This window comes from Sinohyriopsis cumingii, chromosome 2 (genome assembly GCF_028554795.1).
Source record: "Sinohyriopsis cumingii isolate HCF-2022 chromosome 2, ASM2855479v2, whole genome shotgun sequence".
NCBI classification, from domain to species: Eukaryota; Metazoa; Mollusca; class Bivalvia; order Unionida; family Unionidae; genus Sinohyriopsis; species Sinohyriopsis cumingii.
Window position 1 is genome coordinate 110276346 of NC_142962.1, and position 72089 is coordinate 110348434.

Consider the following 72089-nt stretch of genomic DNA (forward strand, 5'->3'; position numbering starts at 1 on the left):
TCTTTTTTTCTCCTCCTCTTCTTTCTTCTCTTCCTCTTCTTTCTTCTCTTCCTCCTCCTCTTCTTTCTTCCTCTTCTCATTTTCTTCTTCTTTTTCAATTTTTTCGTTCCATTTTGTGACGATCGTCGATAAATACCTATGTATCTATAATCAGCTGAAATTCCTATGAAATCCCACTATCTATTTATAGCTCCAACTTGTGGGTTTTTCCTTTGGAAAATCCCACTATCTTTTTATAGCCTCAGCTTGAGTGACGTTCCTGTTTATGAATTCTAGTATATATGTATAGCTACAAAATGTGGAAATCCCCAAGTCGATATTTATAGTCTCGAAATTTCCAGCGTCAGTGACGTCACTGTACTGAACACTAGGGATAAATATCAACAGTGTTGCAAGTGGCTGACCTGAATGCACGCTACTGCAGGTAGGTAGGTAGAGTGTATCTGATAGGGATAAAGTGAGTTTTATACGGACAAACAGAGACCAATACACACACCCACACAACGTACGCGCGCAGACACACACACACACACACACATACACACATACACACACACACACATACAGAGGGAAGAGGAACAAACAAACCCCAAATATACTATCAACACAGAAGGGAGATGATACAAACCCCTAATAAACTATCCACACAAACGTACGTGAACGCATACAAACCCCAAATATACTATCAACACAGAAGGGAGATGATACAAACCCCAAATAAACTATCCACACAAACGTACGCGAACGCATACAAACCCCAAATATCCTATCAACACAGAAGGGAGATGATACAAACCCCAAATAAACTATCCACACAAACGTACGCGAACGCATACAAACCCCAAATATACTATCAACACAGAAGGGAGATGATACAAACCCCAAATAAACTATCCACACAAACGTACGCGAACGCATACAAACCCCAAATATACTATCAACACAGAGTGAAGAAGTAAAAGTTTTTTGAAAGCACCTAAGCCCTCACCTGCAATGACCAACTCTGCCAAACACCTACACCCCACCCCACCCCCCACTCCCAACACTACAAAACCCATTTAACCCGTTATTTTATGGCATCAGTGTGTGATTTAGGAAACATCAAGACACAAAATAATGGAGGAATAGACTGACTATTGTTTACCGACTTGCATGCCTAAAGAGCGTGCGTGAAGGAAAACATCCTTCCATTTCAATTCTAACTAAAACATGATCCAGAGGGATAGAGATAGGTGAAAGGGCACAATTTCATAAAGTGTGAGTAGAAAACAAAACACGCCATCCTTATTATACAATGTCAAGACCAAGAGACACTTACGTGTTCTTTCTGGTCTATTCTCTTTTAGTAGGTAGTATGAAATTTCACATCAGGGCCAACGCATCGAGTCACATTGTCAATTTTTCCATTTCCATGTCTTTACTGGCACAAGTTCTTCATCATCTTCAATTTCTTCTTCTTCTGAATCCCTCTTCTCTGTTTCGTCTTGTTTTTGTTTATTCTCTTTTCTCGTAGGGCACTCTGAATTCCAGTGTCCTTTCTCCTGACAACGATATTAGGTATCTTGACTTTTGTCTCTCTTTCTTAGACGAAGCAGGTATTCTGGAGACAAATACCCATTTACCTTTGCAGATATAGCAAACTTCATTAGCACTTACACACTTTCGTATGACTCTCATCAAATCAACGACCAAAAGAGTAAGTTTTGTTGCCACTTTCGCATGTGAATTATGCTTTCGTATGACTTTTAGCAAATATTTGACCAGCAGGTCGATCTGTGCTGATTCTTCCATCTTTGATCGTTTGAGAGCGGAATGAATACTCTGACGCTAAGACACTCTCCTTATATACAGAGACCTGCTGCGTATGAAACCTAGTCAAATGTAATTTTGCAATAAGATGAAACGATTTCATTGAGGAAGTAAAAGGCAATGATGTACCGTATCGCCTCACACAAAACCTGAAGTGTTAGTTCAAATCCGTGTCAGAGATTTCGAAGACGACATAACTGGGCTTTAATCAATGCTCTCCATTTTTGCCACAAAACCACGAGTCCTGATTCACGCCAAAAGAAATTTCGTTCGGTCCATAAAAAATAGTATCACATCTGAGAAACGCAAAAACGAACTTCCAGAAAACTGAGAACGACGGCTTACACCTACAACGTAAATGTATGAGTTCAAGTAGTGCGTAAAACTTAGTCAAATTAAAATTTTATAGTCAAGACGAAACGATCTCTTTTCGAAGAAGAAAGCAGACACCAAACGACAATGGCGATCCGTGTCACACAACACTTTTCAAAATGTGTATGATCAGAGGTTTATTTAGCGATCTGCACGGTTAAATTAAATGTTGATGTATTTTGCAATAAGACGGACAATATTTCCATGGGATCGCCCGTGGTACGATTGTTCGTGCATTAGTTTAATTTTTAAAAATATTTTTTTTATATAAATCGCCTATAGGATAGACCCAGTAAAGCATGGCCATTCTCGTCTGTCTGAATAGCTACTCAAGTCAATTCGAAGCGAACGCGGTAAGAAAATAAGTATAGCCAATGAAATGGCTTACAACGGGTGATGCATTGTTTTGTTCTAGAACTGTGTGGCATAATAATCCCTATGTTCTTGCGTTGTTACCATTACAGTGCTAACACTGAAATGTGAACTTACAAGCCCTCTTTGTGTGTGTGTGTGTGTTGTACCATTTCCTCTTACCACATCAAAATACTGAGCGTCACAGTATTGGTTCGCGTTTTCAAGCTGACCATTTTTTTATATCTCACTTAAACATTTCGACATAAACACTCACACTCACATCGGTAGAATCAGAACAGACGTGTTACAGTATTGAGGGGCATGTTATCTTTTTTTTTTCAAACCAATAAATTTGGGGTTTGTATGAAGTAAAAAACCGAAAGTACAGTGAAACTCAAGGATGATGACCCAATCTGTCTGTCTATTGATGCATGTATTTACTTAAGAAGAAATATGACCTCTAAAACACAAAGAGATACGGCAAGCATGATTAGATTAAACACAACGATGTTTTTCCTTCACGCCTGTGTAGTTTAGAGTTTCAATCGTCTTTGAACACAAACTTGGTCTCCTTTTGTAGGGCTTGAACTAATAAAAAAGCTGAAAAATCTTAAGCACTTTGCTATAGATAATTTCATCAACAGACTAAACAACATAAATACCGTTACAACAATAGAAAGCCTTAAATCTTCTATCAAAAAGAAATGCATGAAAAAAATTAAAGATTAACGATAACTAACCAATGAAACCGAATTTAACAAAGGCAATGACATGTGAAGAAATGCCTCTCACTTTGGAAAGGTAGGCGAATGTAATCTGTCATGCACCATCAACTTGAAAAAAAATTATAAACAGAGAGAAACCTGAATTCAAAATTCAGTTGTTTTTTTTTCTTCAAAATTATTTCGTTTCTTTTTTCTTCTTTTTTTTGGAACAAATCTAAGCACTAATATAGAGTGGAAAAGGGAAAATGCACATACAAGCTTTGATATTTCTGAAAAAATGAGGGGATATTCCTAACGTTCATAACGACCTATATATGCTTGGACTTGTCTGTGACTTATCCACAAAACAAGATGTACATATTTCTGGTCAAGCTGCAAGTGTGTGCGTGTTTTTGAAAATGGTAAAAACTTGGATATACAATTTTCTCGTGACACTTATAAAGTGAAGAGTCTGTGCAAGTGTCAAAAGCCAAAGTCATATAAGTTTTGTATTTTGTACGGCTTGTAAAGATTTCCACTTTAGGAAATGTGAAGTATCACAAGTTATTATCACAAACAGAAGTGGAACATAGGGGCTTGCAAGAAAGAAAATAACCCAGACAGTTGGTGTCATCAAGAGTGCTAGAGACGGTACCCGAACTTGCTTGCTTGCTTACTTGAATTAAAGTGATTTTCGCTCTAATGGAGCATGTATCACTGGTTTAATAACGCACCGCGTGATTTTTAATTACTCCTGGGGAAGGAAAGAGAGCCTCATCCCCCAGGCTTTTATGTACTCACAGACTATTTTTAAATTTAGGCACTCAGGTGTAGGACTAAGTAGTCCTTAACAACCTGATTGAAAGGCTTTACACATGAGTGGGAATTGTCTCACCACACACTCATTTTTCTGTCCGAGCGTGGTAAAGGAGGAAAAAGGTGCTCAGCAAGACAGCCATGGATGTTAAGTACTCACCAAAACGCTAGCCCGTACTTATTTCAAATCAAGTCGTGTCACCAAAAAAGACGACGTGTACGACATCAAAGGCATTGTCAAACGCAGAATGCCTCAATGCTAACTGGCTAGGTCTGCATTTCTTGCTCCCGCTGCTGTTGCGTATATTTCTTCCCTCCACACCGAGTTCTGGGCCTAATTATTTTAATTTCGTTGTACCCGAACTTACATTATCCATATTATCACCAACAAAAAAAAAAAAAAAAAAAAAAACGCACAGACCTAAAAGAAACATTCACTCACTTTTTTACAGAATATTACTATTTTTAAAATTTTGATAATCGACGGAAACGAGCAACTTAGAGTCACACTTTCTAACCAAGATAAAGAAATCATGTGTTGATAGACTCACTTCTGTATTTTTTCTTCTAACTGACTAACATATCATAGGCAATGGAATGTTATTTCTTTTCGAGAGTATGGGGTAGCCCTGAAATTTTTTGGGAACTTGAAGCTATGGCGATCGCTTAGGTTATAAGATGGCGGCCTCCTCTGACGACAGGCTTTCTCACAGGATAAGGTCTGCTTCTTCGGAAAAGAGAAGAAGAACTCTTTGGTGTCGATACGACAATCGACAAAGCCTATGTCAGGTTCATGCTGCTGCTGTTGCTGCTCTCTCTCTGCCGTTTATGAAGTCTGTACTTCTCCATCCATTCTTCTTTCTCCTTCTTGAATTCCTCCTTGAAGAACTCTTCTTTCAGGTCTTCAGTGACTTTCAACATTATGATATTGTCTATCTCTTCAGGTCTCGGTATCAGACTTGTCATGACCCTATGCAAATTCACATAGGCTTCGTTCAACTTGGCTAATCTTGAGCACATCTTCGTAGGAAGATAAGTTAACAATGGATGGGCAGACTGGAGACTTCCCCGTTTGTATTGTCAAAGCGCGGACGTGAAGGAAAACATTGCTACACGGTTTTCGAGCCGGAACGTTCAAATAGTGTTATGGGAGGGATAGAAAGAAGTCAAAGAGCATCAATTCAACATTCCTATAGCCAAACAAACCACAAAGGCATTTTTTTTTCTTCAAAACACAACATTTTTTTATTCATACTAACAAACAACTCTAACATTTTTTTAACAATAATCTAACACTATAACATCAAACATTTTTTTCAAATACCAAACGTTTTTTTAATTCACACTCTACTTTAAACAGGGCTGACAACGTTGTGAATGAAATTGTGATTTCCACTGTTGGAAATCATTAGGCCATTGATGGACACTACGTTTCCTAGCTTGAGACAAAAGATAAGCATAATGGTCACAAAACCATCGATCTACTTTCACATCGTTTCTAGCAGAAGAACGAGGATCAAAATGAGTCGCTAAATGTTCTAAGGAATAGCCCAGGCTGCGATGATGCAGAAAATACACACAGTACTGTCCACACACCAAGGAATCTGTGCCTTGTAATTTCACATTATTGAATCGGGTGGTTTGAGCATTTCTTCTCATAAAGTCGATGATATCGTCTTCCAAAGGGGGCAATCCGTACGAATCGAAATATTCCACACATCCTTCTTGAGGAAAGTAGACAGCTACCCAGTGGGTTTTTGGGAGATGACTGTCGTCCGTGTTGATCATGTAAGCTTGATGGTCTTTAGGTTCGCGATGAGGGAGTTCATCTTTAGCACAGACGACAGGATTCCAAGAAGCCGTATACGAACTGTGGTTCAAAAGGTAATAAAGTTCTCAGGTATCCATTTTTTGTTTTTTTTCTTAAGTCATCAATTCGATCCTGACTTTCTGCTTGAAAATGTCTGACAAGTAATCGTTTTCTTCGCCTTGTCTCCCAACTCTGATCCAACAGAGCTTCGATGTGATGGTTCTCTTGAGTTGTTAATGGAGGACAATAATCTTCACGCAAGCCTTTATACCACTGTTGTAACACGTCTTCTTCCGAGATGAGACTCTAAGCTTCGTCCAGATATTCGTCCAATTTTTCTTCTTGACTCAGCATTAGCATTTATCGTGTTGAATTTGACTGGGATGATCGTTATGACATCCATAGCAATCTTTCTTGATCAATTCCTTATTTTTTTTCTGTCAAGACTATAGCATAACAGGAAACTATATGTGATTCTTGTTCTGGCCATCTAGACTTCATCATGATGACTTCTTCGTCTTTGTCTTGGGGTTCTCCTTCCTCAGGATCTTCACATTCCATGTCCAAAGAATCCCTACTATACAAACATTGATAAAAGTCTTCCATGACTTCTAATAGTGTAGAATGACTTCTCTCAAACTGTTGGCTTATATCGTATTGTCCAATTCAGCATACAGGAGGACGTTCACCGTATTATCTGCGCGTATATTTTCTGCAAACTGAAATTCCACACGGATCTGGCCGGATTTTATAGGGTGAAAATGTCACTCGTCGCTGTCTTGACTTACAATTCGTTAGAGAACCGTTTTCGAAAATGGAGTTTCAATGTAACTTTCCCTTTGGAGAAGGGAATATTTTGTCCCAGATCTCCTTTTATAGCAATGTTGACAGTGTCTAAATACGACTTACTGACGGGTAAATAGTGAGGATGTACAAATTCACGGTGTACGTGATAGGTGTTTGCACCTTCCTGGTCATTGTTTGTGGTACTATCCACTTTGAAAGGAATGACACGCAGTAACGGCACAGAAGTGTGTCCCACCACGTTGTACTCCACCACATCGGAATACACAAAGATCAAATTAAGTCCTTGGTTCAGTTCTACCGGGTTTCCAAAAGCTCTGTAAAAATCCATATTACTTTTTATCTTGGGGCTCATATTGTTTGCGACCATTTCTGCATGTCCACCCAAAATTTCAAACAAACTACCATTGAACCTGAGGGACAATGTGTCCGTATCTTGAAATTTGATCACGAGACGATGAGCCACTTTATGGTACTCAATCTTCACACTTTTTTTGGCTCTGTTCAGTGCTTTGCCAAAGGCTAAGTTGAACCTGTCCGCAATAGTGTCCACCAAATGTTCACCACTAAAATAATAACCTGAAGGAATTTTCAAGGTGTAGATAATGAAGGCTGGATTGCTGGCTGCTCTTGTGTCCCCTAAAAGCCCGATTTTGTTGATTTCTTCCTCCAATTGGGCATTCAGGATTTCCACCTCGAAAGTGTTTTGCTTTTCGGTGATGTTTTTGATTTGTGTTGGGTGAATGATTTCCACTAAAGCCACTTCCCAATGGGCTTCGTGATCTAACTGGATGGTCTGAGGTAATTTGACCGTGTAACAGCACAACGTGTTGTTGGGAAACACCTCCATGGAACTGTCACTGGGTAAGGTTAAGTAAAATTGGCTGGTATTGCTCATAATTCCAGAGTTTTGTGGCTCTCCGAGGCGATACTGGAAGTCAGAGGAGTGTCTCCGCCCAAAATGGAGTTGTTGTTGGAGTGGTGGCTGGCACTGACACTGGACACAAGGTTCCCGTGGTTCCCGTTCGAGAAGAATTTCAGGGAGGGATTGGGAAGCAGGTAATCGATGTAACTGCTCAATACAATGGTCCACAATTGTTTGTCTCCTTGTTGCAAACTCAAATTGGCGATGGCTGCCCCGATGACAAAATACACCACGAAGATTTGGCAGAAAAAGACGATTTGCGTTTTAGGCACACGTTCTCCACACTACACCCACAAGGGTTGTTTTTGTAAATCTTGCAGAGAAGAATTGGGTGAAGGAGTGATCGCAGTAGCTGAATCTGTGTGAAAGGGAATGATGGTCACTTCTTTTTATGGTCGATGACGTGCGAAGCGTCGATCCAAGAATGATAACTGGTCGGATATCCTTTCCAACGTACTTTGACTTCTTTGACGTCGTTTGCCCACTTTACGGTTTCTGCCAGTTAGCACTCCACCCATCTCGAGAACACAAATAACATCTAGTCAACAGCCGACTATACCTAACAAACAACCCGTCCCGGAAAGAGTGGTGGCAAAACAAAGGTCCAATTATCTTAGACAAACGGTATGGCAAACTCAAATGTAATTATCGGAGGCACTACGTTCTTTTCTCACTCCGATACTACAGGCAATCTCAGCTGAAATAACAACCACAACAACAATAACAGCGACAAACACCATAGCGGCGGATTTGAAACTATCTGAAGAATTAGTATCAGAACCAGAAAAAGGAAATTGAGGCGGTTGAGGAGGAGGAGGGGGACGCTGACCCTCGTTGAAAAGTACACCGAAATGGGGCTAGATCAAGCATTGTATGACGTCAACATAGCAGGGCAGTTTATTAGAGCCATACAATACGTTGCCTACAGATCTCTAGACACCTTTAAACCAAGACCTTCTCAATGGGATTAGGGGTCAGAGTTCTTCCCCAATTCTACAGACAAACCTACACTGGATACCCCCTCAGTCAACTCGTAGAAGCCGCTGCTTACATTACCGCCCATAATGGCTACGCATTTCCTGATATCAAGAATCATGTGACTAGGAGTGCGGGAAAGAACGTGAAAGCAAAAGAGAGACGTGCTACCTTCTAACAGAAAAAACAGACTTTTTTTAGGGCTCCAAAAGATTGCTTTTTATTAAATAGGGAACCATATTTGGCTTGGTATCCCTCCTTGACTAAACTATTCTCGAAACAAACTTGACCCATTGGAACACTGCAACAAACTTAACTTTTTAATCCTAACAGTGACCAAACTGGTATATGTCGCTTAGACATAATAATTTAAATAAGATCAGTATGGCTATTTTTATGTACACTAAGAACTAATATTAGACAGATATGTTAGGAGATTTAACAGACTCGTTAGATTTGAACTAATTGCACAGGTGGTTAACACATTATTGGTACTTATTATTGTCGATTAGCAAAAAACAGGACTTGATTTGAAATAAGTACGGGCTAGCGTTTGGTGAGTACTTAACATCCATGGCTGTCTTGCTGAGCACCTTTTTCCTCCTTTACCACGCTCGGACAGAAAAATGAGTGTGTGGTGAGACAATTCCCACTCATGTGTAAAGCCTTTCAGTCAGGTTGTTAAGGACTACTTAGTCCTACACCTGAGTGCCTAAATTTAAAAATAGTCTGTGAGTACATAAAAGCCTGGGGGATGAGGCTCTCTTTCCTTCCCCAGGAGTAATTAAAAATCACGCGGTGCGTTATTAAACCAGTGATACATGCTCCATTAGAGCGAAAATCACTTTAATTCAAGTAAGCAAGCAAGCAAGTTCGGGTACCGTCTCTAGCACTCTTGATGACACCAACTGTCTGGGTTATTTTCTTTCTTGCAAGCCCCTATGTTCCACTTCTGTTTGTGATAATAACTTGTGATACTTCACATTTCCTAAAGTGGAAATCTTTACAAGCCGTACAAAATACAAAACTTATATGACTTTGGCTTTTGACACTTGCACAGACTCTTCACTTTATAAGTGTCACGAGAAAATTGTATATCCAAGTTTTTACCATTTTCAAAAACACGCACACACTTGCAGCTTGACCAGAAATATGTACATCTTGTTTTGTGGATAAGTCACAGACAAGTCCAAGCATATATAGGTCGTTATGAACGTTAGGAATATCCCCTCATTTTTTCAGAAATATCAAAGCTTGTATGTGAATTTTCCCTTTTCCACTCTATATTAGTGCTTAGATTTGTTCCAAAAAAAAGAAAGAAGAAACGAAATAATTTTGAAGAAAAAAAAAACAACTGAATGTTGAATTCAGGTTTCTCTCTGTTTATAATTTTTTTTCAAGTTGATGGTGCATGACAGATTACATTCGCCTACCTTTCCAAAGTGAGAGGCATTTCTTCACATGTCATTGCCTTTGTTAAATTCGGTTTCATTGGTTAGTTATCGTTAATCTTTAATTTTTTTCATGCATTTCTTTTTGATAGAAGATTTAAGGCTTTCTATTGTTGTAACGGTATTTATGTTGTTTAGTCTGTTGATGAAATTATCTATAGCAAAGTGCTTAAGATTTTTCAGCTTTTTTTATTATTTCAAGCCCTTCAAAAGGAGACCAAGTTTGTGTTCAAAGACGATTGAAACTCTAAACTACACAGGCGTGAAGGAAAAACATCGTTGTGTTTAATCTAATCATGCTTGCCGTATCTCTTTGTGTTTTAGAGGTCATATTTCTTCTTAAGTAAATACATGCATCAATAGACAGACAGATTGGGTCATCATCCTTGAGTTTCACTGTACTTTCGGTTCTTTACTTCATACAAACCCCAAATTTATTGGTTTGAAAAAAAAAAGATAACATGCCCCTCAATACTGTAACACGTCTGTTCTGATTCTACCGATGTGAGTGTGAGTGTTTATGTCGAAATGTTTAAGTGAGATATAAAAAAATGGTCAGCTTGAAAACGCGAACCAATACTGTGACGCTCAGTATTTTGATGTGGTAAGAGGAAATGGTACAACACACACACACACAAAGAGGGCTTGTAAGTTCACATTTCAGTGTCTGCACTGTAATGGTAACAACGCAAGAACATAGGGATTATTATGCCACACAGTTCTAGAACAAAACAATGCATCACCCGTTGTAAGCCATTTCATTGGCTATACTTATTTTCTTACCGCGTTCGCTTCGAATTGACTTGAGTAGCTATTCAGACAGTGACGAGAATGGCCATGCTTTACTGGGTCTATCCTATAGGCGATTTATATAAAACAAATATTTTTAAAAATTAAACTAATGCACGAACAATCGTACCATGGGCGATCCCATGGAAATTGTGTCCGTCTTATTGCAAAATATATCAACATTTAATTTAACCGTGCAGATCGCTAAACAAACCTCTGATCATACACATTTTGAAAAGTGTTGTGTGACACGGATCGCCATTGTCGTTTGGTGTCTGCTTTCTTCTTCGAAATGAGATCGTTTCGTCTTGACGATAAAATTTTAATTTGACTAAGTTTTACGCACTACTTGAACTCATACATTTACGTTGTAGGTGTAAGCCGTCGTTCTCAGTTTTCTGGAAGTTCGTTTTTGAGTTTCTCAGATGTGATACTATTTTTTATGGACCGAACGAACTATCTTTTGGCGTGAATCAGGACTCGTGGTTTTGTGGCAAAAATGGAGAGCATTGATTAAAGCCCAGTTATGTCGTCTTCGAAATCGCTGACACGGATTTGAACTAACACTTCAGGTTTTGTGTGAGGCGATACGGTACATCATTGCCTTTTACTTCCTCAATGAAATCGTTTCATCTTATTGCAAAATTACATTTGACTAGGTTTCATACGCAGCAGGTTTCTGTATATAAGGAGAGTGTCTTAGCGTCAGAGTATTCATTCCGCTCTCAAACGATCAAAGATGGAAGAATCAGCACAGATCGACCTGCTGGTCAAATATTTGCTAAAAGTCATACGAAAGCATAATTCACATGCGAAAGTGGCAACAAAACTTACTCTTTTGGTCGTTGATTTGATGAGAGTCATACGAAAGTGTGTAAGTGCTAATGAAGTTTGCTATATCTGCAAAGGTAAATGGGTATTTGTCTCCAGAATACCTGCTTCGTCTAAGAAAGAGAGACAAAAGTCAAGATACCTAATATCGTTGTCAGGAGAAAGGACACTGGAATTCAGAGTGCCGTACGAGAAAAGAGAATAAACAAAAACAAGACGAAACAGAGAAGAGGGATTCAGAAGAAGAATAAATTGAAGATGATGAAGAACTTGTGTCAGTAAAGACATGGAAATGGAAAAATTGACAATGTGAGCCGATGCGTTGGCCCTGATGTGAAATTTCATACTACCTTCTAAAAGAGAATAGACCAGAAAGAACACGTAAGTTTCTCTTGGTCTTGACATTGTATAATAAGGATGGCGTGTTTTGTTTTCTACTCACACTTTATGAAATTGTGCCCTTTCACCTATCTCTATCCCTCTGGATCATGTTTTAGTTAGAATTGAAATGGAAGGATGTTTTCCTTCACGCACGCTCTTTAGGCATGCAAGTCGGTAAACAATAGTCAGTCTATTCCTCCATTATTTTGTGTCTTGATGTTTCCTAAATCACACACTGATGCCATAAAATAACGGGTTAAATGGGTTTTGTAGTATTGGGAGTGGGGGGTGGGGTGGGGTGTAGGTGTTTGGCAGAGTTGGTCATTGCAGGTGAGGGCTTAGGTGCTTTCAAACAACTTTTACTTCTTCACTCTGTGTTGATAGTATATTTGGGGTTTGTATGCGTTCGCGTACGTTTGTGTGGATAGTTTATTTGGGGTTTGTATCATCTCCCTTCTGTGTTGATAGGATATTTGGGGTTTGTATGCGTTCGCGTACGTTTGTGTGGATAGTTTATTTGGGGTTTGTATCATCTCCCTTCTGTGTTGATAGTCTATTTGGGGTTTGTATGCGTTCGCGTACGTTTGTGTGGATAGTTTATTTGGGGTTTGTATCATCTCCCTTCTGTGTTGATAGTATATTTGGGGTTTGTATGCGTTCACGTACGTTTGTGTGGATAGTTTATTAGGGGTTTGTATCATCTCCCTTCTGTATTGATAGTATATTTGGGGTTTGTTTTTTCCTCTTCCCTCTGTATGTGTGTGTGTGTGTGTGTGTGTATGTGTGTGTGTGTGTGTGTGTGTGTGTGTGTGTGTCTGCGCGCGTACGTTGTGTGGGTGTGTGTATTGGTCTCTGTTTGTCCGTATAAAACTCACTTTATCCCTATCAGATACACTCTACCTACCTACCTGCAGTAGCGTGCATTCAGGTCAGCCACTTGCAACACTGTTGATATTTATCCCTAGTGTTCAGTACAGTGACGTCACTGACGCTGGAAATTTCGAGACTATAAATATCGACTTGGGAATTTCCACACTTTGTAGCTATACATATATACTAGAATTCATAAACAGGAACATCACTCAAGCTGAGGCTATAAAAAGATAGTGGGATTTTCCAAAGGAAAAACCCACAAGTTGGAGCTATAAATAGATAGTGGGATTTCATAGGAATTTCAGCTGATTATAGATACATAGGTATTTATCGACGATCGTCACAAAATGGAACGAAAAAATTGAAAAAGAAGAAGAAAATGAGAAGAGGAAGAAAGAAGAGTAGGAGGAAGAGAAGAAAGAAGAGGAAGAGAAGAAAGAAGAGGAGGAGAAAAAAAAGAAGAAATAGAGTGTAGGAGATAAAATAAGAACTTGGTGGAGAAAAAGAAGAAATTAGAAGAAGAAGAAGAAAACCCAAAGGCCCTTTTCAGGGCCCCCATATTTCTCGAAAAGAGATAGCCTTTCCATTGCCTACCCCTTTTTTATTTTGTTTTTATTTTATTTTTAAAATACAGACCCTCCCTGTTTCAATTTTACATAGACCCTATACAGTCCCAAGGGTTTTTGGCCATGTTAAATTTACATAGACCCTATATTGTCCCAGGGTTTTTGGCCATGTTAATTCCCATAGACCCTATATTGTCCCAGGGTTTTTGTCCATGTTAATTCCCATAGACCCTATATTGTCCCACGATTTTTCTCCATGTTAAATTTACATAGACCCTATATTGTCCCAAGGGTATTTTTAATGATAAGTCCCATAGACCCTATAAGATCCCCATTCACTACTAATATAACATACTTTTTATTTTTTTTGGGAAATGGGGGCATCTGTCCGTTGCCCCCAGCCCACTCCCAAACAAGTGTGTGTGTGTGTGTGTGTGTGTGTGTTATTATACCCATTACATTACTTGCAAAATATATACGGTGCTGACATTTTCGGCAAGAGGGAGACCTACCGATATTCTGCATATAATTATTTTAATGTTTTTTTCAGAGCGAGAGTATTGGGGCCTGATCTGTTCAATATATTTCTCAACTGATACAGCAGGTATAATCAGAGGCGTAGCTGGGGGGGGGGGGGAGGGGAGTACATATGTCCCCGGGCGCCAAGGTACAGGGGCGCCAAAATGAGGCTTACAACGTTACATTATAATAAGTAAACAAGGGTAATATTCAAAAATGTGATTAAACGGGGAGGGGGCTGGGGCGCCAATTGTATAGTTCGTCCCCGGGCGCAAAATATCATAGCTACGCCTCTGGGTATAATAGAGACCCCCCCCCCCCCCCCCCGAGTTTGCCACAGAGCGCTCGTGTAATATACGGTTTAATACAAAATACATGATTGTGGGCAGGAATATACAAATGTTGGTCGATATACATGATCGTTGGTATCTATTCAAACGAGGGCCATGAAATACATTAGCAAATTCCTACAGTATTTTAAGGCAGGCGATTACGAATTATTTAAACTACGTTTTTCATCTGTCACAGATTTTATAATCATTTTGAAGTGGCTGCTTTATCTCGAGGAAAACGAGCGGTAAGTGTTATACAAAACAAAATCTTAATAGCAATTTGATCACTTTTGCGTCATTTGACAGTAAGAATAGTAATAAATAGAGGATAATTTCTTTTCCTACGTTAGGCCTAATACCTGGTATGTTTTTTAGTGTGGTACACACACAAAAAACAACCCCAAAACAACACTAACAACATTTTAAAAAACCCACAAAAACGAGTGCCGTGCCGAAGCCACGGGCTGAAATGCTTTATTATCATTTTTTTTTTTTATTTATAGCATCAATCACATATTGAAATATATACAGTATTAGCGTTGGAAAAGAAAGTTTTCTTTTTGTTATATTTTTTTTCTCACCCTAGCGAAACACTTTCTGCAAATGACCTTAATACAGAAAAATAATAAATTAACCTAAACCACTTTGAATGTCGACCGTATCTTTTATTTACACGGCATCATGCGCGGAAGAAAATACCAACTGAACCGGGATTTCAGACAGCAGATGAATTGAAGTTGATTCATTGAACATCATTAGCAATTGTACAATCAAACAGATGCAACAATGAAAAGTGGAACTATGAAAAATCGAGAATGTTAGATTTTCGAAGGATTTATTCCGAATCATTGTCTGCTAATAGAGAATTCATGTCAGTTGCTGTGTCGGCGATGCCCACACAGCGCGCCGTCCAAATGTGAAGTTGCGTTTTGCTGACAGACATAACACTGTGCCATAATTTATCTGATGGTATGTAAAGAAGCTGCTTAAATTATAGTATTTAAAAGTTTCTTCATTTTGTAAGAACTCAATAAATTAATTCTGGTTTGAAAGACAAGATGACGGTAAAACTCAGAAGACGTAGCTGTACAGTACCGTTGGTGTTGGAGACATCATAATAAAGGTAACTGCGTTAACTTCGCTTTTTGTTTGGTAATTTCTTGGATATTATCTTTTGCTGATCTTCTTTGAGCTTGGAGTAAATGTTACATTCTGAAAATTTTTATTTGCACTTATCTGCTTAATATGTATTGCTGGGATATCATATAGAATATGAAGTCAGTATAATGGTACTATATTTTACATATTTGAATGATAAAAGACTGGTAAATGATATAAAGATAAACTACAAAATAAATAATTTGCCCATTATCCCAAATATGTTAATTAAAACAAACATTGAATGTAAATTCAGATATAATGAGCAGTTGTAAGAAGTAAGAAATAACATTTTATCCATTGAACCTGTTATGTGTTATCATCATCAGTTTTAAAATAAACACATGGAGACAAGTTTGCTTAAGTTCTAAAATTAACACACACACACACACACACACACACACACACACATATGGTATTTTAATCTAATACATAAATGGTGACATTGATATATGCAGACCAATAGTTTTTTTTTTCTTCTACAGATATAAATTAAAAAGCCTAATTCTGAGAGTTTCACCTACAACATTCATGATGGGAAAGGGCCACTAATTAAGAGCTGACATATGTGGAAGAAAAATACCATCCATGTTGAAAAGGGCTAGAAGTAATGTGAGAAAACATAATTTATCAATCTTATTTAACATATTGTTGATATTTTATCTCAACTGGTCAAAAGGCTAAGTGGGTTTATGTAATGGTCCAGAGTATGTTATTTATTTCACATCCCCTTCTGTCTTTCAACAGTAAGAAATTAGTTACTTTGGAGTCCATAGTTCTGATCAATTTGTTTATATAAAACTTGGTTTTGGGCTTAAATCAACATCTTGGATAAATCTAATAATGAGCAAAATCCAAGTATATACATGTGATCATGTATAAGATTAGTTGAGTTTTTTAACCAGCCTAAAAGCCATACTTCCACAATATAGGCTAAAATCATTAAGTTGTCTTTGAAGTTTGATAAGTGTTAACCATTCATAATAATAAGGTGATCTTTCATCTGAGTATGTTACCACCGCATGCAATATTTATACATGTAGTGCAGTTTTTACTAAACTTAGAATACATGCTTATATAAATGAGATCTAGATTGAAGAAGTGAAGATGCATACAAATACATGAGCTTATAACCACTACTGCTGATTCAAGTTTGATCATGCTTGGCCATTGGGCTTATATAGTCAAGTTTCACAATGATGCTTATTATGAGTGTGATAAAGGTATGGTAGTGAAGTGACCTTGCATCTGATTGGCAGAGTTTCTTATGATTTGCACAACAGTGTTTATGATCCAATTTAGATCTGACTTGTTTAATTATTTGCTTGTATGTCTGAGGCTATAAGCACAATCTATGCATATAATGTGGTGGTTCTACATCTCACTAGCCATTCTTGCTACTGCTCTTAAAACTATTTCTCATTAATTTTATCAGACTTGGTGAATAGATTTATCTCATCAAGATATAGCAAAAGAGCAGTTTTGTAAAAAAAAATATTCATTCATATTAAACTCAAATTCTGCATCTGATTGGTTGACCTTGCAAATACTATAAGGGCTCTATTTCTGACAAAAATATTATTTTGATCTAATGTAGCAGAAATGCTCATATGATCAAAACATTGAACATATTTTATGACAAATAAGAAATAGTTTTTCATGCAAATTTGATAAACATTGATAAATCGGTTCATATCATTAAAAGCTTGGAAGAGTTTGATTACATGCGAGACCATCACATATTAATCATTCTTTATTTAGAGAATTATTTTTGTCAGGATTTAGTAAAATATGTAAAATCAATATGGACTGGTTTTGTTGTGTACAGCAACACTAGTTGTTTACTGAGTACTGAGGGAATTGGAGTAAGGCAAGGGTACATTGCAGTAGGTAACCTGGTTGACTTGATAACAGGATTGTAACACAAACATTGTTATCAGGAGTCTAGCATACTAACCATTGATTCACTGCAGATCCTGCCCCCATTAGTTACCTTTTAATACATAAAGCATTTGGGTTTTTTATGTCACAAATCCCATAGGGATTAAAATTAACATCATAGGTCTCACTGGATAGTTTCGTATTTTGACATCCCTCTAATTTTTAAGGTAGAAGGCATGAACCTAATTATCACAAGCCTAGCATTTATAAATTTACACATAAGCTAAATCTATAATGTGGTTCAGATTTACTTTGAGTTAGGCATGGAAATAGGTTGGCTTGTTGGTGACTGCCTGTCACAGTTAGATGAGCATTGGAGATCATATGCGTAACTTAGTCTGCAAATGAGCTGCCGACTTTTATTTGTGTCTGCTGCAGAGGTAAATATAAAAAAATCTTGATGGTAGAGGGGTGATGAAAAGTATGCTAATTTGTTATAGTACTAGTGAACTTTATTCATGCATAAGGCACATACTGATTCTTTTAGTTGCCTTGTCACAGAAAAATATTGAAAACAGCTATTTCTAGTAAAAAATGAATGTAAAATGTACCTGCATCCTTTGACGCTACCAGAACCAAACTAAAAGCTCAAATTTGTGCAGCTGCTTTTGCTCATCACAAACATAATTGGGAGTATAACTGCTAACCCTACCCTCTAGCACACATTTAAGATCTTTAGAGTTTTTAAATACAGCCAGGAATTACATCACAATTAATACTTCCAGTTCAGTACCCACGAATGTAGTTCTAGTCTATTTTCAGAATATTTTTTCCTCTCTCATTTTGGTGGTGATAGAAGAGTTTTATTTATGCATTTTTGGTAGGGATTTAAAGGTAACTGTTTATTCTTGATAATATGAGCTCAGGGTGTTGTTGTCTGTATGTATTTTGGCGACAGTGCACAGTGAGTAATAAGGCCTTGGTGATGATCCGGAAGTGAAATACGTGTTCTGGTTACATGCTGTTATGTTGACAGTCAATGATCTAAAAAAAGAGCAGGTCAACCTTTGACAAGAACTTCACCGTGAAGTCATCTTTGAAGGTATTTTAGATTAATATATGATTTGCATTGATTGTCACACAGTGGAAAGGTCAGTACTGAGAAACAAATGTAGAGAACATATAGTAAAATTAATTGTGTACTATGTCCTGTCAGGGCAGTATTGGAGCAAAGTTTAAATTGGTATAAAATCTTTATTATTAATGATAGACACATAAAATTTTAATATGTCATGTATATTGACTGTTAAAATATAAAAATGAAATTAAAAGTAAAAAATTAATTTTTATTTTAAAAATTTTAATAAAATTTAAAAAAAAATAAAAAAAAAAATTAAAAAAACCCTAAAATGCACATATATAATATTTTTGGGAATCATATTAAATGTTATCAGCATGTATGTATTCCTACACCATATAAAAGCTCCAATGTTGGATTTTTGTCACATTTTGTCAGAGAAAATATCTTTGTAGTCAAAATGAGACCTTCATTAAAAATAAATGAAGACAAAATTATAATTTGTATTGGCCATTCAGACTATTTATTAGGGGTCCAATCAGTTAATTTATGTGTTTACGATGGGGTCACTTCCTGAGTAACAAACGTCTGCTTGTATAGCCTTCAGTAATTCTTTATAAACATAGTTATAAGGTATTTAGTGAGAGGACAGCGATGAAAACTTTATACTAGAACCTACTCAAGTTCTCTACTAAATCATTTTAAGCTGTCTGAGAATGAAATACTGGTCAAAGGGATAAAATATGCTTCCCCCAGGTATATTTACCCTTGGATGTAAGAAAAAAGCAAAATGATGTAAGTTGAATACAAAATGCATTCCATTTCATTGTTCAGTTAGGTTAAGATATTATTGGTGTAGTGCGGTATTGTGGCCTATATGATGTTATGGGAATTCTAATGATCCATCTTGCTTTATGCATTATTAATTACTATTTGTTAACTGACACTCTAAAGATTACATAAGAAGCATTCAAACAAATTATTTGAATTTAACTTTGTGCATGGTTACATATCCCACATGTACAAATATCCATCCATTTTAGAATGTTTGGGATCAAAAGTTCACATTCAGTACATCATATAGGCTGACATTGTACCTATAGTGAACCTGTAAAGCACATTTATGGCTATGTGCACTGAAAATATCCCAAAATGTTATTTTCATCATGAATATGCCTATGTATGGTAACATATTTCAATTTAGTACTTTGACAGAGTGCGGTATTGAAACATCAGCTGATATCTGATTCCACTCAATCAATGAGCTTAATAATTGGTAACCAACACTCTTCAAAATACCATATAAATGTTCAAATAGATCATTTGAATTATGTTTGCACATTTGATCTTAACAAGTACATTGTATATGTCCCACATATGCAAATTTCCATCCTTGTTTACAAGTTTTGGGGATGAGAATTTCACATTTAGCTGATGATATATGATTTATTGGTGCTTATAGTTGATTTGTATGACCACATTTGGCTGTATTCACTTGCAATATCCAAAATTGTTATTTCCCTCATGAATAAGAATGCTTATAGTAATACATTCTAATTTAGTACATTGTCACTTGACTTCCCTGTATACTGGTATGCAATAATGTTTACACCAATGATCAAACCTCACCACCCCAACATTGCCTTAAACTTTATGATACATAGTCTACCTGATTAGTTATTTAACTTGTAAATGGCTAAATGTGCTTCTAGAAACCTCATATACTTTTAGGATGAATTTAACACTTTAATACATGGCCATTGCTTCACATTTCTGAGTGTCACTCTGTCAAGTTTAATATTTTCCCCCATGCTTGCAACCTTAATGTTAATTTGAAATCACCATATCTAACACATTTTAACTTAATTTACATAGATCTTACTGTTTTCTAGAATTAAGTGAAACATATTGTATCTTTTCAGGTCTAGCCTGGTATCTGGAACAAAGTGTTAGAGTTGGATCAGCTTGGAAGCTCTCCTGAGTAGTCTGGTGATAATAGCATGGTTTCATAAGGGCATGTGCAGTGTACTGCCATAAGTGACCAAGATTAGTTCATATCACCACACTGATATATGGCACCTCAAAGACATGGCTTAGGTTTTCATGAGAGAGATCAGCACCATTTTTCAGTAAAGTAGAACCTCCCTAGAAACTATTTTCCTATCCCATTGCCACCTTTTGTTGTTATCGACATTGAAATGGAATGCATTTTTGCTATAAAACATGGTAGTGGTCCCATTAGAACTTTAAATCTGAATGTGCTATTAGTTATGGAAACAACTGCCTAAGTACCTGACACAATAAATGTGGAACATAGCACCTGTCAGTGTTTCTTTAGTGTGTACACCTATATGCATCTGGACAGGCATATTGCGGTTTGCTGCCAAAATCACTATGAGCTATGATGCTTCACTACCCCTGGGGAAAATGTTATCAGTTATATAGACCCAAACTACCATTTGTTTAAATATCATTCATTAGTCAATTTTTCTGTCTAAAATTTGTCAAACTGTGTTTTAAAACTTGTATGAAAATTTAAGTTTTCAATAAAATTTAGTTTTTAAAATTTAAATGTTTATTTAATTTGCCATTAAAACTGAATTTATCAACATTTGTAACTTTGAAACATATTTTCAGACAGGGCTTATCTTGTATCACAATTAGGTTTTTACTGCATTGAAAAATTCCTATAATTAAGGAAGATGTAGCAAATTTAATTTTGGTTTCTCAAGAGCACTTGGACCAGAACTTGCACCCTGTGGAACACCAGCACTACATACTTTCTGACAGGTGTCACATGTTTTCCTTGCAAGGAAATTCAAAAAAACTTCATGTATAAAGTTGAAATAGGTATAGCATGCAAATATAAAAGTTTGACTAAAATTGGCGTAAAACATGGAGCCTGTCAGGAATTACATCACAATTAATACTTCCAGTTCAGTACCCACGAATGTAGTTCTAGTCTATTTTTAGAAAAATTTTTCTTCTCTCATTTTGGTGGTGATAGAAGAGTTTTATTTATGCATTTTTGGTAGGGATTTAAAGGTAACTGTTTATTCTTGATAATATGAGCTCAGGGTGTTGTTGTCTGTATGTATTTTGGCGACAGTGCACAGTGAGTAATAAGGCCTTGGTGATGATCCGGAAGTGAAATACGTGTTCTGGTTACATGCTGTTATGTTGACAGTCAATGATCTAAAAAAAGAGCAGGTCAACCTTTGACAAGAACTTCACCGTGACGTCATCTTTGAAGGTATTTTAGATTAATATATGATTTGCATTGATTGTCACACAGTGGAAAGGTCAGTTCTGAGAAACAAATGTAGAGAACATATAGTAAAATTAATTGTGTACTATGTCCAGCCTTCTAATTATACAAGTTTCATTACATTGGTCAATAATTAGTCACATGTGATGACACTTGTAACTAATCAAACCACAGCAACTGAGAGAGACTAAGCACTGATATTTATATGGTACAGTGGCAATATACAGTCTGTCTGCCGCAACACATGAAACAAACTGGACAAATCTGAAAGCCTTGAATTTGACTTTATTTATCTGTTTGGTAGAACAGAACCTGAGTTGAAAAGCTTTTAAAAAAAGACCTTGATATCAAACCTAATAATAACTGCAGGAGTTATATTATGGATAATTAACCAATCTCTCAGTTTCAAACTGGGCATTCTATCCCATGGGGTTCTAAATGTAAACCAAGTGTAACTGATATCCTAATGAACTGTAAAGACCATAGCAGCACAACAGCAGGGGACCAGATATGTCCAGATCCAGAAATCATAGACCAGTTTCAAACTGATGATGAACCACATAAAAATTACACATCTGCTAGAACTTATGTTATGAAGATAACTTAAATTGCATTATTATTAATCCTCCTCCTCACATTCATCATAATTGAGATGCATCATATATGTTTTATTGTAAAATAGTTTATGCAACATAATTCAGTGAAGACCTTTGCTGCCAATTTACCAGTGAACCATTTGTTTCAGTGAACATATTGTATGTTGTAACAAGGAGCATCATTTAAACATTATGATACACTTATCATACCTGTATATGAAATCTTAATACTAACACTTATACTTGCAATACTACTACTAATAAAAACACCTGCATTGATAATTTGATTATGTTCAATTGGACTTGTATCTAAATGATCACCAGCTGTATGAAAAGACATATTTTAATATATAGATATTGGATGGAATACTAGTTACCACAATTGAATAGTCATATGATAAATGATATATTATTTTAAACAATTTATATTTGCAGTGAAACATACTTTTACATTATTTTCCCTTAAATTTCATTTATAGAGCAGTATACTCTGCATTCATTAAATTACTGAAATGGTTAATAATACAACAACAAATACTGCAACTTCCAGAATCACAAAAATCAAAAGATAGAAACTTCCCTACATGTATCAACAGTTGTCACTTAATAGACAGAACTATGAAGATTTAGAATAGGATGTTAACAAATTAGGTATTCAAGTTAAAAAGAAAAAAATACCAAGTAAGCTTGCTACCAAAAAATCAAACAATAACAGTGCATTTTAGTACATTCCCAGGAAACAGAATATATGATTTTTCTTAACTTGATCTGATACATCTTAAATCTATAGAAAATGATTCATATTGTATGACTAAAATATTATGTAAACAAAAATTCCATCACTTTTTTCAGATGCAACATGCATACCCCAACCCATCCTTCTTGATCATAAAGTATACCAGCATTCCACTATAAGATGGGGAGCTGTAGTGGCTCAGTGGTTAGCTTTATGGACCTGTGAAATAAGGTAGGTTCAAATTCTACCATCAGACCAAACTGGGTTAGCTACCATGGTGTGTCCTTGGGCAAGGCACTATACTTAAAGTGCCTTGGCACTAAATAACTTACTTGTGTTGGTTTACCATAAAAGGCCAAACCAAACACAAAAAAACAACAACTTTAAAATATGAGTTTTGTCAATACTAAGTAAAGGAAAATCATACTGAAGAAATGTTTTTGTTAATACAGTTTAATGGATCTAAAAAATCTCTTTCTTCTGCAGGAGTTTAAAATGTTAAATTAAAAAGGTCATGGTACACATTGCTTTGTTCGTACACATCAGGCTCCGTAACCCATATCCAACTAAAAATTTTAGTAGAGTCTGAATAAAACATATTTTAATCTGGATGATAATATTCTTTCTCCATTCACCATTCATATATTACACCACCAAGATTGATCCAAATAAGATTACATTTTACTATAACACTGAGGATGAGTATGCCTCTTAACAACTGACAAATGTGGAGAGAATGGAGTTAAACTGAACTTTGATTTCTTTTCAACCATAGCACAAGATGATCATTTATTATGAAAAAACCTGAATAAAGTTGGAGTTCATAACCATGACAGTCTTGATATAATATAAATTCAATATATTATTGTTGTCTTGAGGTATAGTTCTGTATATTACAATCTCACACAAGATCAGGGTATATTTTAGTACCATACAGTTAATTCGGGATTGTATTAATACCTATTCTGGTGAATGAACATTAAATAAGATTTACTATTTTGGAACCAGTTGCAATAAAGTTTACTAAACAAGAGAAAATATGACTTTACTATAATATCTAAAATGTAAAATCTGCAAACAGAATACTTGCTTGACTTTACACTTCAATTATTTATTTGAAATGAATTTATACAAATGGCATTAAATTGGGTTTCAGGCTGGTAATGACAATGGTAGTAGTGAATAGGGACGGTCTAGGGACTAGGGAACTTCCATGTCAAAAAGGGTATATCCACTCTGGGGACTATGTAATTTAACATGGGAGAAAAAAAAATATCCATTCTAGGGACAAGGGGAATTTAACATGGGAGAAAGAAAAAAAACTAGTCACTCTAGGGACAAGGGAAATTGAACATGGGGAATAAATCGTGGGACTGTCATGGGACTAGGGGAAATGGAACAGGGTCGGGACCCTATTTTAATAAGGTCCCGACCTGATGGGTCTATGAAAATGGAACAGGCGAAAATTGAAACAGGGAGGGGTCTCTATTTTTTTATTATTTTTTTAAACAAAAAAATAAAAAAAGGGGTAGGCAATTGAAAGTCAAGATCTTTTCGAGAGATAGGAATGGCCCTGAAAAGGGCCTTTGGTTTTATGTTAATATACCCTTAACATAAAGGGCATCTGTGATATCTTCTTCTTGACCTTAGGCTGCGCCTGACTGCAGGACCATAGATTAAGACTCTTTTGAGGTATCCTTGATGCTCCACATAAGATTCTTCGCATCCACAGGCTGGTGTCTGTCCTGTGGATAACTGTCCAGTTGGATCGAACATACATTGGTATGTCCGTCCGGAACATCATCGAAGACACAAGCGTTGAAGATTGTACGTCGGTCCACATGTTGGGGTGCTGAGTAACAGGTGAAGGAATGCAGTGAACTGTACTTATTTATAGGGAGAGGAAGGATTGAAACGGATTGAGTTTGTTGACGAATCCAAACACGCGTTACAAAATTCAGTCAGCCCACGTCCAATCCGAAGAGAGCAGTCTGTGACATCACATAGTCTATATAGATTCGCTAGCGCCTGTGCGCAGTCAATCTAAGCGACAGTTTTTCAACATGACGGAAACTCAGAAAACGATCAATTGGGGTGCACAGATGGTGGAGACTACCCAAGGGAACCCAGACTTACTTTCAGAAGAGGTGAATTGGGATTTTGTGGATTTTTTTACCTTGCAAGAATTTGTTCCTGAACCTTCGTCACCTTATCCTTCATTACCGCACATGGACAATTTTAGACAGAGACAGAAAGAAGAATTGGAGAAATTTATACAACAGCAAAAGGAAGCGGAACAAGCTTTTCTCCTACAGCAACAGCAGCAAGAAGAAGAGGTAAGAAAAAAACAAGAAGAAGAAGAAGCAGCAGCAAAGAAACAAGGGTGTCAAAATCAAACGGTCACGGTACTGTTAGACATTTTAGCGGAGTTAAGAAGTCTGAAACAAATGTATCAGACTTCTTTATTACGGCTGAAGAGAATACGACCTTCCCAAGCTAAACACTCCAACCCTGTGACTACGCCTACCGCACCACCCTTAGTGATTTCAACGAAATCATCATCAACAGTACGCAGTCCAGAATTAGGCCTTGGCCGTGGCAAAGGCTTAAGACAGTTAAAGTTGATTGTTTAAACTCACCCCTTACACCAAAAAAGGCCCTTTTCAGGGTCATCCACGTCTCTCGAAAAGAGATAGACTTTCAATTGCCAATAACTAAAAATAATCATTTTGCCCAATAGTACCTGTCTGTGTATGAGTGTGCGTGAGTGTAGGTTCTTATTTTAAAATCAAAACCCAAAGACACTTACCTTTTATAATTAATTTATTCTTTTATAAATATTTACAATTCACAATTCACAACAGAGCACTTTAAAAAGTTCATAGACTTATTCTGTCTCATTGTTCACTCTCTGTTTTTTTAATTTCTTCACGTCATAGTCTTTTCCTCCTCTTCCTCCTCACTTTATTCCCTTCTTTTCTTCTTCTGTTTCTTTTTCTTCACCTGTCTGTTTTCTTCCTCTTCTTCTTCCTCTTCCTCTGAAGAATCCCTCTCTTCTTCTGACTCCTCTTGTTTCTTTTGTGGGCAGTCTGGTGACCAATGTCCTTTTTCTTGACAATAATAACAGGTATCTTGACTTTTGTCTCTTCTAACCCCTTTTTTTTCTTTTTTGACGGTCTGGACACTCTGAAGACCAATGCCCTTTCTTCTGACAGATATAGCAAGTATCTTGACTTTTATCTTGAAAGGAAGGAGAGTAGTCCGTCGGCTGGTCTGAAGAGAATTTTCTAATGACCCCTCGCAAAGCTCTGATGAAACGTTCGATCTTGGTAGTCTCTTCCATCGTTGTGCTCAGTTTGAGAGTGAACTGAATAGTGAAAGGACAAGACACATACCCTTTATATACGCTGGTCTGCTATGACTATACATTAGTCCATGGTGTTTAAACTTTAGTCATTTGACCTTTTGCTATCGAGATGAAATGATCCAATTCATTTGAGAAGAAAGAAGAAGAAAGTAAGAGGCAGAAACGTGATCTATCGCCTCGTACCAGGGCTGAAGTCTTGGTACAAATTCATGCCAGTGATTTTGAAGAGGACATGAGTGAACCAGAATCCAAACCCTCTAAACAAAGTTTACCACCCTTAGTCAACCCTGAATAGTACTATGACATTCGAGAGACGGAAAAGCGTCCCTCTAGAAAATTTAGAACTACGGCTTACAAATACACAGTGAAGTTTAAAGATTTCAAGTCTGAAGTACAGTTAGAGAAAGCAGAAGGTTTCATCACCGACATGTGGGATTCTTTGCTCACCACACTCAAGCGACAATGTCAACCCAAAGAAGATGATCGCTTGAGACTTTCCATACAACATGACGGCTTGAAATCCCCTGTTTGGATCGAGTTTAGCAGCCCTGCAGAATTGACCACTCCCAAAGTCATGGACAAGATTCAACACGTGCAACAATCTAATGACCAGTTTGACATCACTGATGGAAAAGCCACACTGGACATGACCCACGTCTCTCCTCCTCAAGGGACCGGACAATGCAGAAAGACCTTATTGGTCAACAACCTTCGCATTACCAAAACAAGTCTTGTCCAAAGACTCATAATTTCTCCGGATACGATGGACAGTTTCTTTTGAGATGCTATATGGAACGTGGCACCGAGCGTCCTAAAGTCACTTTGAACGGAGCCAAAATCATTTTCTTGCAAGTGGGACAAGTGCAGTTTAAAGATTCCATGAGCTACTTAGCCATGCCTTTGAGTCGAATGCCTAAAATGTTTGGAATGACAGAAATGGCTAAAGGGTACTTTCCACACTTTTTCAATACAGAAGCCAATCAACACGCCGTTCTACCCCATTTGCCTCAGGCTCACTATTACGACCCTGACAACATGCGTACCGAACGAGAAACTTTCTACGCTTGGTACCAGGCTCACGCCTCCGACCCTTTCGACTTTCAGGAAGAAATGCTAAAGTATCGTCATTCCGACGTGGACATTTTACGGCGATGCTGTGGAAAATTTCGAGAACTGTTCATGGAACACGGAGGGGTTGATCCTTTGAAAGAAGCTTGCCCCATTGCCAAAGCGTGTTCCTTAGTCTACCGACAACGATTCATGCTTGAAAACACTGTGGCTGTCATCAGTCCTCAAACGACCAACTATGTCAAACGTCAATACTCGGTCAAAGCCCCATGCTGGTTGCATTACTTGTGCGACAAGGAAGACAAATGGATTCAGCCTGCCCGCAACGGACAGGGCGAAAAGATCATCGGAATGCATTCGGTCGATGGCTGGGACTTAGAAAACCCCAAGATCATGTACGAGTTTAACGGTTGCTTATTTCACGGATGTCCCGTCTGTTACCCTGACCGCGGCACTAAAAAACAGTTCTTACAACGAACCATGGAAGACTTGTACCAGGCCATTTGTCAGCGACGCCTAAAGTTAGAACAGGAAGGATACCAAGTGGTGGAAATGTGGGAACACAAATACGATCACCGTTTGAACACCGATCCCGAGTTTAAACGCCTCATGGAAAGTTACCAGTTCATGGACCCCCTGAACCCGAGGGATAGTTTGTACGGAGGAAGGACCAATGCCACCTGTTTGCTGTACCAAGCTGATGAAGAGAAAGGAGAAGAAATCAAATACTTGGACGTGTGTTCACTGTGTCCCTACGTGTGCAAATATTGTTGCTTTCCTGCAGGGCACCCACAATTGTTCACCGAACACATCGACCTAAAAAACATGCGACACTACGAAGGCTTGATCAAGTGCAAAGTTTTGCCGCCCACGAACCTATACCATCCTGTCTTACCTCGCCATTGCCAAGGCAAACTTATGTTTCCTTTGTGCCGTACTTGTGCTGAAACGTGCAACCAAGATCAACCTTGTCATCACACCCAGGAAGAACGGGCCTTGACGGGGACATGGGTCAGCGTAGAATTGTTCAAAGCTCTGAACATGGGATACCAACTGTTAGAAGTGTACGAAATTTGCCACTTTCCCAAGACACAATAATTCCACAAGGGTGACCCCACGGAGAAAGGCATTTTCGCAGACTACGTGGATGCCTTTTTGAAACTGAAGCAAGAAGCCAGTGGCTATCTGTCCTGGTGTCACACTCCCGAAGACCAAAAGACATTCAGAGAGAAATTCTGGGCACAAGAAGGCATTACTTTAGATCATATTGAGAAAAACGAAGGCAGGCGATCGTTTGCCAAAGTGATGTTAAATTGCTTGTGGGGTAAAATGGCACAATGACCGTGTTTACCCAAGACGGAGTATTTGACCGAACCTTCCCGCTACTTTCAGATGATTCACAACAAAGCCAAATTCATGAAACACGTGGACGTCGTTCGTGAGGATTTGATCTTGGTGAATTACGAAGAAGATCTGAACTTTGTAGAAGATGACCCCTTTGGAAATGTCATCATTGCAGCTTACATGACAGCTCATGCTCGCTTAAAATTGTACGAAGCTTTAGAACTGTTAGGGGAACGTGTCTTGTACTTTGACGTGGCCAGTTGCATTTATATCGATCACCCGAGTCAACAACACCCTGACATCGAAGGAGACCGTTTAGGAGCCTGGACAGACGAGCACCCCGATGACAAGATTCTAAGTTTCGTCAGTGGTGGTCCCAAAAATTATGGCTACGAATACTGTGACAAACAAGAAGTGCACACGAAGTGTAAAGTGAAAGGACTTACTCTGAATTATCGTACCAGTCGAGTGGTCAACTTTGGCGTATTGAAAGAAGCCTTGCAGTCTAGAGAAAGTGACCACCTATCAACCCAACAAGATTGTACGTTTACCCACACACCACATCGTCAGTCGACCCTTGGAAAAAGTCTATCAAATCGTGTAGCAGAAGCGAGTGCGGCTTCCCACCCACTTTACTTTGCCGTATGGACATGTCGGTATAAAACATTGGTTGTAAGAGGATAGCCACCCACCAGAAGGATGACTTCGCCACAGCAAGAATCGAGTGAGAAATTCAGCGAGAACTCCAAGTTCAAACCCTACCATTTTCCAGTCTTCTTACCTGACTATTGTGATTGTGCCCGTCGATTGGACATGTTTCAAAAATGGCCTACGGATAGGGAAGGATTACCTTCTTCGTATGTTTTAGCTAGAACAGGATTTGTCTACTTCGCACCCGAGTCAGGATTGGGATACGAAGTACAGTGTTTCGCTTGCGGACTGAAGTTACGAATGGATCTATTTATCTACAAAGATTCAGCTATTCTGGAACATACTCGATGGTCTCCGCACTGCCCTTACCTTTCAATGGCCTTTCCACCCATTAAACTACGGTACAATTATGACGGTACCTTAGAGACGGTACCTTCCAAAACTAGACGTAAACACATTGCATCCTATTTCATTGTTGTTTCTTTTCCACATAATAGCTTATTTTTTATAAAATGTTAAACTTTACTAATCTTTTTTCAAGATCACTTTAGTTTGCAAACATATATCTTGTCATTTATTGGCATTCTAGATTGAATTTTGTAAACTAGCTATAAACCTGACCTAATTACTCGATGGATAAACATTACATCTTTTAAAGCTGTGCACAGAATAGGCCGACATATCACGAGTCAGGAAAACATGGGGGTGGTATCCCCTGTGTCCAAAATTAATATCATTTTGAATAGAATATTCTAGTGACAATTGCCTCTTTTCAAATGGTAAGCATTGCTTTTTTCATTTTCGTCAATCTGTCAAATTCGGTATGCATTTTGCTTTGATATTTGAGATGGAAACCTTAGGTGCATAGAAATGTCAGACAGCATTGTACATCATGGATGGTGTCCAACCTACTTTTATGATCATAAAACAAAATCCCATTTTTTAGTTATGGCCACTGATTTAAAAAATATTCATCCAAGCTAAATATAATATTAATAATAATGAGGACTTTGTATAGCGCCTAATCTTTAGAAGCTCTAAGCGCTTTGCAACATTAGACAACATAAAAACATACACAATGATATGATTACAAAAACAAACACCATGAAATTAGAAAACATAAAAAACATGCTGAGAATATTTAAGGTAGTTAACATTATTAAGTCATTAAGTTTGTTTTTGTAGTCAGAATAAGTAGTTTTGAGAGCACTCTTGAATGGGATCACCGCGTCTTTGTGTCTACGTTCAGTGGGCAATTCATTCCATGTTGCTGGGCCCTGGTATGCAAAAGAATGCTGTCCATGTGACTTTGTTTTCATAGTGAGAATAATGAGTATATGATTGTCGGAAGAGGAGTGTAAGTATCTTGCTTGTGTGTACACATAGGTGAGGTCGGATAGGTATGTTGGACTAGAGTCTGTCAGTGAAACGTAGCACAGAGAACTAATGTTGTGTTTGATTCTGGATCGAATGGATAGCCAGTGTTGGGTACAGAGCAGCGGGGAGGTGTGCTCTGATTGTGGTACTCTAAGTATGATCCAAGCAGCTATGTTTTGAACTTTTTGAAGTCTCTGCAGTAGATATTAAGATGAACCAGACAGAATTGAGTTACCATAGTCCAGTCTTGAAAGTAGTAATGAACACACGAGTGGTTTAGTGGCATCAACTGAAAGATATCTGAGAATGGAGCTGATGCGTCTCAGCTCAAGATATGCAGCCTTGCATATGTTCATGACATGTTGGTGCAATGTGAGAGTACTGTCCAGAGTAACACCTAGGTTTTGTACTGATTGTGTGAATTTAATGTTGGTGTTGCTGATATTTATTGTGTGAGGTAAAGGATGTGAATGAGAAAGTCTTTGTGTTGTAATCAGAATGGCCTCAGTTTTATCATCATTCATCTGCAGCTTGTTACAAGTCATCCATGATTTCACATCAGAAATGCACATCTCTTCACCTTGGATGGTAGCATCAACTTCAGTTGGGTGGCTAGATTTGTATATTTGGGTGTCATCAGTGTACAATTGGTGAGACACTGGATGATGATCTATGACACTTGAGAGCAGCTGAGTGTATAGAGTGTAGAGAACAGGTCCAAGAACAGACCCCTGTGCAACACCACAACATAGATCAACTGGGCTGGAGTGTAATCTGTTTGCAGACATAATTTGTGTCCTGTGGCAAGGGCGATATGCAGATTGTAGATTGCTAAAAAGACTGTTTGAATTCAGACAAGATGCAAGCTGGGATTGAACAACCTTTTGTAAGATTTTTTATATGAATTAGCAGCAGAGGGGGCGAATCGGACATTTTGTCCAATCGTTATTTTGCTTAATTATTACTTCTGCACTCAGCGGATCCGGTGTAGTCAGCGCCTGGTAAAAAAAAAACGACGACGTCGTTGGGGGATCGTCGCGTCGTCATTTGGTTTAATTAACACCTTCTGCGCGCCGATCCCCAGCGTCGTCAGCGTCCGGTAAGCACATCGACGACCGCGTCGATGTCATCGCCCCCTCTGCTGCTATGATCTTACAAACAGAGTGATCACTAACTCCTCCTCTTGCAGATCAATTAGGTTATTTGACTGATCGGTAATTCTAAAATTAATTCTCGTTAAAAACCGATCATGGCATCGCATATAGACCGGATTAATCGGACTCTCAACGATTAAAAATCCCGGAGGGGCTGTTGGTGAAAACGAATAAAGGATATACCCCTGTTGAGCTTGATTTGATTGCTTGGTATCCACCTGATAACTCCCTTCGATAACATCACACACTAGATTGATCGCTATCACTGATGCGATATTTACGTTGTATGGAGCAATATGCCTACCACCATCTCCGTTATCGTGTCTGAGGATAGTTGATGGGGGGGGTGTCCGCGGGTGGATTCTCAGGCCATCCTAGTATGGTTCTTATTGAACTGTTATAAATATCAACCATATACCCCGGTGTGCTTATTTCAATCGTCGACGATAACGTCGGTTCATGAACCGTAATAGCGATTTTTGATTCCTTTCCTGTGATCGATTTTATTCTGCGTTGAAATTCTTTATTGATTTGCTCTATTTGGTATGACCCAGTTGGTATTGTAACCTCCTCCCAGTCTGGGGTCCCATCGGGTTTATTTTTCCGTGCAAAAACCAGCGAGTTATTAGGTTGTTGTCCGTTAAATGCGTCCGCTCGAATATTAGGCCAACTGTGATATACTCGCAATTTTGCCAGCGCTATTTCCTTCACTGGAACCGGCGACGGGAAGTTCACACTGAATTCGGGTTTCGTTGACGTTATTGATATCATATTTGTTTGTACCGGAGTGGTGTTCTCCGCGATCCGCTGAAGTAATTGAAACCCTTCGGGGTTCAGCGACATTATTATTATTTGTTGTCTTTAGTGTCTAATTTCAACAACCAGGTGGTTTCGGCTTCCAGTTGAAAATCCTCGATTTTTGACATCGCGGAGCTATATAACTGGACCATCGTGGAGAATTCAACATCGGATACGAACAAATTATCAATCGATAACGAGATCAACCCGGATAATTTCGAGTATGCGTCGGATACTATTTGATGTTTTACTGTATACTCGTTGAGTTTTTTCTGAAAACACGATGATATCTTCCTAGTGATTGCGTTGGCGACTCCAGCAACTGTTGTCATCGCGGAGACAGCGATTGGAACAGCGATCGGGGCTATCGTGGTCACCGTGGATAAAATAACACCGGTACCGGCCACTATACCCGACACCGAGTACACGACCGCGTCGATGGCGGTTATTTTTCGGCGGTATTTTTTTATTTTTGCACGGTATTGTTCGGAAAGCGTTTTCAAGTTCGCGGAGAATTCTTTTGCGGTATCGAATCGATATTGATGTGACGTCGGTGATACCTCTGATTCAATTTCCTTGGTGGTCATTTTTATTTTAAAAGAACTAGTGTTTTTAATTACTTAGATTCGCTACAAATTCCACATACCATGTAATGTTTGCCCTAAATAGACTGCTATCAACGGCTTTAATTATAAACCGTTCGATTGTATCCTTGTCGATGATTGTTGATATTGTATTGTTAAACCCGGATGAACTCGGCGATGATATACTGAACTGCATCGCCGAAATCAATGTCAATCGATAAATACCCTTAACAATTGCGGTGACATCTATTGCATTACGCGTAGGAGTCCAATCGAATGATCCGTATTGAACCGTGTATACGCCACTGCCGATGATCCCATGAGGTGTTTTCATTTTTTCGAGTTGCTCTGTCATTCTAGGTAGTCTGTCCTTAATCGCTTCAACATCAGTTTTGATTGTTTTTATTTCCCCTCCATACGCGTCTACATTTTTTTTGTTCGCTTCAATATTAGTTTCGAGTTGCTCTGTTATTCTCGGTAGTCCGTCTTTAATCGCTTCAACATCAGTTTTGATTATTTCTATTCTCCGCAAATTCGCGTCTATATTATTCTTGTTCGTTGCAACATTAGTTTTGATTGTTTCTATTTCCCGTGTATTCTCGGTCATACTTTTTTTGTTCGCTGCAACATCAAGTTTGATTGTTCCTATTTCATATGTATGCACGTCTATACCTTTTTTGTTCGCTGCAACATCAGTTTTGATTAATCCTATTCCCCGCCAATACGTGTCTACATTTTTTTTGTTCGCTTCAATATCGGTTTTGATTGTTCCTATTTCCTGTGTATGCGCGTCCACACCCTTTTTGTTCGCTTCAACATCAGTTTTGATTGTTCCTATTTCCTGTGTATGCGTGTCCATATTATTTATGATCGTTGTAACATCAGTTTTGATTATTCCTATTTCTTGTGTATGCGTGTCCATATTATTTATGATCGTTGTAACATCAGTTTTGATTATTTCTATTTCCCGCTCATGTACTACTACACCATTTCTGTTCTCTGCAACATCAAGTTTGATTGTTTTTATTTCCTGTCCATACGCAGTGATATCATTTATAGTTGTTGTAATCTCATCCGGTCTGGTATTTTTTTTACCAAAGAATTTATCAAAGTTGTCATCGATCCTGTTAACATTTTTCCGTAACGAGACAAATTGGCCCGACAGCGTTGCAAAATCCAAAATAGCACCCATTATTGCTGCAAGATTTGGTTCGGTTACCGCCGGGGTCCCGAAAAAACTAGCGGTAGTGAGTTGTATATCGGTGATAGATTTTTTCACCTCGGTGACAGATTTTTTCACCTGCGCGTCAAGTTCGGTCACCGATCTATCCAACCTTATAAAACCGTCTTTGACTAATGTTACCGCCGATATATGTTCACCCGGTTTGAGTAGTCCGTCGCCGGTATACAACGCTATGGTGCCATCGGCGGCATCACGCTGTCGTATTAAAACGTCATTCAGCGACACATTACTGGATTTCAATTTACCCTGGCGGTCTTGAAATACAACTATTTCGCCCGGGTCAACACTTGTTAGATTCAACATATCAGCGATTTCATCCTCAATTAGTTTTTTTATGTCGGCGGCGGCCGTTTCCGTGGATTCTTTTAGCGCCGAAACCGGTCGCCCCCAGATATCAATCATCGTTATTGTAAATGTTATTCTCTAAAATCCGTTGAGCTTCTACGACCCCACTAGTATATTCGTTTACAACCATATGAGGTGGTTTTCGCGATGATGAAATCGCCGCAAGTACGTTCAATACCTCACGGCCACATATCGGCGGGTCGCTTAACTGCTGTGTTGGCAACGTGGAATAAAAAACCCGGGCTGAACACGCCCGGATATACCGCATGAACTCTTTCGGCGGGGCTAACCCGTATGAATCAAAATAGACGATTGCACGCGGATCAATCGCGTATGCAACCCAATGAGTTCCCGCTCCGGAGGACCCATCGAGGTTAATTATGCCGGTTTCAATATTCCTTGGTGCCGCCGGTAATTGATCCCTCATAAAAACACCTCTGAAGTTTTTTATCGCTAACGCGTTTGCGGCGTCTATTAAATCAAAATTAGACATTGGAGTCATTGACTCAGGAGTCATTGACTCCCGAGTCAATAAACGGTTCCTGGTAGTCTTAGACCCTTTCCCGAATACCATGAATACGGGGTTCCCGGTAGTCTTAGACCCTTTCCGGCTACGGGTCGTTTTTTTTTGTAGCCTTTCCCGGTTGCCTTCTTCAATGCCATTCCCGCCGCGGTACCAACGGCCCCCAACGCCGCCGCCTTAGCCACTGCTGGTGCGGCCGCGGCAATTAATGCCGGAATCGCAGCTAACAGCGGAAATATCCCACCGGTCTTTTCCATGTTTTTAATTGCTGCGGCCGAAAAATCTATTTGAACACCCTTTTTATTCTTCATCGCATCATTGAAATGTTTTATTTGACGCGCCGTCAACGATATCTTATGATTACCACCCGCCATCTGCGACGGCTTCAGCGTTATTGTGGTTCCGCATTGTTTAGCCGACTTTGATCGTAATTTCTTGACTTGACCATCAGTCAACTCTACACTGACGACACTATACGACATTTATTGTAAACGCGTTTTGTGCTTTCAATTACATGTTTTCCACTGGCGCATCAACGATTCTCATTCGTCCACCAACACCTTCTAGCAGCATTGATTTATCGCTGAGAATGACAGCAACCGCTCTATAATTAACACCACCCGGGGCTATACGAGCTCGGAAGTGTATATCAACGACGGATTGTCTCGTTAAATCAAGATGTTCCAGCGAAAAATAATAAATCGGATACAGGTTTTTAAAATCAAGTTGTGATATTTGCAAACCAGTGTCGACGTTTTGATCACGACCCATATACGACAGCAATCGATGGTACACACGTGCGATATGGTTGTCGCCGTAATTAAGCTGTATATCCTCGGATGGTTCCTGTTGTCCGTTTATTCTCAGCGAAACATCCCTGACTCCTAATTGATCAAATATCATATGACTGCGTTCTTGACTGCCCAATCGTTCCCTATTCTGTAGCGCTATGAATATATGACGCGGGGCTGAAACACCCTGTTTTGATGCTAGATGCCATGTAAACGTATCGGCGACGTTATCCTCTTTAGCATCAGTTGTTACCGCTAGCCAACTCAACAACGATTTTCCTCCCTGTTCCATAAATGCTAACAATCGTGCTTCCGTGGTAACTGATGGAGTCAGCACCGGCATCCACAATGCCATTTTAGTTAAAATGACTTTACCGGCAGCGACGCCAGCAGCATGCCATATTGCATTGTTATCATCGCCCCTTCGCGTCAGCGCGATTGTATGCTTAGCCCCATAGACAACTTTTCTGACATTTCTGCAGAATCCAAATATGTGATGGAGTGGAATCGCGCATGAAAACTTTCGGCGTGGTCCTTGCAACATTCCTACTCGTGCTGCGAATCCTAGATTGTAATCATTGTTGGTGCTTTTTATAATATTGAAATTAGCGCCTGGTCCTGCTCTGCGGTCTGGATTGGCTGCTTCAGCCTGTGGGTCAGTTGCGGTATCTCTTTCCACCAGCACGTTGATGTACTGAATATGGTCAGCGTTATTGGTGGTGTCCTTCGCAAACATCATAGATGGGCCCGCCGATCTTGTATAATCATCCGAGTATCTCGCTAACCCAATTATCGTTGTTGCAACATCAACCTCGCGTTCTATTGATTCAATTTCTCGCCCGTCAATAAGATATCTGGCGCTCTCAAATAACGCCATGATACCGTTGTTGACGAAGCCAACTCGAACACGATGGTCATCTGCGTATGGTGTATTATCGGCGGCATTTGTCACGAGTTCTCCCTCAATTTCGATAAACGCTTCACACGGCAGAAAGTATTTACTGGTATCTTGGACCTGAAGTTCAATTCGCGATCGTAGGTCGGGTTGCGCTGCATAATAAGAATAATATTGATAATCACGGACAGAATCATCCCTGCGCACTGGGGCATCCATATCAAACGCGGGATCAGCGGTACGCGCAAACATTCTATTATTTATCATGTTGATGTTTTCAATTGCGATTTTTTCGTCGTAAATTCTTTGAATTTAAACCACTCCCCGCTATCGCGTTCATGAGCGCGTTGGTTGCCGCATCGGCGGATGGCGAAGTCGCCAACGACGGAGTCGTCGCCAACGACTGAGTCGTCGCCAACGACTCTAATTTTTCTTCCACGGCGTTATTTATTACTTTACTGACATTTGCAGGCATCACTGTCGTTGATGGCATTACCGGTGGTTTCTGTTTTCTTTTTGAAAATCTCTTGGATTTCACCAACGACATTAGTTTGTCCCGCGCGGCTGAAAGCGCCTTTCCGGCAACATCTCCAATGGCACTAATACCCTTATCACGAATAACATCAATAGCCTTCATTCCTAATTGTTTGGCTAACGGCGCTACTTTTGGAGCCATTCTTGTAAATAACCCCGCAATGGTGCTACCGAGACCATCTCCATAGTACGCGCGGTAAACAGGCAATCGCGAGTTTACCACGTAGACGAGTACTGGTTTATCATGGTTGTAGTGTATGATCATCCTTATTAAAAACACCAGTTTTCCAATTAATCATCCACGAGCTCGTCTATGAGCGTTCGATATGCATTAATGTCCATAATACCGCCTGCAAATAAACGCTTGCAAATATCAGCGGCCTCATTGATTATTTCCGTAGAGTTATTTCCGGCTCGTTTTCCTCCGATTAGTACTTCCAGCCGTGATATATCACTGAGAACACTATTAGGGCAGGTAACGCCGTAGGATTCTTTACCAACAGGGTATCCTTTTCCTTTTTTTGGTGTTATACTCTTAACTTCCTTGTGGAATGCGTCGTAATCGGATTTACTACGATGTGGTAATGCATCTTTATGTTTACTTGCTAAATACACTATTCTTGCCCAGTCTTTTAACGACTTTATATTTTTCTCGTAACCGCTATTGATATGCTTCTTATCTCGTATGTTCTTAGCAAAATTGTTGGCAGTAAAATTAATTAATTCTTCCCTGTTGCTGAAGCCTCTAATTTGATCTATTGTGCTCTTCTTGAGTACAATACGGGGTATATTCCCCTCTTTTTCTTCCGGTATTTCTTCTTCTGGTGTTTCTTCGGGTATTTCTTCTTCTGGTTCTCTTGCGGTGGCGCCTGGTTCTTCTTCGTCGGCCATTGTAACATAAGGTTCTTGTGGTTCGGTTATAGCGAGTGGTGGTGGCCTCCGTGTTGTAGCAGCCGCTATTTTTGCAGGGAGTGTTTCTAAAGACCTTTTTGTTTGTTCGGTCTCTGCCGCTATCTTTTCAAGCGCACCAAGAACGGGTACAGTTGCCGCCGTAACATCTTTGGTCGCTTTAGTTACCGGGGCAAACAGTTGTTCGCTTCCAACAGTAAAATCAGTTTGCATTTGTTGCCGCGTTTGAAGTTGTTCTCGGACCCTGTCTCGTAACGGTATGAACTTTTTAAGCGCTGCTAGTCGCTCTCTGGCTAGCCGAGTAGTAAGTGATTCGCCTACCATTATTGCAATTGCGAAGCAATTTCTAATTTCTCGCCGGAGTTTTCGTCTATAATCCTTCTAATGTTTTTGATTTTACTAGAAATCTCCCGGCGTCGTTCATAAACACGTCCGAGTTTTTTTCGTATTATTTCAACGGCAGTGAATAGTCCAATGAATGCATTTGCGTCATTGTGGTACAAGTTTTCATTAATCGTATGTTGCAATCGTTTTATAAAAAAGTACTCGCGGGCCAGGGTAAAACGCCCCCGTTTCGACTGTTCGTTAATAATCTCATAATCGGATAATATTTTTTCACTGTCGAGACCATCAGATAATTCAATTCCTTGATTTTTTAATTTTGAAATCTCAGTTAATATATTATTGATGTCTTCGATATTCATTATTCTTATAAAACATCTTGTTTTTAAATAAAAAAAATGAAACCCCGTGTATCAATTCCGAAGGTGTTCATACTTTGTTTTCTTCCGGAATGGACAATTTATTGTCAGCGCCGGTGGCCTTGTCAGCGCCTATGGCGCTGGTGACTTCGTATCTACATATGAAAATCGAATTCTATACCCGGTCTTTTTTGAGATTGCTGTTTGATATACTCGTTCTGCAACAAATCGTATTGAGGTGATACAAATGTCAAAATATTTTCCTGCTTCATTCATCGACTGAAATATTTTTTCCTCGTGAGTTGTTGTATCAAATGACCTTACGGGTTTTGCTTTCTTTGGGTATTTACCGGTTTGGCCTTTTTTACTATTTTCACTCTGAGAGACAGTTTGCAGGTTTGTAAGAGAATTATCAGTCTTATTACTATTAATATGATCAATCACAAGTCCATTCTCGATTAATCCGTGGAAACATTCATAGATGATTCTGTGACAGAGATATTTTTTCCCTCCAGCAGTAAACATCAAATACCCGTGATTATTTACGGTGCCAACTGGTTTCTTCAGTCTACGATTTCTAACAATGCCGTCGCGAGACGCCTCGTAATTGACGACCAGGGGATGCGGCTGAAATTCTTGGTCCATTTGTATAATAATACTACTTGTCTAATTTATTATTTGGTTTAATTATAAATCTTTCAACGTAGTCTTGAGGGGTTTTGATGACGAAGTCTGCGGTGGGGTCAATGACGGCGTTTTTAATTCGCTTGTCATAATAGCGTTTTAGTTCCCTGTATCGCTTTTCGCCACAATTAATACACAACTGCGATTTTCCTCTTACACCGACGTGGCAAACCAAGCACGGGAGGGGGCCAAGAGAACCATTACGAACGCTTTGTAAATGATATCCGCAGAATTCACCTCTACATGATTTATTGCACGGGGTTATTGACCCAATCATCAACCATTTACAGTGATTCATTATACTATATTCTTTCATTTAAATACTTGTTTTAATTATATGGATGAGTTCGAGAGATTGGCAGTAATTAAGCCCCGGAAAAATATTAAGTTCAATCTCGATAGAGTCCTCAAGGACACACCAAAAGCGTTAATAAACGATAGAACCCTGTTAAATAAAATACGCGATTGTATCGATGAATTCAAACGTGATGGTGCATCTCATAGTTGGTCAACATTTCGAATTGATGGCGTTGTTGATGCTACCATGAACGACAACCGCGCAGCAATGATAATATCACAACTTGACGGTAAAAAGTATTTCTTCAGAGTAAAATTCATTGTCCGGGTGGAATCAGGTGATTGGATCATACGTGATAAATTTGAACCAGTTCTCAGCGACAAGAAAACAGTCACTGTTAGCCGCGACTCCAAGCCGGGGTTGTTAACCGGAATTGACAAACCATACTATGAACGAGCGTATCCTGAAACAGCAGTTGTTTATGGAATATACCCGTTAAATAAGAAACCTGATATCGGAAAACTGAAACCAATGAAACAGTCAACTGGGATAAATTGTGTAGCAGAACGAATAATAGAGCATTTTACAAATGCATGTCGAGGAAACAAATTGACTGATTTACGACGTAGCAAAATCAACCAGTGGGAACTAACCGTAAAAGAGCGTGGAGCAACCATCAGCGACATAGCGAGATTAGAAACGTCGTTGAGATTTCCAATAACCGTTACAACGATAACCGGTGAAGTATTATACGAATCAAAGTACAAATCAAAGGGAGCCCCAATCAAAATTATCGATCATAACGAACACGCATGGACGCCCGTGATCACAATATTTCCACGGAATAGAACAGTAAAGTATATACCCGAAGAATTCCTGGGAGAACAATTCTCCAAGGACGGTTTTCTCGCGGAGAGGAAACTATTTGATGCTATTGCCTACTTGTGTAAAAACGACCCTGTATCAGTGTGGTTACTTCGCAGCGCTGAAAACGATGCGGATACCTTTGATCAGTTTGTAAGGCCAAACGGTGAATTATATCGCACTGAAGCATTTCACAACAGGATGAAAAAAACCGCCATAGAATTTGAGGAGCATGATGAACAACTGCTAACAAATTGTTTTACGATTCCATCGGTTGCGGCTCATGTTGCAGCAAGGAAAAATGCGTGGAGTCCAACACGCAAGGAATTTCTACCAGATGTACAATCCAGTTGTTTGGAATACTATCACGGTGGACTATGGAACACTGAATACAGCCGCGATGCTATGATCTCGGTTGATATGGTTGCCTGTTATCCAGCGAGTTTTCTCGGGTATGGATCCGCCGCTGAGTATTTCAAACGATTTGGACACCCCAGACATGAAATGACTCGTGTTGCTATTAATGGACCACTGCCTGATTTTGATTTAACCGGATTCGCTCGCATAGTATCATTTGAATTTGCGGCAGGACTTCATCGCTGTTGCTATATTTGGATCGGTAGACACATGACTGAAAAGAAGTGGCTGCCAATAGCGCTGCTACGGTATATGATTGATTGTAGCATGCTAGTTTCGTTGATTGTCAGTGACGCGATTATATCATACCGGGCACAGACTGAAGTCTGGTTACCAGAACCGGAGCGTCTAGATAGCATAATTGACGAGTCCAGAAAAAACATTGATGCCGACGAGGAATATATCATCGAATGGTCCAGGAGGATATTTAACCAACGAAACCGCGAGGCAAAAGATCTCGGTAGAAGAATAATTGGTAAGTTCACACAAGGTGGAAAAAACCACGACTACAAACGATATTGCTCACGGCTGATTATAGATGACGCAGAATATGATTTCGTAATCAAGGACGCAGTGGCTAAAAATAGATACGTGAACTGCAAAACAGCTTTCTTGTCCAATGGAACGAGGTTGGGTACAGTTGTTACCTACAGCGATGGAGACAGCCCGGCGTATCCACATTTGAGGGCGTCTATGCTGGGTTATGCCGCTATCAATTTATTCTCGATGATAAATAGATTTCCCGATACCGCGGTTAGAGTAGCCGTTGATTCATTTTATATTGACGTAGCGTATAAGGGAAACGTAGCCGGGTTTACTAGTCCGGACGAGAGTTGGGGTACATGGAGAATTAAAAATGAAATACGACGCGATTATTCCCCGTCAGCAGATGTCACCGTTGAGAACAACTACTTACGCGGTGATAAATTGTCAGAATGGTCTAATGCACCATCGTGTTCTGATCCAATTTGTAGACACAAGACGGTTTATTTAAGCGGCTGTGGCGGGTCAGGAAAGACGACTCGGGCAATTGAATTATTTCGAACGCGGGCAAGTATAATCGTGCTTACACCGACCCATAGACTAGCGCGAGAGATAAAACAACGAAATGTTGACGCCGTTACTTATCACAGCTTTTTTCGATACAGCGGCGGTGAGTGGACCCCTGATCGAATGGGTGAAAAATTTATTCCCGATATTATCATCTGGGATGAGATATGTACTGTTTCGTTAGATACTTTACAAATGTTTCTTGAGTGGTTGCTGCGCGCGAATACAGCGGTGATCATGTGTGGGGATCATGGCCAACCACCACCATTTGTCGGCGAGGGCCCACATGATTGGTTAAAGGGTTTTGTGGACTATTATGAAGAAACCGATACTGATTACCGAGCACTTGATGAACAACTGCGCGAGGTTAAAAAATTAATCAGATTACAGCCGGATAGAATTCAGTGTGAAATAATCCGAGAGGTGATTCCGGAAACGCCGTTAAATGAATTCTGGGAAACATGGAAACCAAACGATTTGATTGTAGCGAGTAGAAAGATAGTCAGAGACACACTTCAGCGGAGGTTGTTTACGTTTCATAAGGAAAAGTTTCCAACGCGCCCAGTGCCGTTATGTTATAGACCCGCGGACACACGGCGGCAGAACATTGAAGTTGAAATTCCAGCCCCGACAGCGTCGGGGACAAAAAAACAAATTCTCGTGCTGAATGATATCGTGCTCGTTGATATCAGCGTCGTCGAGGACGCGCTACGTGCTGATAAATCCCCGTGGACGCTAGGATACGCAACAACAATACATTCCTCGCAGGGACTAACCATCACGGACACAATTGTTTGGATAGTTGATAATCGCATCGAATGGTCGAATCTAGTCTATCTTGCAGTGTCCAGAGTACGAAGGATAAATCAGCTTCGAAGAATTGTTATTGACGGAGTCAGTGACGGAGTCACCAACGACGAAGCCGGCGACAAAGTCACCATCGATGCAAGCGTCATTGATAGAAAACTCTCGGGTTACCGCCAACAGGATAAAAAAAACAGCGGCGTTTTGATATTGATGCCGAATTAATAATCTCGCTACGACAACAACAGAATAATCACTGCGCGAGTTGCAATTGTATAATGAGTTGGCGTTATTCGGATAAAGACACTCGCCAATTTACCGTGGATAGGATCGATAACAGTCTCGGTCATGTCAAAAACAATGTGAGGTTGACCTGTCTTGAGTGCAATAGACGCAACGGCGCTAGTTAAGACCACGTGGGGGCAATTGAGTATCGTTAGGTATTACTTGTAGTTGCTCGCGTGTAAATCCGCGCTGAGGAGCAGTCGAATCCAGTCTGTAGATCGGTGGTCTACCAGTTGATCGTGTTATCGTTAATATGTTATGTGTGGTAACACTCCAAATAGGATCGGTAGCCCTTTTTTTACCGCCTTCAAGCTCTCCTGGTTCATATAGATATCTAACAGTGACATCGCCAAGAATCGGCTTGGAAACGCTATTTATTTTTGATTTTCCGGGTATATACTCGTATTTAATCGCGTCGCTGGGCTTCATGTTGATTGCTCGGGTAATCTCGTTATTTAACGCTGCAATTACACCTGGCAACCTTTTAACCCATTCACGAGATCGTTTTTCTTGGATGAATTCCTTCGCGTATTGATATCCAAATAACCGTTCAGCGAGAGTCCGATTGAATCGTTCAACAATTGCCTGATCACGATGTAGCGCAGTATGACCTCGTCGTATCGCGACGCTATGATGTTTCAGCGTTGATAAAACAGCGCCGCGAAATTCACTACCGGGATCAACTTGTAATAGATTTGGCCAGCGCAGAGGACCTCTTTGATAAATTCTTTCAAACGCAGCGGCTACTTCAGTTGCTGACTTTGTTTTTAACGGCTCCGCTTGTTTGTATCGACTCGCAACATCAACTACGGTTAGCGCGTATTTGTAACCGTTGTCATGCGGCAAAAATAGTATATCAGCCTGATGAACTTCATTAGGCACGCCGACATCAAAGCGCGAGAAGTTGATTTGTTTAGGCGGTGGTAGATAGATTTGCCATATAGCCTGTTTGGATAACCAATTAGCCGCAGTGGTCTTTGTTACCTTTGCAGCGCTTGCAAGCTTACCAATTGCGGCCTTCCCCTTCCAGTATCCTCTCGGAGAATAATAGATGGATTCCATGTTGTTATTATAAACGCTATCGTTTTCAATTACCAGCGCGAGAAGCTCCGCTTCCAATCATTAATTTACCTTTCATAGCCGATTTTACCAACCATGAGGCTAATTTTTCTTTGACGGATTTATCAGGAATAGCATTTAATGCGTGAATTAATTTTACATCCGCGATATGACGCTGTTGCAGATCGCTACTTTTGTAAGCAACATCATGAGCATGACACGCCTTATCGATAGCGTTTATTGGATACTCACCGGGTTTGGGCTGATTTTGATCATCGAGTCTAATATCTAATCGTGTTCCGGGGCCACAGTAGTTATATCCTGGGAGGTGTTTTTCTCCTGGATACTTTGCCCACGGTGTTCCGGGGAGTTTTGCCAATTTGGCTGCGATGTCACCTCCTCGCTTTTTTTTAAAACATCTCCGGGTCTAATAGAAATAAATCTAAATTTCTTTGTACCGCATTGTACACACTTGCCAGTAAGGGCCGATCTGTTATTTCTTGTTGTAGCGGTTGTCATATCATTTGTGCCAGTACGTACTCTACACTTCACACAATATAGATCCATAATTTATGTATAGAGATATGAATATAATTGATTTTTCGGCGACTAAAACAAGAGAACCAGTTAAGCATGTTGCAGCGTTACCAAACTCGATCCGGATGATTATCATCGGACCATCTGGATCCGGCAAGACGCAATTGTTACTCAATTTAATAATGAGATGGATGAAGTGGGATAAGTTGTATTTGGTTGCTCCTAGCGTAGATGATCAACGATGCTACGAGGTGTTGAAAGATTTCAACGAGAATGCATCAGCGATCGCTAAAAAAAATGTTATTGAGTTTATTACGGATATCAATGATGCACCGGGTATTGATGATATTGATGGCGACGTTAACAATCTAGTCGTGTACGATGATGTTATGTTAGACAATCAAAAAAACCCAGCTAGGATATTTTCCAGAGGCAGGCATAAAAACACTGACGTGATATATGTCACTCAACGATACACTCAGATTCCAAAAGTAATTAGAGACAACTGTAATATTCTTGCTGTGTTCAACGGCGTTGATACACACACGCTACGAAATATTTGGCAGACATGGTGCGGCGGTGACATGGACTTTAATGTTTTTCGAAACTTTTTTAGTCATGCTCAGTCGACCCCACATGGATTTGTAACGATAAATTTACATGATCCTCGGACACGATATCGTATCGGACTTGACCAAATATTCGGTTAGTTGTAAATAATTTTCATTGTAAATAACCACTTAGCAGCAGAGGGGGCGATGACATCGACGCGGTCGTCGATGTGCTTACCGGACGCTGACGACGCTGGGGATCGGCGCGCAGAAGGTGTTAATTAAACCAAATGACGACGCGACGATCCCCCAACGACGTCGTCGTTTTTTTTTTACCAGGCGCTGACTACACCGGATCCGCTGAGTGCAGAAGTAATAATTAAGCAAAATAACGATTGGACAAAATGTCCGATTCGCCCCCTCTGCTGCTGAATTGGAGATTAGAAACCGGGCTGTAGTTCTTTAAATCCTTATGGTGTAGTGTTAGTTTCTTCAGCAGAGGTTTTACAATGGGAGTTTTGAAAAATGATGGAAATTATGCTGATGAGAGAGAGGTATTAATAACATCAGTTAGTGAAGGCAATACTGGATCTAAGCACTCAAGCAGCAGTAATGTTGGAATTGGATCAAATTCACATGACTTTGGTGCACTCTAGGATGATTACTTAAAAATGCATTTATTGGTGGTGAGAGACTAAATACATGACTTGATACTTGTGTTTAGCATTAATTGGAAAGCTGAAGATTAGTAATCTTTTGACATACATATCTTAATTGTACCATTTAATTTACAAAATTCAATGTAATTTGCATTGGTAAAATGTGTAGCACAAGAAAAGTCATTATGAATCAGAGATAAATCATATCTTTGTTTTGTCTGGAGCTTGACTAATTTATTGCACATTTCTGTACACTATTTTGTCTTTAATCCAGGAGTATTCACTGCATTCGGATGCATTTCATGGTGAAAATTCAAAAGTGGTGAATATTGCTAGCAATTGTTCTGCAAACCCTTTATGTCACAAGGAGTCAGTGTATTCAAGGACTCATACAGTATTTCCAAGTTCTCATTGACATTTCAGATGAAAATGAAGAACTGAAAAAAGATGAAAATCTCAAGTGGAAACCTTTCTGGTCAGCCATCTCATCCAAAACCTCCTGAAATGGAGAGTATTTTGCAGACTCCAAGATTTCCTCTTATCCTGCTGGTATGTTCTATTTAGTTTATCTGGTCTCTTTTTATTTTTTATCAATTGCTTTTATACCATGCCACAATTGGAAATTCTGTATCAAAAGTATGTATACATTTCATCATTTTTCTGTTTGTTTAATAAGATGTGTTTAAGAGTACTTACTTACTCATGATGCTGTATATATGAGATTAGATGTTTTGTTAAAAAAGAATGCATTTTGTGATATATTGTATCACTGCTTTATATACAGTGGTCATTGCAACCAGTATGCATTTTGTTTACATGCCAAACAATCCAGTCTGATTTCTTTGTTTCTTTTTTACTGCAATTAAGGAGTAGTGATAATCTTTATACTCTTAGCTGCATCCAGAAGGACAACACCATCACCATCCCCATCCACTCTGGAGTGGAGAATATAAAGATTTCTCACTGCCAGTTCCTCTGCAAGTAGTAAGTATTGAGGATGGAAAAAAATGTACATTATAGAATAATGAAACAAATACTACAGGTGTTGACTTTTATATAATCTCTTATTTCATTTACAGCTCTCTAAATACGAGTAGGTCAATTATACACTGTATTTATGAATTTAATTCTCATCTAAGGTAGTAGAACTGTTTTATGTTTGACAAAATGTTGGGTAATTTGTGGCCATACATTAAAAACACATTTTGTAGCATTTAAAAATGCTTATGTTCAATGCACGTACAACTCATTGGTTTGTTGTCACTTAAGTTGATAATAGTCTTGTCATCTTGTAGACATTTTGAATGTTAGTGTTCAATGCTAAGGTCATATACATTGATTCAACATCAAAATTTGTTTGCAAAATGGAAGATTATGACATGAAAGCACAAGCTCTTGTAGCTTAGATACTGTTATTTCAGAACATTGTGAGATGTTAATTAATTAAATTATAGGTCATAAAACATGCTGTTCAAGACTTCTTTGTGCAAATAAACAATGAATTGTTTTTCATTGATGTGTTGACTGTTCATCATTCCATTGTTTTTTTTTTATTTTTCTTTCTGATGTATACCATTGTCTTGTGTAAGTCAGACGCCTAAACCATCTACATTGAATGCAGACTTTACAGACACCAGCAGTGAAACAACATATCCAGGGAATAAAAAAATAAAGGATTATGGGAAAAGTTTTCATATAAACTGTACAAAAACCATGTATTTCATTCCATAAATATATTTCATTGTTAAACCCATGTTCACTGTACAGATCTTTTTAAGGAGTTTATAATAATGATTTTGATCTTTCAAAACTAATTTCATCACAAATCTGTTACAGATTTCCAGTTCAATGTACTTATGAAACTGGACACAAATATTGAGAATTTGTTGGAGCAGCTGGCCCTCCAAGTTCATACACATGGCCCAGACACAGAAAATAGAGAAGACATTCTTGCAATGCCATGTGATTCAGTGGAGGAACTAGAGGTCCTTTGCCAGAGGTTGGAGGAGAATCCCAAACTCTCCAAGAAGATGGTAAATTGGGGCTTTATTTTCTATTTTAAAAAACTGTTATAACCTTTATTTGCTGTTGTGAACCTCAATATGCATTATGCAAGTTCTGCAGTGCCTGTATAATTATTTTTGGGGGTGGGGTGAACATGTAGTGGTCGGCTGTTTTGTCTTACGGATGTAGGCCAAAACATGTTTAGAGATGAACATGTAACAGGTATTTTACTACATATACACTATTACATATTATGTGGCTACTTTAATTTAATCCTTGAGTGAATGTCATTTATGAAGTTAATAAATTCACGGTGGTTAATTTGGTTTATAATTGTTATTAGTACATTGTGTTGCATAATTAATGTTATCAATTTTTTTTCAAGTTAGAGAAATTAAATTTGCTTGCAAAACCATGGCAAAAAATAACTATATACAAGCATATTTTGTCACATCGATCATGAAATACTACTACTAATAATAATATCAAAATCAAAAAATAGTAATATTATTATTATTATTATTTTCAGATATGCTACTTGAGCTCCCTTGGCAGGTTTACAATTGGGGATAGTGTCTGCAGGATGATGAAAAAGCTTAAAACAAAAAGACTGGCCAGAGTATAGTCCAAAGGGACGTAAAGGGAAAAAAGCATTTCAAGAGCTTGTGATATGTCAGGTTTTGATAAGTAAGTATGGCTTGATTTAAATTGTGTTTTTCATGTGACTTGCCAGAGATTTTTAAATGAATTGATAAAGTAACTTGAGACCACATTTCAAAGTACATGTTTTAAAAATATTCCATTGATTATTGCTGGCATTTAGAAAAATGCAATGCATCCTTTGTTGTGAAACTTTTTTAAAACATTGTATTACTCTTGCAGAAGCCTGCTTGAAAACTAATAGCAAAGCAAAGGCAAATGGAATGGAAGAGACCATATCAGAGACCCTCAAATATGCACCCAACCAACGCAGAATGATCAAAAACAAGGTAATCCAAATGACTCTTATTTCATCAATATTGGATTCAGTTTCGTCTTTTAAAGCATAGTATTTGCAAAGCGGATGCATTTCTAAACTGATAACAAAATCAGCTTATCCTATTGCCCAGGACTATCAGAGCTAGAGTCCAGCTAACTACAATATACATATATCTTGTCTGATCGGACAAGTGCCTCCATTTGGAATTTTTATTCACATGAAATATTTGGATGAAATAAATCGATCTTTGTGCAAATTGATTGCACCATCCACTTGCCAGAAATGATAAGTAAGTGCAGAGTTATCTTGTATCATGGCTTAACGATAGTAAGGGAAGCACAAGTGCAGTGAAGAAAATTTCATACATTTTTATAATGCTGATTAACATGACTTCTGCATATGTAACTAGTGCTGAGATGATATGACTTTATTTAAGCATTACAATTTTGTTTTAATTTGCAGGTGCCTGAGCAGAAGAAATAATAGATAAACTTTACAGTGGAGTTGGAGACTGATTCTGATTCATAATCTTAATTATATCTAGAAAATAAACATTAAAGTCATATTAAAATATCTGTTGTATTGTTTCCTTCTTTCATTTTTCTCTTAAAAACAAATGTCTGAACCTTTAGTCTGTGAATTCAGTGGATTCCTTATCAGCCCATCTACTTTTACTTTACACCATGCTACTTTTAAAAAAAATGAATTATCCCCATTGGGGTAGGTCCCCCCAACCCCCCACCCTACTTTGTCAACTTACCTGCCACATTTAAATCTAATGGAAGGCCCTGCTGTAAAGCCTGTTAGTAAAACTACCCAACAAGAGGATTTCATACATTTGCAACTCCTAGATGGAGTGTTAAGTATTTCATTTTTGTAATGTAGATTTGGACATTCTTGCCACCAGTATGGAATATGTGTTTCAGAAACACAAGCAGCTTTCATCAGATTTGCATATAGGTTTTATATGTTGTGAGTATGTTGTAGGAAGTTTTTTTAAATAACATCATATGAGATGATGCCAGTGGAAATGGCAGAAAAGTGTCTGTATTGTTCACCAACTACACCTTGTTCTTACAAAATGTGGCTGTTACACATTCCCATGATGATGTCACTGACAGCCATCAGTGAGGAATGCCCCAACAAGCATAATACAAATTGCTTCCATTGTAATTGTTACAATTCCATTCTGACCACTCCGGTGTCCTAGTGGTTACAGCGTTAACCTCAGAAGCGGGAGGTCATGGGTTCAAACCCCAGCCAAGTCATACCAAAGACTTACAAAAATGGTATTAACAGCTACCTCGCTAGATGCTCAGCATTAAGAGGTTAGTGTTAGGACTGATCGGCCTGGTGTCAGGATAATGTGACTGGGTGCAACATCATACTACATGTTTGCAGCATGATGCCCCAGTGCTATACATCACTATAAACTGCCACACTGCAGACATTGTAGCAATATGACTGAAAAATTATTCAAGCTACGTTAAAAATCCAATCACACACACACAATTCCATTCTACGATCCAGAACCAACACTAATTCCGTACTACAGTTCTTGCATTTCAATCCAATTTTGCTTTTGAAATGTAGTGCCACTCAATTCATAATGAACCCATTCATTTCAAACACTCGCAAATACATATTATTCCTGTCTACAACTGAAAAATATCTATATAAAAAAACGTGTAACTGTGTTTTATGCAATGGCATGGAGATGCACAAAAACTTGCACCTGAAGCTTGAATAAATCCCCGACTGTGGATAAGACTTTACCCATCGATTACCCCAGCTTGGGGATAAATTCCGACCGTGGCGATTTATTATATATCCTATGACTGCTCCAGCTTGAGGGCAAAATCCAAGCACATCCCTAAAAAGATAACAAGTATAGCGGCTCTTTACCTTCTGTAAATGCCACTTGAGCTTCCTGATGCTGTTGTATCTGCCATTTGACAGAATCACGAATGTGGATATATTTCTTAATTGCCTCTAGTTGTTGAGTTAGTTTAGCTGTATGAAATTCCTTTGTGCAGACTCACTCATTATTAATATTACAACAGTGATTTAATTACACATTACCTGTCAGCACACCGATGATAAGTCAGTTATTTTATAACACACCAACAAGCTTGCCCCTTGCACCCCCCCCCCCTTTTTTTATTTGGGCACCTGTGGACATGAATCTGCAAGGCTCAAATTGTCATTTTTAATATAAGATCTCAACATTTTTAAGGCCTTAATTTTAAAGACATCCTTAAAACCCCCAAAAGGTTATTAAGTGGATCACCAGCCTTCGTTTAGAGTAAGAGCAAGTATATATATATTTAGGTCTAAGGAAACACAATAAAAATGTTTGATTTAACAATGACATATTTGCCTCAGGTCTGTGATCCTGAAGTGAATATTAACTGTCCATTTATTTTCTTGGCTTTTCTTTACTAGGAAATTGATTATAGAGATTTCTGCGATGGTGAAGGCAATGTAAAAATTGGTTACTATAACATACTTTTTACGCCATGTTTGAAAAAATAAATCCAATGGAAAGGTTATAGTCTGAAAATCTTCATTAAATTAAGTTAATATAGGGGAAAAAACTTTAAGAGTTCATAAATATTTTTCAGTGCTGAATAAAGATATAACATAACACTTTCTGCTGTGATTTTAATAGTTTCTGAGAGCATGAAAAATTTCTAGAACTATAATGTATAAATGTTTTCAAAAGATTATATTAATATGAGGGAAAAATCTGTTATGAAATAAACCGACAAGATCTTGTATGAATTCATGTTATCTTTAAATATGATATTTGTGTGAAAATATCTGGAAGAAAAAACAAGATGGTGCCACTCACACATACAATGTGGTTGCCACAGTAGCCATATTAAGAAACTTTTTATCGCTACTTCTGAATGGATAATTGTGTCAGCGTGTCAACATGTGTACAAAATACTTATGTTGATGTCTAGCAGGTCCTGAATGAGAATTATGGTGCTGTACAGACATCCTATAAGGCCACAAATGTGGCCATCCTGAAAATCTTGTTATAACTACTTCTCCTGAATGAATCGTCATATCAGTGAAAGACTTCTTATGTCTAGTTGGACGTAAATGAAAATAGTGCCAATCTAACCTCCAATATGGCTGTTTTAATGGGCATCTGGAAAACCCCTTCCTTGCTACTTCTCCTAGATGGCTGGTCATTTTGACATTGTGCTTTCACTAGATGACCTATTTGATGTCTGGTTGGCCGTAAATGGAACTATGCATATGGTTTTGATGTCTAGTTGGTCCTAAATGTGGTTTTTGCTGCTCATAAACTTCTAATGGTATTATAGTTGGTTCCTTAATGAAACTGCTGTACAAAATTAAAAGGCCTTCTCACTTTCTATCAAGTTGGATACAATTATCTTTACCAGCTAGGATTTCTTGATCCTCTTTTTATACATCAACCCTTCGCATATGTAGTTAGCTAAAACAGTATTTTGAACAAGTAAATGCCCTCTTGCAAATACAATCCCAATTGCATGCTTTTACCCGTGTGAGAGCTCCTTATATAAGTAGCTAAGTATTCAGTAACTGAATTTCCACATCCACATGCATCAACTCAGAATTAAAAGTTGCAAATCATATACAAATTTGAAAATCTTGAGACGTGTCACTTTGCATGGTGGGTGTTATGATTTAAATGCAACAAGGAAATTGAATTAGGGTTAATTTCTTTAAGCTGTATTCAATCATGGGGCCCTGGATTATAGAATGGTCTAGGCATACACATCACTAATCAACTCTCTCTAGTCCAACCAATGTGTGTATATGGGAAAGCTTGCCAGTAGCATTATGTGTGTTGATTTCTTCCAATAAATATGATGGCTGCCATGTAAAGTCTATGATGTCCTGAAAAATGGTGTTAAGCTCCATACAAGCAAGCTAAACAAGCAATGATATAATGGAACAGTAGACACCATTTTAGCTAAATATGCCAAGAATTGATTTAGAGACTTGGTTAGTGATGATGACTTAAAATTGGCAAGGGATTAAAACGATAAAAGAAATGACCTTTCATGGCACTATAATATAACAAATGAGGAAAAACAAAAGTTTATTGCATTTGAACCTTTTGTTTTTTCACAGTTTCAATTTAAGTCATAAGGCCCCTTATTTTGCCTTACCAAACATATAGCAAGTTATTACCTCAAACCCTAGCACTAATAATTCCTCACAAGTAAGCAGTCTTTTATGAAGTCTCAGTTCTGAGTATATGTCTAGCAATACTTATGTCCAGTTTGTTTATAAAATTCTTTCTCACATGGTACAGTTTTCAGAGAGACACGATAAATTCAACAAGTGTGGTAATTAAGGGACAGGCATTCTTTATTTATGTACACATCCCAAAGGGACATTGCTATGTTTGAATCAACACTGAACCGAAGAATGGAGCATCAGTTGCATCAATTAAAATATTGTTGCCCACACAAAATACTGCAAGGACTATAATCAATTTATGAGTGCAATGGGCATGAATTACTGTAGCAGACTGGAGGAAGTAATCCGAATTTATTAATATCTTGAAGCTAAATATAGTAAAGTTTTCATCTATAATCTGTGGAATCGTTTTTGCACACAGTTTGCAGGATTTGTCTTTGGGTCATCGTTTTTCTTTTTCTTCATCTTTCTAGCTTATAGTATCTTGATAAGTCTTATGGTGCCGTGCAACTGCACTTGATGATTACCACTACCAGTGACATTGTATCAAATCTTCTGGGATCAGATGATTCAATGCAAATTCCACATAACCTATCACCATCCTCATGTTTGCCATCTGACTTACTAAGTTATTTTGCCTAAATAATAATAAAAACAATCTGGTCTGATGTATTGATAGCATTCTGAATGACCATAATATATTCTCTGTATCTACCCTAGAAAATCCTGAGTGGATCGCTGTTTGGTTTTAATAAACCAAAGTAATCCAAAGAAAGGCATTTTACAGACACAAGTGTCTGTTTCCTGTATGCAGTGATTAAATGATAGTATTATGTCTTTATTTTTTTTAAAACTGATGATACATATGATCACTTTCAATGTGCAATATTAGTTATGTTAATTAACGAGTGGGCAATATTTGAATTTCAAAGATAAAAGTGTATGCCATGATCACTTTAGTAGGATGATTTGTCAAGTGAGGTTATCTTTTCTGTTTGAATAAATATTGTTAACTAAACTATTTTCGCAAGTTATGACATAAGAATGATTCAAAGAAAGAAAATTCATTAAATTGAACATATAAATTGTAATACTGCAAGAGAGTCTAGATGAACTATTTCTTCAGAGACACAAACCAGACTCTGTGGCAGCAAAATTATCAAATAGGACACAACTAAGAGACAATCACATTTTCAGTCACAATGGTTTGACAATTATCAATGGCTTGAATTCATTGACTGTGAAGGCAAAGTGATTTGCAGTTACTGCAAAAAAAGTTCCCAAACTGTCACAGATTTTAAATTCTACCAGTGGACTTGTAAGCGTAACTGACAAATTCAGGATTTAATCAAGCAAGTCTCATGATAGTATTATACTTAATAAAGCAAAATGTAGCACAGTATATTCATGACACTTAGGCCAGCATGTACAAAATATTCCTCAAGTTACAGTTGCTAGCACTCCACTAAGAAATGTCATTTTATAATAAATAAAAATGTAATGGAAAAAAAAATTGATAAAGTGATTGCACTCTTTAACATAGCCTACTACCTAACTCAATAATGAAAATGATTTGGTTCATTATATCTTTGTGTTTTATGGAATAAATGCATACATCTGATTGAATTTTAGCCAAGAGACTGAACTTTTGGGTTAAGTTAAAATGTATGTGGAACTAATGCATTTTCTAAAACTACTTGTATCAGTGTGCATTGTGACTTTTCTTTAAGATAACTCTAAATGGTACTGGGTATATATCATTTTCTTCAACTGCACACTGTTGTCTTCCATTTGATTTGATGACTTACAGCTATACTGTCTACACAGTAGGCCTCAGTATCAGGAAAAATTCTGTATACTTCAGTTACAGCTGAAATAAGTTTTGCATTAGTACCTGAATCAGACAAAAAAGGTTGTGTTCTGGTGTGTGAATAGAAATGGCTAAAAGTAATATAGACAAAAGCCATAAGAGTACACAAGTTACATATGAAAACCACCAATTCACTTGCATGTGTGGCATACAAGTTCAAAGATTTGCTTCATGTTTATTTGTGTACACACATTGTTCAACTCCTAAGATATTTTAAGAGCTATTTCTCTGTTGTATGCATAATTCATTTACAAATGTGATTAGTGGGCCACACCGAAGGCCATACTATTAGTTCACTTGGCAATATGGTAACGTCAGCTGAAAAGCATAATCATCCATTAAAAGAGCATTATGATATGAACATTAGGTATTTAGAACATATAGATTTTTCTTTTCCAAATGGAGTCCAAGTAATTATTGCCCAATCCAGGTATAATTTTGTACACAAGTAAAGAACAAAATAAGATAAATCTTCATTTATTTGCAATTGACAATACACTTCTTAATGAATATACACTTTTACATTTATTTTGTATCACTTGAATAAACAATATTTCTTTCAGTTCATTTTAAACTTTTATTTTATATCACTTGAGTAAACAATATCTCTTTCGTTTCATTTAACACTTAGAAACAGGTTCTTCAAGTTACAATAATCAACTCTGGAAACAATAAACAAACTGGAACTTTTGACCTAATTATATTACATTTACTAGGGTTAAAACAATAAATTCCTTAACATAATAAATTAACAGTTCCAGTTAATCAAACACAAAATCATCTTTTATACAGGGTGTGAACTGTTAATATTTACAGGATAAAGCTTATAGTTTCCAAATTGATTGAAGCTTACATGTTGCAGTTGCTGGCACATATCTATTTCCAGCATGGTTTGCATACATTCCACCTTTAATAATTTTGTTACTTCCCTACCCCACCCCATTCAGTAACAAGTATAAAAAATCAGGCTCATTCTAAGGCAAAGTCTGTAACTTGTGTACCACATTCAACAGAGTGACAAAGATGCAAAACTTTATGATGCCTGGCAAAGGAAGAAAACAGTTTGTTGTTTACCCAAGTTTTGAACCAGTTAACTTGAATTCTCAGACCATCAATTGCTACAGCCCCACTAATTACAATTGTTATAGGGAATAATGAGAACTCACCTTCAGTTATCTGTGTATATATATAATTTTAATAACCAAGAATACCGGATGTCTGGGAACAGTATAGCATTCAATGGTAACGTCAGAACTGAGATGAGAGAATTAAACAAGCATAGTACATGACATAATATATCCATCAACTATTGACTGGGAAAAATACTACAGAACACCATTTCTGCTGGCAGTAAGATGTTGAACCTTTATGTCATAAATATCAGGTTGGACATCTAGGACCAGTAATATTCATAATGGGCAGTACCCACCCCCACCCCCGAAGTGAGAAGGGCCTGATTTGTAATCTAAGCCACCCAACCTATCACAGCCTTTATAGTACTTGAAACAAATATTGAGTAATAGTAAAACAAACTCTGAAAGTTATTAAAACCAATTTGTTATATTTCCATAACTCTGCATAGTTAACTGTGCAAGCAGACTTAAACATATCAGTGTATGACAGTTAAATTGAGCTATAGCATCGATTAACAGAAGCTACGAATTCATCAACAAGCAGTGAACAATCATCTTCACAATAAATGTCAAACATTAGCATCCATAAGCTGTCAAGACAAGTTGTTACACTGGATATATAATCATCAATTTATTTCAAACAAGCTGTGAAAAACGAACCTCACGTCCGCTATATGTACGCTGGCCATTGCAAAGGATGCTTTAATAGATTAATGTGTATCGTCGTGTCTTGACAACCATTTTGCGCCCGCACACCGGAAAGTCATGCTATATATTTGTTACTTGTGAACGTATTCGTGGGCAGTACGCTATATATTGTTCCCGGGGCCGTATTCGCGGGCAGAATGCTATATGTTTGTTCTTCGTGAACGTATTTTTGGGCAGTTACTTTGTCATCTTCAACCTAAAGGTCAAAACTGCCCATGAAATTGATATATCTGCCCACGAACCGAAAACATGAATAGGACTATAACATAAGTGTATATACGTATTTTCAACATATACATAATTACTATGTAAGAAATACAACCTATGTATATGTATTTTGATTTGAAATGTAAACTATATCATGTCCTTCCCGTAAACCCACTTTCGGGATGACTGCCCACAACGCACCTAAAACGTGTATATATATATATATATATATATATATATATATATATATATATATATATATATATATATATATATATATATATATATATATATATGTATATATATATATATATATATATATATATATATTTATATATATATATGTATATAAAGTATTTTCGTTCCGACGTGGACATTTTACGGCATTGCTGCTTTTTTGCTGCTGAAAATTTCGAGAATTATTCATGGAACACGGAGGGATCGATCCCTTGAAAGAAGACAGCACCATCACCAAAGCGTTTTCCTTAGCATACCGCCAAAAAATCATGCCTGAAAACACACTGGCTGTAATCAGCCCTCAAAGGACCAACTTTATCAAACGTCAATACTCGGTCAAATTCCTACACTGGCTACATTACTTGTCCGACAAGGAAGACAAATGAATCCAACATGCCCGTAACGGAGGAGGCGAAAGACTATCGGTACGTATTCGGTGGATTGTTGAGACTTAGAAAACCCCAAGATCGTGTACGAGTTTAACAGTTTCTTATTTCACGCATGTCCCCTGTTACCCTCAACGTGACACCAATAAATCAGATTTATCAACGGACCACGGAAGGCTTGTACCAGGCCACTTGTCAGCGACGCTTAAAGGTAGAACAGTAAGGATACCAAGCGGTGGAAGGGTGGTACCACGAGTACGATCACCGTTTGAAAACCGATTTCGAGTTTGATCTCATCGTGGAAAGTTACAAGTTTGTGGACCAACTGAACCCGCGGTACATTATGTACGGAGGAAGGACAAATGCCACCTGTTTGCTGTACCAAGCCAACGAGGAGAAGGGTGAAAACATAAAATACTCTGACGTGTGTTCGCTGTATCCTTACGAGTGCAAATATTGTCACTTTGTCTTAGGGCAACCGCAGTTGCTGACGGTGTACATCGATCTAGACAACATTCGACAATACGGTGGGTTAATCAAGTACAAAGTTTTGCCATCCCACCGACTTGTACCACCCCATTTTACCTCACCATTGCCAAGGAACATTGATGTTTCCCTTGTGATATACTTGTGTCGAAATGTGCAATCAGGATCAGACTTGTCAACATACCTAGGAAGAACAAGCCTTGATAAGAAAGTGGGTCAGTGTGGAATTGTTTAAAGCTCTAGACCTGGGATACCAACTGTTAGAATTGTACGAAATTTAACACTTTCCCAAGACAGAACAGTAGCACAAGGGTAACCAAACTCAGAAAGGTATTTTCACTGATCATCTGGATATCTTTTTGAAGCTGAAACAAGAAGTCAGCGGCTCTCCTTCCCGGTGCCACACTTCTGAAGAATAAAACAAATTAAAAGAGAAATACTGCCAGCAGGAAATCATCATTTTAGGCCACGTGGAGAAAAACGAAAGCAGACGATTGTTTGCCAAAGTGATGTTCAATTTCTTGTGAAGCAAAATGGCACAACGACCGTGTCTACCCAAGACAGAATATTAGAGAGAACTTTTCCGCTACTTCCAGATGATTCACAACAAAACCAACTACATGAACCACGTGGACGTCCTTCGTGAGGACTTGATCTTATTCAATTACAAAAAAGAACTTGACTCTGCACAAGCGGACGAATTTGGAAAGATCATCATTGTTCCTTACTTGACAGCCCGTGCTCGCTTAAAACTGTATGAAGCTTTAGAACTGTTAAGAGATCGTGTCCTGTACTCTGACATGGGCAGTTGCATCTACATCGATCGCCTGGGTCAACGTCACCCTGACATCGAAGGTTGCCGTTTAGGAGCCTGGAATGACGAGCACCCCGACGACAAGATTATAAGTTTTGCTAGTGGTGGTCCTAAAACTTACGGCTACGAATACTGGGACCCGCATGGAAAAGTGCACACGGAGTGTAAAGTGAAAGGATTGACTCTCAATTATCGCAACAGTCGACTGGTGAACTTTGGTGTGTTGATATAAACCTTGCTGTCTGGACAAAATTAAAACTTTGAAGTGACCGCCGGTGAACATAAAAAGAGTGTACGTTTACTCACACACCAAATCGTCTGTCAACCCGTGGATAAAGTCTATCAAATCGGTTATCAAAAGAGAGTTCGGCTTCCCAACCACTTCACATTACAGTACGGTCACGTCGATATTGGTCAGCAGATAAAAAGGGTCAACGTCCAAAACCGATAGTTCGTCGTAACTACCAACGTCAATCGAAAAAGTTGATCATTTAAAACAGCAAGTATCAAACGAAAGACTCAAGTTCAACGATAAACTCATATGTGATGCTTTGCCTAACGATCACATCACGAATGCAGTACCACATCTTAGTTGTTTATATAATAACACCATGACAAACTAAGTGCAACCAGTATAACTTCCAGACCACTAGACTTTACCTTATGGATATGCTGATAGCGTCCAGTATAAAAAAGGACTTAAATGAGCGAAACTTCATTGCAAGGACAAGCAACGAGAAAGATGAGTCACCATATGCAGATAAAAAAAAATGAACAAACATCATTAACTTATGTCACCACCATACTGTCACAGCAAAGTGCGTCCAAGAAGGGAAAGGGTTCGGTAGACCTAATGGAGTATTTTAGTTTGTTTCTTATAAATGATAATTTAATGTAAATAAGTTGTATATGGAGTGATTTTTAGAAAGGCGTGAACTTTAATTGTAAAAGATAGTTTACTAGACCCAATAACTAAATAACTAGTAAATAGGTTCGTTTCATGTCGAAATGTTACTGTAGCAAATGGATAGTACTTAGACCAAAAAACAGGCCAGAGATCCCATGTATATACTTGAATAAATGTTTTGTACCCACAAAATAGACTTTTCTTTTTCGAGTCTCTATTCTATCTGTGAAACTTTCTTTAGAACATTTCTGTCCTCTTTTCTGTGTGTTTCTATCTTCTTTGTTTGAAGACGTTTTTCTATATTGGAGTCATCCTTATTTCCTGTGCTTCTGTTTTAAATCTGCTCACGTTTTATAGTGAAATTAGATCTTTCTCGAGTGGAAAAAAGTGTTTGAACAGTTTTGTGGAAATAGAAGTAAATACTATTTGGGCTGTTATTTTATTTTGAAACTGCTGTGAATTATTCTTGGTAGTTTTGGACAATGCCAGTTTGACAACTTCGCGGTTCTTGGCTGACAAGTACATTTACGGTTTAGAAATTTATACAAACTACATCATTATTTTGATCTTTCATATACCTTTACTGGGATGATTTTCGACTCTGTTCATAATACTGTAAGTTCCTCTCACATTTTATTGAACGCCATGATAATTAAATTATATGTTAACTTTTCCGAAATTTCTGGGGTTTAGCTTTCACACGGTTGCATAGATTACAAATATAAATTCTTGACACTTGCATATATAATGCTTAACATTGTATTACTTGTATTATCCTTAATACATAATGCTCACGTCTTGGTACAGTACACAATGTCGGGGTTAGGTTTTGATTGAAATATCACAAAACATCTGTATCTCACAGTTTTCAATAGAGAGTATTTGTCCGAAGATATTGTAATAATTGTGACTTCACTTGAAAGTATGTAATTTGTTTTTTATTTATTTTTTATTGCATTCAAACGCAAATTTATTGCTCGGCCTTTCTCAGTCTTTCAATCGTGTTCAACAATCGACGTTACACAAGATTTCGATTATCAATTTTTTTTATTACTAATCACTGGCCTATCTCTATCGTGTTGAGACAAGCGCAGGATTCTAATAAGAGTTAAAATTGCTTCTGAAATAATTATATTACTATATTTAATCAAGAGCTTTTCGTAAAAATGTGGACCGTGTGTTGTAGACTAACAAGTATACGACTGTACCATTGACACAGAACATATAAAAGCAACAGGTCATGTAAGTGTATTAGCTACCAATTTACATGTACCATATTGAACAGTAGTTACAAAACGTTAATGATTGAAGCATACTTGTGTGTTTGGAGATCGCTTTTACCCACTCATCTCTTCACCAAGCACTGATTAAATACATGCATCAAAGCTAGAGGGTATATAGTCTTGATAAATTCTAGTATATACCCATATTTATGAGAGAGAAGGGAATGAGGGATGGGAGAGAGAAAAAAAGAACCATCCATTTCACTCTCTGGTCCGTTTTCATGACTTGTGTGAATTGGTTTTAGTCTAGGCTCTTGCAAAAAGTAACAGAAATGAGTAAAGAGAATAATCTTTGTAAAATTTAAAAAATAATGTATTTCCCTAAATTATCAAGTGAAAAAGAAACTTACTGTTTTACGGATCAAATCGAAAGATAATCCAAGAATTAAAACAAATAAAAGTCCTAGTAATAAAATATCCTGAATGAAACTGAGTTTGAATCCCGATGAAATCCAAAATGGAAGACAATTACGTCTGTTGTAACGTGCTGCTATGTTAACATTTTCTTGTTGGATCACATATAATACTATTCCAGTTTTGAATTCAGTATACATTTCAGTGAATGTCATTGTCCAAGAATTTTGTAGGATCACTTATGTGTTTCCAGTGTAAAGGATCACTTGAAATTCAATAAAATGAAATCACAAATCAAACTTGTAACAACATATGTTTGGAGCCAGGCTGAACAATCTCTATAAAGACAACAGTTATACACAAGCTTGAGACACATAACATTTTCCTGGATTTTGGTCAGTCTTGTAGAAAAAATAGATCATTGTAATAATATGCACATGCTTGATGTCAAGTAGTCATGTTATAGCCTTGACTCAGCTTAATGAATCTTAGTCTGATAAAGAATAAAAAACATTTAAAAAAGTTGTTTACCGAAAATATCACTGGTTCTGTATAAATGACATAAACTAGACAATCAAATTAAATCAAATATACAAAATATAATGTTATTTCGGGTGTAATAATCAAATTAGGGCAAACATATTGTGTTGCCAACTAATGATTTTCTGAAGGTTTCGAAACTTTATTATATCAGGAAAGAAAATTGATTTAAAAAAAACACTGCACAACAGACACAAAGATGCAAATGACAATCATCAGTTTAGATCATATTAGTACTTTTAAACTATTATTAGTGTCTCGTAGATGTATGTTTTGTGTAACCTTTGGAGCATGACTGTATCTCTTTCTTTGTATTTTCTGTTCGTTACACAGTAGACTGTAGTGATCATCTATAAAATAATGTACTACATACCTAATTTGTGTCCATGCGTGTAGATTATGTTTAATGGATATTTAGCTACAAGTTAAATTCATCATATATATTGAGCTGTTAACAAATATGGATAAATATTTTATTGACGATCACTGTCATGTGGGGTCGTAGAATAATCAAATTATGTCCCATTGGACTGGACGGACATGTGGATTATTTTGCGACGTAGGCCATATACGGATATATTTGGAAATGTTAGATACAGCAATTAGGTATATCACGTGAGTATATAGCTGAATTTTGGCATAATATAACTTCGATATCTATATAAGCAGGAAATTGTGCAATTAACTAATTCCTATTGGGGATTCTTTTTTCATGTATTCTTGTTTAAAGCTTACTCTGCAGATTAACTTTCTGTTTAGATATAATCTGAGTGTGGATATTTTTTTGAATTATACATTTAAAAAACAAAGTTCTCATTGCACTATAGCATTTATGTGAAAACAATTTTGAAGTTATTAAATGAAACTCTCGACAATGCCATTGGGATACATAGGGACATTTTCATAGCATTACCTTTAAGGTCAAGAATTCAATCGCCACATTTGTTTATTTTGGACTTTTTGTACACCTTATTAGGATTATCATGGTTTTAGTACGAATTAGCATAAGTTCATCTTAAATTGCCATCTTACAATTTTGGTAAATAACTTATTCGTTAAAGTTTACAAAGTTAGTGATGTTCGTTCTTTCTTTTATTTAGTTTATGAGCATATAATCGGGGAAAAAAAGCAAATGGGATAAATAATTTCAGAAATATTTCATAGAAAATGCGTTTCCTCTTTGAAATTCAAATTTATAAAGCTTTGGAATTTCTTTGTTCCTCGTCTATTGTTTTCATACACTAAATTCAGCAAGGTTTGATAACGTCACCTAAAGCAAAGACTTGTAATTTGAAACGGGAAAATTTACTTTTAAAGCTATTTGTAAATTCAAAGTGCCTATCCGTAAAAAGCAACTGATCGGATTGGCCGGATATTATTGGAAAGTTTTGCTCATAATCTTCTATAATCACTAAATTCCTGACCAATTTGTTGAGTAAGAAAGTCAAGCTTTACATATCTGGCAAATGCCAAGAGGCGAGCGATAAACTAAAGGCAGTACCTAAACGTGCACAGATTATTTCATCTCGAGATATAAACCAGTCATTTAAAACTCGCGTTTGATGCAGGTAACGTAGGGGTGGATGCGTATTAATTAAAGAAGACAAACAAGATTTAAATCGTACATTATGCTGTTTCTCTAAAATATTACATAAGAATCATTAATAGTATCAGGCTATTGATAAGGAGTGTCAGAATTTAATTTTGTCTTTGATGAGTATATTAATTCAGTGAGCACAACATCCATACTTTCAACAACATAATGAAAAAAAAAAACAAATCAAAGATGATGCAAAGTATAACATCGACATTAGGTACATAAAGGAAAACGAAAATTATATTCCAGTTGCACTTTCCCGATAACAAAAAGTTATATACTGTTTTAATTGTATATATTCATGACATATTTTGTGTAAGTCATAAGAAATAATCATGTGCACTTTTATTGTTGTATCACCTGTATATGCGTTAATTAAACATGTAAAGGATAGCTTTATTTAAAAAAATATTTCTTTTTCGTTATGTGGTTATATGCTATGAATATCTATATTTTATACAAACCTAGAAACATGGCTGTATCAATATTGTATGTAATTTTGTTTAATCACTGTAAATTGTAATTATCATATATAAGCAACATATCACATAGTTTTTTTTTGTCAATAGGTGAAGAATTATTTTAATCATAATAAGCTATAGGTATTTTTTTTTAGAAGTTAATGTTAACCTATATACATAACCTGTTGACACCTTTGAAGCAATATCTCATCGGGGTGATATTAGAGGGATCAAATTATTTCCCACCGAATGGGTTCGTTATGCGGGTTATTTGACGAAATAGGCCATGTCAGTAGTTATTTTGAAATATTTGATTCAGTAATAAAGTCTGTCACGTGGGGTATATCGCGAGATACTCTCACAAAAGACAACTTGATATGTATATAACGAGAGTACTGAACAATAAATTAATTTATGCTTCGCGTTCTTATTTTCTGTATTCTTGTTTTAGGAAAAGTCTTCAAATGTGCTTGATATGGTGTTGGTATACATAATTTTAAAGGAAAATTTTGTTTCGATTAGTCATAGGAATTACAAAGTGCTCGTGGTACTTAAATATTAGCAGTATATGTCAGTCTGCATGAAAACGTCCCGTTTGCCATTTGACTCGAAGAAGTTTGATACAAACACCATAGGAAATTGTTTGAAGTTTTGTGAAGGGCATCTATATATAGGATTGAAGGTAATGTTACACATTTGTTTCCTTATTCGCTATAATTATCAATATGTTTATTGTTCACGCAAAATCTTTATTTCTGAATGTGATGATGCAAGTTCTGAGCCATAGTATTGACGTAAAAATGTGTCAATGACTTCCGATGTAATGTAAGAAACAAATGTACAGTACCAGAGTTCAAGCTTTCATATCAACATGTAATTATCAACCGTTGAGTAACAACATAAGGTTGAATGACATTAGTACAAGTTGAATAAACAATGAGCAAATATAAAACAAATCTGACAGGATGAAATCAACCTAGATAGCTGATAAAGAGATGTAATTCGCTAACATTGTATGACTATATCAATGCCTCGATAAATGGGGGCGCCGAGTGGCCGAGTGGTCTAAAGCGCTCTCCGTTACGGATCACTGCCATCTCACCTCTGTCTGCGGCGGTTCGAGTCTAGGATTCAGCCAATGTGGGTATGTGAGAAAGCTTGCCAGTAGCTTCTCGTGGGTCGGTGGTTGTTTCCGGGGTTTTCCCGCGTTCTTCCTCCACCATTAATACTGGCCGCCATGTATAGCCTATCGTGTGCTGACAAATGGCGTTAAGCCCCAATACAACAACAACAACAACAACAAGCCTCGATAAATCATGGTGCTATTTTTCCAGGATAGGGATTGCAGTTGTTTCAGAGAAGCACACAGTCTTAAGAGGTCAACGCTTTGTAACGTCAAGTTCAACAATGATCCTATTCATCTTTGTGGTGGAAAGGAGTCAATATATTTGTATGAAAACGGTAATAGTATGTTATAAGTAGCCACCGTTAACAGAGAGGGAAAATATCTGTATCAATACAAGTAAACCTTTATTGTATTTGTAACTGCTTTGGTAGCTACATTTACATTAGAACAGGGAAAACACCACATAAAGTACCAAATAGTTTCCAAAGCGAGGAAGTGTTTGGTTGATTGAAAAGTATTAGTTTTCCTATTCACAGTGTGTGACTTAACATTTCTGAAAACCACCGGTAATCAGTTAAAGAATTGCATACCTAATTCAAACAAAATGTAAAATTCGTATTTGGAGTGCTGGATAAAACAAGATGAATATTTCCAAGCTTGTGTTTCAAATTAAGCGGTTTTGTGTAAGGTTTCTTGGTACGTCGGATTGACTTATCGATATATGTAGGATAGTAACTTCCATTTGGAATAGTATCATTTCAAGAATCAAAAAGATTCATAGGTTAATACTGAAATTTCAATTTAGGTTGGATTTGAAGATGAAGTAGTGGTGTGTAAATGGGATTAAGAGCATGGACATTTGATCAAAAAGTGCATTGAAAGCAGACGCTTAGGTGGGCCTCCAGGATAACGAAAAATTAAACAGTAATCTTTTACGCGAGACCAAGCGTCCTAAGACAAAGGGTTACAAGTATCATTTAAAACGTAATTTCAACGCTAAGATTACAGCTATTATACAAAAAACTGCATAATTTATTGGCGTTTTGTGTCTGCTAGAATAATTATTTTCTTTCAAATGTTTTGTCACGAATTACAAAATTTGCAATTTACGGTGTTAATCATGTTTCCTTTTGTATTTAAAACAATTATGCCTACGAAGAACCGCTTTAGTTTCTCTTTTTAATGATTGATACATGAGGTTTTCGTACCAACATGTTTCTTTGAGTACAAAGGCTGCCTCATGTTGATGATCGAGTCAATGTTTGCATGTAGTGATGTACGCTGAGATTTAACACGATGTCCATGAACCGTGATCCATTCCTTTTACGATTCTCTGGAGGTACCCGACATGGAAGCCTGTATATTAATGTCTAATGCATACTATTGCCTTATTGCCTAACTTAAGGGATATTTCTCCTGTTTCTTTAGATGGATATATCTTTATATGCAGTTGTTTATGAATATGAATCCCTTTTCTGTCTCTTGTGATAATAATTGTAATATTTTCAATCTCTTTGTTTCAAAGGTAAGTATTTAACTTGTAGATTATTTAAAACTACGTCATTATTGTTTGATAATATAGTGTTGTAAGACATTAGGATATAACCTAATACAGAACTAGAAAAGATGTAATTCAAATTTAGCGACATAAACGGAATAAAATTGTAAATCTTTACAAGGAATATTACTTACATAAATTTGTTTTGCTTTTGGGTTTTGGGGTTGTTTTTTTTTTCATTTTTGACAGCTGATGTTCCTCAATGCCCTGTAGTTATGCAAGGTGTATATATAGTATTATACTGTTTCTATAACTAATAGGGTTAAATGTACTTATCATACAAATAATAAATACGACTGACGCATTACAGTCGATACGTCCTATACCAAGAAGATAGCACATAATGATAAGGGATGTGTCTACGCACAGAATACTAGTAATGGAACGGATTTATTTACAGCAAGCTGTGTATGGCAATGTGCGGAGGGATGAATATGTGAGGGAGGTACGTGTAGTAATAATTTACTTATTTTTTAATGTCGATGTTTCTTTGTCAAGTACAGCCTGAGACGTTCAAAATCTATGGAATTCTTGGACCAGCGTGTTGAATATAAATGTTCCATTTCGATGGTACTATGGTTTTAGAGATAGGTCTCCTTCATTCTTATCGGTCTTGTTGAATCGTCTTTTCCTAATGGCAATTTAAATTTTTTAATTGCTTTTTAAATACAGTTTTTGGACAATTGTTTTATCAAAATCACGTTACCCGCTTCGTCTAACATCTTTTGCAATATTGTTCTTTTTCACTTCTTGTTTCATGACACATACTTTAATGTAGGTCACGTCACATAATGTTTATATCCATGTTCTCTATGTATGTTTTTAAATAATCAAATGATTAGTTGTGTTTTACTTAGCTAATTTTGACAGTTGACACACTTAACTACTAGAATGGCTGTGTCAAAGGAAAGAAAATCCATCACGTTAATTTTGAGTCAGAAATATTCTTCAAAGCAAAACAAATTTGAATCTCTTTTACATATCAGCTATTCGCACGATATATTAATACACTTGCGCTCTGTACATTCGCTCACTAGTTAAAAAATCAACCTCTGTGTGTGTGTTTCATGTATATTTGATTTAATTTATATTCGATTGACTTTAAATGTTTGTTTGTTAGTTTTACATTCTTTTTATTCCATTACATATTATTCTGACGTTGTGTGGAATATAGTTCAGAGACATTTTTATTGTTGACGTAAACAACTATATACAGACATTGAATATAATGCTGACCTAGTTCCTGACCATGAATCAGAACGAGTGATAGTTTCTAGCAAACGACCTTTTTGTTTCATTTTTGTATTCTTTCTCAGAGTAGGATTTATCAAGTGTAAACGTGGCCATTTCTGGCCAACGTGTCAAATAGGAGTTATCAAATAGGTTTTTCCAGAGCATTGACCCACATCGGGACATCCATTGTGCGTTTTAGATAGATTTAGTAGTGATGTTTTGAGAAGTAATAGTGGTTCTTGCTACAACACTGGAGATTTTCAAATGTTGTATGATATGACCAGTCTTGGGGCTAATTATTTTACTTTTCATTAAATTAATTGGATTCCAAGAGATTATTTTTCCATAGAAATAATTGTTTTATAATTTAGACACTTAGATAAAGAAATGTATTAAAGTTTATTAGGAAGTCAAAACTGGAATACTATTGTCTGTGATTCAACAACGAATGGTTGACACATCAGCACGACCTAGACCACAACCTACGTCATCACCTTCCATTTTGGATTTCATCGAAACTCGAAATCTGATTAATTAGGACTTTTAAATAATAGGATCTTTTTTCTTAATTCCTGGATTAATTGTGGGCTTGATTCGTACAAGCGTACGGTCTTTTTGTAATGTTACCATGTTTATTATATGAAAACAAACTAGTTATTATATTTTACAAATCTTGTTGTCTTCACTTTTTCTTGTTACGTTTTCTAAGAGCCTAGACCTATAACAGTGTGTGTGTGTGTCTGTGTCTCTGTGTGTATGTGTGTGATACAATGAAAGTCTTTACGATATAATTGTATGTTATATCTATATGGCTTTTCTTTATTGATCTGTACCGTTGTTTCAATTTTATTTGATAAATGTTTGATTAACTGCTAAATTGGAGGACATCTCTCGTTTTGATACAAATGTAGAATACGAAGGCTAATTATATTGTTTAATTCTTGATATTATTTAGTATATTTCGAGGATACAAATTTATGATATTTATCTAGGACGAGATTTCAGTCGTTACTTAAATGTTCGTTACTTAAATGTTCGAAACGGCCTTTATTTGGGATGGTACTCCTATCATACTTTCAATGGGATGTTTGTTTGTTGGACATTTAAGTTCGTGATAGGAACCGACAAGGACATCCATTAAAACGGGCTCCCAGCTAATACAATTGATGAATGTCGTCGAAATTGTAGCCACTACAAGACGAAGATATTACGTACAATATATGTTGAATTACTCACAGTCTGGCTCATCAAATGCAGTATGTATTACTATGTCTTAGTTCAGCCACATTTATATGCAATCACATTTCTAGGCAATTACACTTCTAGGCAATTACATGCAAAGCTCTTAATTGGACTACTTCTGGGAAAGAATTGTGTAGGATGGATCTACCTATTCCTTACGGATGTAATCAGACAATTCACTATTGTGCGTATATAGGAGGACATCTGTCGTCACAAATACTATCGTCGCTGATGAAATACAATTTGACATACTGGTTAGGATTTCATCGTATATCAACATTTCATAGAGCAAACGGTGAGAAAAATTTTTTTTATAAAATACGATGCTTCTTTTCTTCAAATGTATCCAACTACAAGTATTTAAATATATTTGGGTAAGTTTGATATGTCGTCATAGTCTGAGATTCTTATATGTTCCAAATCTCGGTAGCGTTCTATTACCCATCATAAATACATGTATGAGGACAACTTATTCAATGACAATTTATTCTAGTTCAAGTAGTTTTTGTGCGATGAAAACCCAAGGTAATGCCTGTAAGTGTAGATTCAATAGCATATGCAACATTTCTTATCATTAAAGAGTGTACCATTCGATATGTAACAACACGCTAAAATGGCAATGAAGATTGCCTTAAATGACGGTGTAAACGTACTAGACAGGGAAGGTATAAATAATCTGAAACGAAACATAATTATTTAATTCTGAAAATAAGAAGTGTTTTTATTACATCTTGTAACATGTTAGCTAGAAACCTTGTTCATAGAGGCAAAGACATTTGAATATGAAAGCAATATATATAGAAGTATCACAGCTCAAAATACATCATGTATAATATCTTTCATCGAAAAATCAGAATTCTTTATAGATTTTTTGGAGGAGATAAATTGTGTTATTTATACAATTTAAATTGATCCATATACATATTTTTAGATCTGATCTTGATACATAGTAGAGTATTTGTTTACACTGAATTCGAATCTATATTTAAATGTTTAAATTTTAAAATAAATCATTAGATCTATAGCTCAACAAGAAGGACACATATTGTGCAGTTGCCCGTAAAAAAAGGAGACGTAGTGTTGATTGCGGGAGAAGACTGCTTAAAGAAAAATTCCATTTTATGCCAAGGTAACTCTCTTTTATTTCAAATATTATACAAAATTAAGACATTAAATCTGAATTGTTGGGTCTTTTCCGGTTTCATGCCCACTCGCGAACATCACGTAGCACAGTCCAAGATAATGACAATGCAGATATGTACAACCGTAACTTTAAGATCAAACAAATTATGTATATGTGAATAAAAACATAAATTTGAACATGATGGGAATTCGTTGTTTTCCATTTCTGGTTTATGTTAAGTTTATTTCTTGAGGTAGATCATCCCACTGAGCCACATGAAGATTGTATTGTCGTCAGTATGTCGTATGTATATATGTATGTATGTATGTATGTATGTATGTATGTATGTATGTATGTATGTGTGTGTGTATGTATGTTTGTATGAAGGCGTCCATATAACATAGGTCAAACAATCAAGTCGATGGGCATTTTGAAATATTCAATTTAAATAAATACATTGAAGTATTCTGATATGAAACAATTATTTTATCAATATGGGGATGAAAGCAGCAATTTGCTTCATAATAACTCAATTAACTGATTAATCACCTTCTTGATTAATTGATTGATATATTACCTGATGATAACTTCTAATAAAAGGTCAACGAGATCTTCATTTAAGCTATTGCAACAAATTAGGATCCAATTTTATCAGGACCCCAACTAATGAATCACATTTAAAGACAACACTGCGTAGTAATTAGAAGTTATCGCCTCTTTTAATATTCGCAAGGACTCGAAACAAACTGCAAGTTATATTTTCCCATGAAGAGTTATAAACATGATGTCGAAGAAAGTATAGTACAAACTAATCAAAAAACCTTTGTTTTTTCACTTACATTACGCGACGTTCCCTGTACAAATCACCTAAGCTCGTTTAAATGGAGTACGTATGTTTGTACATTTGACTCAAATATTAATTGCTTTCAGGGAAATTAGCTGATAATGACATACGAATACATATATATTGATGCAGGATCGTACATACGATATGAAGGTAGAAAACGAATGTATATATATATATATATGCTGGAGCCAATATAGCAATACTGATACGGGTAAAGCGAGTTCCTTTGGGCCGGAATGGTGATGGGGAAGGCAGTGAGGGTTTATTG

The 72089-nt window shown here is 37.3% G+C and overlaps 1 long non-coding RNA gene across 8 annotated transcripts; it reads left to right on the plus strand.

Annotated features, from left to right (window-relative positions):
* Nucleotides 1-14385: 14385 nt before the first annotated feature.
* Nucleotides 14386-50076, plus strand: LOC149805603 (uncharacterized). Of its 8 annotated transcripts, none has more exons than XR_016419712.1 (9): nucleotides 14388-15434; nucleotides 15955-16081; nucleotides 20351-23259; nucleotides 46944-47069; nucleotides 47388-47504; nucleotides 48357-48553; nucleotides 49054-49211; nucleotides 49407-49513; nucleotides 49966-50076. It is a non-coding gene; the product is annotated as an uncharacterized LOC149805603 (long non-coding RNA). The 8 variants fall into 8 exon arrangements; XR_016419710.1 differs by having other exon boundaries at nucleotides 47415-47504; XR_016419714.1 differs by lacking the exon at nucleotides 47388-47504 and having other exon boundaries at nucleotides 14386-15434.
* Nucleotides 50077-72089: the final 22013 nt, after the last annotated feature.